General features: G+C 39.5%; 1 protein-coding gene and 1 long non-coding RNA gene across 3 annotated transcripts; one reads left to right on the forward strand and one right to left on the reverse strand.

Moving 5' to 3' along the window:
• Positions 1–36,021: 36,021 nt before the first annotated feature.
• Positions 36,022–42,595, reverse strand: LOC134137814 (uncharacterized). Of its 2 annotated transcripts, none has more exons than XR_009957747.1 (3): positions 42,262–42,595; positions 40,231–40,356; positions 36,022–37,349 (listed from the first exon to the last, which is right to left on the reverse strand). It is a non-coding gene; the product is annotated as an uncharacterized LOC134137814 (long non-coding RNA). The 2 variants fall into 2 exon arrangements; XR_009957748.1 differs by having other exon boundaries at positions 36,022–37,454.
• Positions 42,596–64,382: 21,787 nt separating this feature from the next.
• On the forward strand, positions 64,383–67,492 carry CCN2 (cellular communication network factor 2). Its single transcript, XM_062572531.1, has 5 exons — positions 64,383–64,682; positions 64,813–65,035; positions 65,155–65,406; positions 65,635–65,846; positions 66,159–67,492. The coding sequence occupies exons 1-5, from the start codon at positions 64,632–64,634 to the stop codon at positions 66,453–66,455; spliced, it is 1,035 nt and encodes a 344-aa protein (XP_062428515.1). The 5' UTR covers positions 64,383–64,631; the 3' UTR covers positions 66,456–67,492.
• Positions 67,493–72,089: the final 4,597 nt, after the last annotated feature.

A 72,089-nucleotide genomic window follows, 5' to 3' on the forward strand; every position in this document is an offset into this window, starting at 1 on the left:
CCAGATTTCATCTCCTCATCCTGCTCTGGGTTCTGCAATTTCTCTAGAATAAAATCTGAGACTCTCGGAAAGCTTTGCTCTAGAGTTACCCTTTAGGCATTTTTCCACAGTATGCTAAGAGGCTTTACAAGCAGTATTATTTACTGAATTTTACCCACTGGTGTTTGACCAATTTATATAGAGGCCTGGCAAGCAGCACCCTTTCCTCCTGCACACAGTCTTCAGAGCAGAGTTCAGGGACTCTGGGATGGTGTGCCCAAGTATAGGGCATTCTCCTCCTACAGGGACAGGGGGGGTACATCTTAGATGTGTGTGCATAAATGTTGTCAGAAGATCTATAAATAAAAGTAACTACTACTTTCCTGAATAATTGTGTAGGTGACACAGAAGAGCTAATGAACGACAAGCAATGATCTCCGTCATACCATATAGGAACAATCCCTCAGGCTCTCCCCGAGCCTCTTTAAAACTCCTATTCAAGTGAGCTGATTAGAGAACAGATTTAAAGCCTTAGTGTTCTCAGAAAGAGTTACCATAAGTCTTATTTTTCAAGTTGTGTTGGAAGGTGTCAGTATATAAATACATATAAAATAATGAATATATACAGGAATACATAGCTCAACCTAAATACTTCAGTATTTCAGAAAAAGTGTGAAGAATTGAGATAAGAATGACCTGCACTGCATGAGTAGTATATTGGTCCAGTAATGGAAGGAAAAAATTGATATGCTGTCTCAAAAAGTGACTGGAATTAGAACTGTGTGAGATTTGTTCTTCTGCCTGGTGTCTGCTCCTGGGCTGTTTTTTTACTGAAAACAAATCATGATTGATTTGAGTTTCATGTTCAAATAAAGACAAGAACTCAAAATCAAATCAAGATAGAATAGCAAATTTTGCCAAATTTTAAGGTAAAGTCACTTGTTTTTGCAGAGTTTCTATGTGAAAATAGTTTTCACCCATGATTTACGTAATGATCAACTGAGCTACAAAATTTATACTTAGATTTTTAACCTCCATTTGTCTTCAAAGTTCAGGAGAATTTGGAGCAAGACTTCTTGTTTTGGCACAACAAATTTGAATGGCTTAATGTCTTTGTAATGAAGATACAAGATCTCATTATAACTCTTCGAATGAATCTGGACCACAAAGTTTACCCTGTAATATGACACTGCACAAATTTTAACCTGCTTCCAGTCTTTGGAGAGATCCTTCTGAACCCCTTAGGCCTGAACCTATTGCCACTAGGCTTAAGGGCAGAACTATTTCTTTCAAATTGATACAGCATTACAGGATCCTATCATCAGCAAAAACGTTATGCACCTTGGATAAACAAAGTAAGTTGACAAAACAATACAGCACTATTCACATGCAATAGTTCTTTAGCTGAGTTGATTTCTGAGAAATGTTTTTTCTGATTACATCCCATTTAAGCACTTTCAATATTAAACCTAGGTGATCTGTGAGGTGATCTATGATCTATTAGAAATGAACTTCTGTGCAGATTAAAAAAAAAGAAGGTGGTCTGGTGAGAGCCAAAGTGTCATATGTGCATGTAACAATCATTTTTTCCTTTAATTAGTAAAGACAGTGTAAGATAAATAGGGAAACAATGGTGGTACTTTAAAATAAGCATCTTACAAAGGTTCTGTGACTTGAATTTGCTGCTTTACATACAAAGTCAGCCAGCTGATTTTTTAAAGCATGTTTACTGAGGATTAACATTCATGTAAACGATGCATACTTCCTAAGCCTCAGCAAATCTGTTTTTAATGATCAACTGGCATGCAATTAGTGAAGAATAATGGACCTTTAAAATCTACATTAAATGTGTATTGGAGACATTTGTTTCAAACTGTCACTTAAATATTTCTCAGCTAATGGCATCAACATTTTTATTCAGAAATAGAGAATTAATCACATGCTCTTATTTTTATTGCCTCTCACTGAGGAAAGCCTTATTGGTGTAATTAAGTATGTCATCTTAGATTAATGCCCTCTGTTTCTTGGAAGCTGAAAGTATGTTCCTTCCAACATTTGTATGGGGAGGAATTCGTTAACCCCCCTAAGCATTGTCTCCTCTTAATGCCAGTATTCTAATGACTTCTTAAAGTTAACAACATTAAGGTTTGAGAAGAAAAGCATTAATTAAAATAACACTGTTCTCATAAGTTTTCTCACTGTAGCTACTCGGTAAGAAACTTTGCAGGTGACTTTGGTGGGTAGGAAAGAGCTGTCTGTCACTGAAATGTGGTCACCTCTGCAGAAGAATTTAAGGTCACTTTGCATTAGCAAAGCTGAGGATTAATTTCCTGACATGAGAAACTGAAGACTAACTTCTCCAGTTGAAATATTACATCTGCTGCTAGTAGGTGTTGCTTAGTGCGGGTCAAGTTGTGGGAAAGTCTAGATTGGTTCTGTTCAGCTACTGACACTATGTCCTCTGGTCTCTCTATCACTTAATTGCAGTTCTCAGTGCACATGGAATCATTTTCTATAGTAGCAGGGCACTTGCATTACATAATTGCAAATTGATCCTTTTGCTACTTCTCTCAGAAAAATCTTGTGAGCACAGTGCTGGGGTATGACTAGTTGTTTGCAAAGGCCTTCTGTCGTACCTCAAGCTAGAGGTAATAATTTCCATTTCTAATAGTGTGGGCACAGGATCAGGAGTTATGTTAGTTGATATGTTGATTGTACTTGACTGATTTCATAACACGAACAAACTAAAGGACTTATTTAAATGAAATTTAATCAAATTAGCTCTTAATTTACGTCCTATATTTCTAAATTACACTTTGTATCTGTGGATGCTACATCTCACAAAACAAATCAGAAAATCAGAAAAACATCCCTGTGGAATTCTTTGAGGCATGTCAAGAAGTTAATACAAAGTGAAAACAGTTACTGTATTTGTTTGTGCTGTCTAGTGTTGTTTCTTTTTCTTTTTATGAGGCTGTAGACCTCTGCTTCCTGAGAAACAGTACAAGTCTTGGATTACTGAACAGGAAATCCGAATTTTTCATGAGAATTATTATTTAAAATGTCCTTTTGTACTTCCTCTTCTGCAAAACCTGAAAGCACTAGGAGTAGTTTCTCCCTGCAAGACTCCAGGAATCCGTTTCTAACAAATAAATCTTTTTCTTCAGCTCCATAGCACTTGTTCTCGTACTTAAAATAAGCTTCCTCATGATGAGAATAAAAACGTAAATAAAAGCAAGTCTTCTTGCCACCTATCTTAACAAGTCCTTTCAGAATTCTTCAGCTTAAATAGTAATATGGTCCCCATTACAGCAAATTATCTAGCACTTTGCAATTTGGTTTTATATAAACTCAGACGATAGAAATTCTCTTATTCACATTTGACAAATATAAAACTGAAGCACAGAAATCAAGGAGAATGCAACCTGTTGTGGCTCTCCAACTAAGAGTAAGATAATGCACAGAGGCTGTCATGGAGATTTTAATTTAGATTTCCTAAATTTGTGACTATCTTTCTGACCATCCTCCTGCTTTTTTTCCTCTCCTTAGTAATATCACCAGAATATAGTATTTTCTGTGTCATTACCAAACACCAAATACAAGTTTGGAGAGGAAGTGAGCTAAACATGCTCTAGGTGACCCTGCTGAGCAGGGAAGTTGGACTAGATGATCTCCAGAGATCCCTTCCTGCCTTACTGATTCTGTGAAAAAGAAAGCTGCTAGGCTAAAAAGAAAGTCTAAGTTTCAGAAAGAAAACAAGCCCTTTACTCTCCAGCTGGCACCAACAGTTTGAAAATGAGCTTTGCTTCCCATTCAGGGTGCTGTTAAAAATACTATTTGTTGTGGAATTACGCAAAATACACATGGAGGAGAATTATCACAAGCTGGGGAATAAAATAACCAAATAACCAAGACTACTGAGCCTTGAATATCCTGAAGACTACTTTCTCCAGAAGAAAGATTGAGGAAGTGTGAAGACCCTTCCGCTGCTTCTGTCTCTCTCCTCTTTTGTGTGTGAAGAGGAAGCTTCCCCCTGAAGTGCTTTTGGTCCCTTGACCCAACTAAAACAGAAATCCTCCTCACATAGAGTGGCACCGTGGTTGGCTTCAGAATTTAAAACATCTGGCATAAAAAAGCATGTTAATTTCATAACACAAAATTGTTGTGGAGGGGTATGCTGAGATTGGAAATTGTGCTTATGAAGCAGCCTCACATTCCTGTGCATCTCCGGCATGCCGCAGTCCCTGCCCAGTCTGCTGCCTCCAGCTAAACAATGCATTTTTATAGAAGAGGCCCTTAAGCATGACTACAATTGCAGGTTGTTGTTTTGAAGTGACCTTGGACAGAGGCCACATCCATTCACAAGGCAAAAGAGAGAAAGTCCTCTTTCTTATCTCCTCAAGAGAGAAGTGAAGTACGTGGGAAGGCAAAACCTTAGAGTTATCATGCACAAATATGCAGTATAGGGGCAAGGCTGCTGTAAAACTCTGCATCTCTTTCCAGTAGATGAATGAAACTGTGAGATAAGGCTGAGAAAAGTAACCCTCTGAAACTTATCAGGAACTGGGGTTTTTGTTGTACACAGAAGACTTTGCCAGCACAGTGAGAATTCAAGAGAACTTAGTGTCCCAGTTTGGACTGAAAATGGCCATTATAAACAACTGGAGGGTGCTGATAGCAGATTGCACTACATGTATTCTCCACAATATCCTTGCATTGCTCATTTTGAAAGAAGAAAAACATTTCCTGCCTGGATACATAACAGAGGAGGGCAAATGTTCTGGAATGACCTGAGACAAAGGCAGGGTTTTTTGTTTTGTTTTGTTTTGTTTTAATGAGACTCAGAGAATAACAATGGCTCAGCATACCAGCAAATAGCCCAGTTTGCTTTTGCCCTAGTTCTCAGAAGGAAGAAAAACAATATTCCCTGGACTCCTGACATTGTTTCCCTATATCTGCTTCACATACCACTGAGGAAGGCTGCTAATACAGAGAGGACAGTACCTCTGGAATTTGAAATCGTAAGGCTTTGAAGTCTTAAGATTTCTTCTTATTGTTGAAAGAGACACAGTTGCCTCTTCTCAAGATGTTTCTCCATTGCATAGCTGTAGTTGCAGTAACAGTAGTAATGACTGTAGTAGTTAGTCTTAGAGCTGATCTATTCATCAGCACTAAAACAAAAATGTGAAAACAAGCTTTACATTTATAAACTTACATTTTAAAACTTATTTTAAAAAGGAAATTGTAACTAATAAGGGCATGAAAATACATTACTTACTCCATTAATATATTTTAATATATCTTGAATAACATGTTAATTCCTCAAAGTCAGCACTAGAGAAAGTCAAGATTTGGAGAATCTATTTGCTAGATTTTGCTATCTGAAGTAAAAGGCCTGGTTTTGAACTTTTACTACTATTTTATTATTTTTATTCAGCTGGCTTTCAGACAACTCTAACACCACTGGTAAGTGCAATAAGATCCATGATCTGATTACATTCAAAAATAACTTCTTATGTAACAAAACAATACGTAAAAAATATTCAACGCCTGCCTCTCAGGTTAATCTTACCTAATATATTATATCACGAGTCACAAACAGTTTCCACTTTCCTCAGCTCTTAGTTCCGAAGAGGAGTAGAGCAAGAGACACATGTTGGATGATTCTGCTTTCACATCACTGAAAATCAGGACTAATTCCAGAAAGATTAGCTGAATTATATCAGCATAATGTTAGCATAAGTGAGAACAAAAATGATATGTAATACTGCTGTAATTGTTGGCAGTAAGAGTTCTGCCCTCTTGTGTATTTGTTCTTGTAATTGTGACTGTCTGCAGAGTATCCTTTCACATGCTGAATTTCATAATTATGTTAGCCCCTGTTTATTTGTTTTTGTCCGTTGCCACCCATTCTCAGAACCACTCAGGTTCTCCTGATAAGGTTAAGAAATTATGGTAGATCATGAACTTTGAACAGTGTTTAACATTCAAAGAAGGCTAACATTTTTTCCTTCTTTAGGACAGAATTGCAGTCTCCACTATAAATCTCAGGATGGTTTCCTTTGAAAAGTCTTCATAAACAAATTCTCTAATAGTGAGTCCCATATATCTCTGTTTAATTCTTCGCTTAAATTTTCACGACTCTCTTTACCCCCCTCACCTTCTTTTAGAGATGAGAGCATTTTATTGCTAATGTATTATGCAGTACAGACAGTATTATATATGCTTCAGGTTATCAGTGGAACTGGCTACGGGCAATTTTGTACCCTTCTTCAAACTTTTTTGCCCTATTTCATCTGTCATACTCAAGTATCGTTCAGATCTGAAACAGCAGTCATCTCACATAACCATATCAAAGTTAAGGCAACTGGTCAATTCAATTATCCTAATTTATTCAATAGTTAATAGAGAAACCATTATGTCAAGATATAAATCTTGCCATATTAATGTCAGTGACCTGAATTGCATTCCTTTGATTAAGGAGCTACCCTAGACGGATAGATTGGACTAGAAGTCAACTTTCAGATAGCAATGGTTAAATGAGATGAATCCGAATGCTAATGACAGGAGCTGGGGTCCCCAAGCATAAGGGCAATAGAAAAGAATAACCCTAGAAATGCTAGTTTCAAGCAGGTAGATGAGAAGTGGAACTAGAGAGTCTTATCAAAGCATTTAAAAAGATCTCTAGGGCTAATGCGATGAGGTTAAGAGCAGTAGAAATTTCCTTAAAACCTTTTCTGCAGGTGAGAGTCCATCTGGTTTATTGTTTAGAAGTATAGTGAGTTATATAATTATAGTTGCCTATATTCAGTGAAGATGAAATACGGAAGGACTTCTACAAAAGATCAGGATCATCAAAAAATCTACGTGGAAGGTAAATTAGTATGGTTTGTTTAGTTTGGCATGTCAATGCGCAGAGAGTATTTTTCTGTTCTCTACAAACACAATGCACCAAGGAAGAAGACTTAAATTAAAGAGCAGCAGTGACAGAAGAATATATGGGAACAAAATGAACGACAAACACGCTTAGGATAGTTATCAGAACACTGCTGTGGGAGCTGGACAGCAGCATGGCTTTTGTAGCAGTGTGACTGAGCTCTCAGCTTCATGCATGATCTTCGGAGAGGCACTGAGAGCCCTCAGTTAAACAGAGTTAATTGAAATAGATACTCAGAGTCCATTTATTTACATAATACTCAAGCCCCTATTTGGTATTAACACATGATGTATCATTATTGAAACTAGATTTCTTACATAGTTAAAAGACTGAAAAAATAACACTCCCTAACCCTTATCCATCCAGTCCACACTCACTACTTTTCAGGGTAAATGAAGATTTTGCTAATTGCTGCTAAGTGTAGTTTTAATATATAAATGAATGTCTAAAAGAAGTATTTGACCACCTTCAACAGGTACTTTAGTTTTCAACTTAAATCCAATGTCAGTCTTCTGAGATAGAAAAAAATCTTAACACTTCCACGACACTGTTCTGCTCCAACTATCTGTAGGTAGTAGATAACCCCCTGAAAAAAGAATGTTGAACAGGAAATACAGGCAAGCATTTCACTGCAAGAGCCCACCCAACATCATTGTAAGAAGGACATGGAAAGAATGCTATTTATGACATTGGCTATCACTTTCTTGAAGAGCTTAAAATTTTTTCCATAAAGTGCATTTATCATCTTACCAGTGCTATAAAAAATGTTGTTACACCCCTAAATGTTGGCTAGATTACGCATTCAGAAAGGTATCACCTTAAACAGAACTTCCTGGTGCAAGCAAGCACTTTTTGGACTTGGCAAGTGTTGCAGAATCTGACCCTATATTAACAGACACTTACTGGTATGCTCTCTGTTTATAACTTTATGCTCAATTTAGAATAAACATTATTAATGAGGAATGGTTTGCAGTACAGGAATACTGTGCAGAAATGTTTATTCTGTGTCAATGTCCCATTAACAGAACTCTTGATTCTGTAGACATTTTACCCCGTAAGTGACCACTTAAGGGGAAGAGATATTAGAAAGAATTACAGATTCCTTCCTGTTATTTTTTTTTTCCCCAAAAGAAAAATATGTTTTGATACAGAACGCTATCCAACCAAAAATACTTGCTTGCTGAAGGTCATAGGTCAAAGTAAAAATAATCCATTAAGGCAGTAGGAGTGGCAGAGTGGGTTTTAAGAAGAGTAGATGTAGGGTCAAACTAAAACACAGGATGTACACAGAGTGTATGGGTCAAATTAGACATTAGATCCAGGAGCAGAGATAAGTTCTTGAAGGACGTACATTGGAACATCTCATTTTTAGGCCTGTGTCCAAAAGCTTAGATCTCCAGATCCCTTTTTACCAGACCAGGGCTGAGCACCTGAGACTCAAACACTAATCAACCTGTATTCCAACTCTTGTAGCTGCCTAGAGCTGGTCAGATGGACAGATTGAACCTTGGTACCTGCTTTTCTCCATCTTCTGATCAACGATCAAAAAGGTGAATACACTTTACACAAATACTGAGTAAAACACAGAAACAGTCCCGCAACCTACTAGCCCATCGTCTCATGCTCCCTCTCTCCGTCTTCCTGGGCCACTGAGTGTTGAATTCCTTGTTGTATAATGTTCCCTCTTTAGCAGGGCAGTTAGTTAACTCATTGTTTATTTGTTTGTTTTTATAAACAGTGATCTCTACTCAGAGGTCTACAAAAGTAACAGCACAGCACTTTGAGCTCATTCACGCCCATTCGTCACAGGAACAGAACAATATTTGGTTCTTTTTATAAGGCACTTTTTATATTGTGTCTTTTTTCATCTGGGGCCCAGTAACAGGGAAACTATTTCAGACAGTGCAGTACATATCCACTTTGAGCAGCTTGCATGTCCTCAGAATATCTATCCACTTTGTAAGCAAGCTACAGCAAGAGGGGCCAGTCCCTACCTGCCTTCCTGCCTACTACACCAGACTTCTTCCACTGAGCAATGCATTTTGATCAGCCAAAAGACTCTCATTGACCACAGTCAGGACCAAATTTTGACAGTTAAGTTTGCTGCCAAGAGAAGCATTAGCTTTAACAGTTGATAGCTAACCTGGACTCTTTCAATCTTGGGAAATATCTGAGAACCATAGTGCCATGTGCCTAAAGTAGTCTCGGTAATTTCTTAGAAAAAGGAAGCTGAGGATATCAAAATGTCATTTGTTTTAATCTTCAAATATGAAAACAGATTAATTAATCCTCACTTTTCCCAATAATATTATTTTTGAGTTTTTTTCATATATAATCTTTTAGCTGCTGCACTTTGTCCCTCAGGAGACCCCTCTTCTTCCTATTAAAATGAATTAAAAAATTCTCCTGTTCTGGCTTGTCATTTCATCTCAAAGGCACTTCTATGACTTGGAAAGTGTTACATCCCACAGTTTCCATGGTGGTATCTGGCTTCCTTTGAAATTGCTATGTGCGTGCTAAAGCATATTGTTACCAGAAAAAAAATGATAATATCCATGTTTTTGCCAAGATCAAATCCGTACAGGTCTGCTTGATGCTTTTCCACTGCCTACCCTTATACTGCATTAAACAAGCACAAACAGAAAAAAGCTTTAGAGAAAGTTGAGGTTGGAGAGAAAGAAAGGAAGCAAAGTCTGCTCACAGAAAATCTGGTTACAAATTAGAAAAAATATTAAAATATTAAAATATTTCGACCTGCAATGGAAACAGAAATGTTATCATAATACCATGAACTAGTCACTATGGGTAGGTTTCCTGCCCCTGTTTCCCTCTGTAGGTTTACCTGTCTGGTTAAACCCCATCAGGTAACACCACCGCCTTCTTACTTGGAGAGGAGATCTGGTGTTTTACTGGAGCCACTGGGTAATAGAAGAGTGTGCCTTTGAGTGAGATTTGAACACAAAGATTCAACTATGTTTCTCTGCTCAAAACTAATTTATTTTGATTCTTGGCATTCTGCCTTTCTGTAGCTAACATAGCTGTCCTCTAGATAGATAAAGGATCCCCAGATCAATAAATAGATAGATTTCTACCAAAAGCAGACATTTTCCCACATATTGCTGTTTTGAAAAGACAGTTCGCAGACATCTGTACAATGACCAATTTTCATAGAATAAGCAAAATTTGAAATCTGCAACCAGATACGTTGAATCAGAGTGTACAGAAACATATACTGTCTATATCTCTGTGGTTCTGGCCACATCTGGTATTGATGTTGAAATTAGAAATTGTGCTGTAAGCTTGAAACATGGTCCAGTTGCAGCAGGAGGAAGCTGAATGCTGTTTGCCACAGGAGTAGCAGACTTGCTGGCAGGTGGTGGCCTGCCATAGAAATGCTTTACCATAGAAATAAAACAAATGGTGCGCCACATGCCATTCTCCCCGGCAAACTAAACTGCTAATTGGGTCTTCCTGCAACCTTTTCACAGGATATGCTAGCTTGAACAGCATGCTACATTTTTATGTCTATACAGCCTTCAGTTCAGAACTGGCTGGCCATCTTGGAGGACAAAAACAGTTATTCAAGTCTATCTGCACCCATCCAATAAACCACACAATTCACCATAACTTTCCTAGATATTTTATGTAAACAGTACTTGAAGTGATATAGGATTAGTTACGTGAGAAGAAAATTAACATAATATTTAATATTCTAGGTCTGTGGGAAGTAGTCTTTCTTCTGCTGTCTCTTTAATTACTCTTTTGAAAATGTAATTTTTGTTGGGAAATATGACTACAGCTAGACACCTGCCAAGTACGGACTTATATATGTGTACAAGATGTTCCTAGCTCCGTGTGCATGCATTTGTATCTATCTGCAGAACATATCACATCAGCTGCTTTCTTTATGTACAATACAGAAAGGAGAAAGTGTTCCTAGCATAACTAAAGGACAGGTTCTATGTTCTGTGTTTTCTGTCTTTCCTACTCTTTCTGTGTTCATCTTTCCACTCTTGAGGCCTTTTGACAGAATTGCTCAGCGTGGTTCAGAAGCATTTCCACAGACTCCCAGGTGCAATTAATCAATAAGGCAAATCTTCAGTCCCTTTTTTTTGATAAGATGCTGATTAGTTGATCTGTTATGAATATATGGTATTTTAACAACCAACTGCCTAAAATATCTCAGTTCCCGTTCTTGAATTACCAGATTAGAGCACTTTTCAAGTAATGCAAGGGTGCAAATGTAATAACATCCATGGTATCAACTTTATGTTGATACTGCCCTCCAGCACAGTCAGTGATATGTGGGTATTTCTGAAATTAATTTAGATTATTTCATGTCTGTGTCTGTCTGTATATGTGTGGGTATGTGTGTTTACGTATTTATAGAGAAAAACAGAGAAAGACAGAGAGAAAGAGAAATCTGCCTATTTACACTTAGGAAGGTTCCTGGAAAAGCTTGATGGTCAATGAACACTTAATGTCATTTGTAAATGATGACCTAGATGGGCCTCGCCCTTCAAATGTGGTTTAATTACTGTCAAGGCCCTGAAAGCATCTGAGGGATGCCCTAAGGGGAAAAGAAGGGTTACCAGGAGTCACTGACTGGTTACAGACTGTCCAGGGCAATCAATACACTCAGAGCCCTAGTATCTACCATTAGATAAAAGTCAAGCAACCACTCTTGAAAGGTTAAATCATTCTATCAGTGTTAAACCATTCTTTCAGAAATTTATTCATATTAAGGAAGAAATTTCTGCTGGAGCTTGCAATATATTTCCCATTAGTCTGTTGCTGGCCTACCTCTTGGTTATCCTTGCAGTATAACACTCTCAAGTTTCATGCTATATTTTTTAATCTGTTTCTGTCATGGTAGATCCTACCTGGAAATATGATGAGTCTGAGTAGGTGGTCATAAACAACATGTACATGATGTTTATTAACAATTTGTTAATATTCTTCAGTATTTCACCTCCAGAAGCAAAGATGCAACAGGTCAGATTCTGATGGCTTTGTACAAATAGTTCTGGTAAGTGAACAGAAGCACTATCTATCTGTGTTAATTAGTTAGCTAGTCTTCCTTTTATCCACATTCCTGTGAAGAGAAATGCTCAAAGTTGCACTGTACAAAATGAAAAACTATTTCAGCTGCTTGTCACAGAACCTAGGTATTAAGACAATATGTGACGCAGCTTTCTCTGCAGTAGACAAATCTAGCTGTTCATCAGAAATGTGACAGGCCAATATCATTGTGGCCGTGTTGAAAAGCATTTACTATGTGGGTATATTAAACAGCCTTGGCTGAGCTATATTGATGGTTATATCATAGACTGTCTAAATTCTCCAAAGAATCCAGCCCTTGGGCCCGAAGACTCCTGAAGCGCAACTTAATCTAGATGATCCAGGTCAATGGAGTGAACAGAAGTATTGCCAAAAAAAAATTCTCCTGGCAAACTCTCAGATAGACAAGTACTATAGGTTTGATGTTAACACATCACAGATTAAAACAGAAACTGGAACTAGAGACCAATATTTTTGAATGTGTTTTGCTAGCATGCACAGCCTCAGTACCCTATACAAGTTGGGGTGATAACTAGATAACTAGAAGGTGGCCCAAGGGAGATGATTGTTTCATTATACAGTGTAGTAGCAGAGAAGGGATGGATTCTGGTAAATAGATTTGCTCAAAAGAAAAGATAGACATATTAGGTCAGAGAAAAGCCCCATCTCCCTAGCATCCTCTTGTTAACTGTAGACAGTAGCAGATTCCTGAGGAGAAGTGTAAGGACAAGGCAAGCACACAGTAATATGTCCATCTGGAAGGAATGCTGGCAATTTTCTAGCTAGATACGGATGCAGCATAACCAGACTTTCTCAGTGAGTATTTGGTTTTGATTTTTGGAGTTTTCAAATGATTCAAAGGACTGAACATTGAAAGCAGAGAAGAATGGAAAAATTAGGGAAAACAACGTCTGATGCCTCCTCAACACATTGCCATGTTGAAGGGCAACATGAGCCTCTGGCTGTTATTTCATCCACCCATGCCTTTTGGCAGAAGGCAATCATATAACAACTCCACGGTACACACGGCAGCTTCAGAACACCTCTACACTGCTTTCACAGTGGTGTGTTTCTCCTGAGCACAGAGAGCATTCCCTACTTCTTTCTGTCACAGACATCTTCAGTCCTACCTATTTCATTAGCAGAGATACAGAAAAAAAGATCAAAAAAAATCTTTTCTGCTACAGAACAAAATATACTTTCATCATGTAAAGAACAAATGTATGGTATTCCCTTCCACAAAACAAACACTTTGTTTGAACAATTGTCTCTGAAAGTACTGTATGCTAGAGGCAAGCAAGCAAAAAGAATGAAGTCTGAAATTCTCTCAGTAAAGGAAAATGTCACAGGTGGAACGCTCCAGTGAGGAGATTCTGAAAATCACTGTGAAAATGAAAAAAAATAGTTTCAAAACAAAGCTCATCAACTGAGATAATTATATCTGCAACTGTATGTTGCTATAACGACAGCTACAGTTTTATTTGTTTGATTTTTTTTTCCCTAGATTCTTGAACTTGACCTCTATGACCTAGAGGACATCCATAAGAGTCTCATTACCTGCTGGGACTTCTTCCAATTGCCATCTAAGTCTTACAGTGCCATTGATCAGCAATCAGATTCTTCCCCACCAGCTGCCCAGCCTTCGGCAGTGGCTCCAAAGGCAACATGGCTGGAACTGCTGCTGTGTGTCTTGGAGATAAAAAAGGAACAGCCTATCTGACTCACTGGGCTCATATTCCGTCAGTTCTGCCAACACTGTGTTCAGTGTCTGGGAAGCCGATATAGTAAATTTCTGCCCATATTGGTAATGGCAATGATTCACTGAAGCATTTTGAACTACATTAGGATCATGTAACAGGATTAGGATTTCTCTACTTGGCAAAAGAAACAGGGATTTAAACTACCATAAATTATCCCTGAAATCTCTCTTTTGCGTTGGCTTTCTTTTCCATATTTAGCTGGATTTCTGTTCTCAATCATCTTTCTTGTTTTTCTTTCTCTCTTTCTTCCTTTCTCCTTTTTTCTTTTTCTTCTGTCATGCTCTCTCTCATTTTTATTCTCTCATACTCTCTTCAAAAAGGGAAATAAATACTGTAACTCTTATGACTCACTCTTAAAATTCATGTGTATCTTTATTGTGTTTTTCAGATCTTTCCTTTATCCCAAGTGAAAGACACATCACAGAAGTCAATTTTAGAAGGAAAAATAAAGAAGTACAAGAAATATATTTATTAGACCAGACACTGTGCCTTTGGTTTTCAATCTGTGGATACTGATTAGTACTGGAAGCTTGTAGTTCCATTTGTGTCAATGCCACTTTGAAAATTTGGACCTTGCAGTTTGTTTTCTATGGGACATACTTATTTTCCTTCCTGAAAATTCATACTACTTTGTCAATAATTGATTAATATATCAGAAAAATAGCTGACATACATTCATGGGAAACCTGGTGGAATATTGGAAAAGGCAAAGCTGAGACCTGTTACCATCTATTTGGCAAAGCCATAACTTCAATCATTTTAACACCTAGTGCCATAGATACCCCATTGCAAAAGGGCTAACAACCCCTTGTTTATAGATCAGACATTTTATGTAGTGATTTTATAGTCTCACCTCAGTCCGTTGTCTTAGCGAAGCGTAGTAAGACGGCATGAAGTACTCAGAGAGAACATGCTTGTGCAGCTCAGGAGTTTAAGAAGCATCTGGGGCATTTAGCAAACTCCCCAAACAGAAGCAGCTTGCAAGTTGTCTTTATGTGTTTGACCTATTGACAATTTAGAGAGATGTCATGGTAATTAGTTGGAATGTTGCACCATGTGCAATATGCATGATACAAATATAAAAGACAAAATATGAAAGTAAACTACGATATGTATTAGTTTGAGGTTATCCACCAAATTCGGGACAGCTGGCTGCTCTGCTTCATTTTTTGTACTGAAAAAGTATGCATCCTTGATTGGCTAGGGCCTTTCCTTTCTCTTCACAACAAAGTTATTATTTTTGACTAAATGATATATATTATTATAGTCATGCCATTATTTGTAGTTTATAAATCATTAGTTGAATATAACTTATTCTAAGAAGAAATATTTAGTAATAATTAGTAATCACTATATTTTTCTTGCAGTCCATCAAACAGAAAATATATGAAAAGAGACCTACTTACCCCTCAGGATATCAAGCAGACATCACAGCAAAACTTACTGAAGCAGAGAGCTTGAGGGTATCACAAAAACAAAGCAGAATGACATCAAAGAAAGAACATAACTAATTCTAGGTAAAGTGTCTATGTAGTACAAAGTGTATGCCACAATTTACATCTGATCTGTTTTGTAGATTTTTAAAGGTTTCTGGTATTCCAGACCAGCAGAAGTAATCTCCACCCCACTTGCTTTGCTTTTGCCCTTCCAGGTATGAGATAACAGTTGCCTACTCCATCTTTTCTTTCTCTTGCCACCTGTTGTCAGAAATTTTAATTTCTATTCTGATCTCCACTGCACATATTTTGTCTGCAATATCAACATAATAAAATATTTCTGTATAAAATTGAACTGATTTTTCTCCCACTTGTCACTAGGTCCAATTTTCTCTTCCAAGTTGCCTCTGATATTCTCAGTACCGTCCAGTCTTATTTTTTTCCATTAATCAGAGTTCTCCTCCCAGCTCTCATCTATACCTACTCCCCTGTCTTCCTCAAGGCTGTGTATGTGGGTTTGTGTTGTCATCATTGCCCCACTAGAAGTGGAAATAGGGACACAGAGATGAAAGAAGTGTTGCCACTGCCTATCTCCAGATACAGAACTTGCCACGAGAAAGTAGATACTTTCTAATGTTTGCAATAGTGATTTTGAAGCGTGTGGAGATCCAGGAACTCCTCATCAGTGGAGCCTATCAGGATTCATTAATTTCCACAATCTTTATCAACAGTTCTATCTTCATCAGCACTTCTTAATATGAACACTACAATTGGCTAGGCTGAAGGAAAATAATTGCTCCATCTGGCGCAAGTTAACACAGGCTGAATTCTACTAACATAGGTGAGGCTGGAGATACAGACCTCTTACTACAATGCATTTCCTTCAAGTGAAAACTCCAAATACATGTTAAAAAGACCTGGTAATGTTTTTGGTAAAATTAGACACAAAGTACCAGAACAAAGTGTGCAGCCTGGTTTATTCAAAGTGGCATAACATCAATAGACAAGACCAATGTCTCAGCAACAACATACCATCTTGGACTGAACTTGGTACATAGCATTCTTCAAATACTGAAACAGGACAGTGTTTAGATTCTGACTTTGCTCAGAAACAGTGCAATGAAAAAAAATGTTAGGAGAAAATAGTTGGCTACCGTTAATGTGTCTTCTGTTTGTTTGGAGTTGGGAGAAAAACATGTTACTAGAAGCAGTAATTGGTAAGACTTCTCTAATTATATTGAAAGGACAAATTCAGGCCCAGGTTAGGTAGACGTAACTCTGTTTCCCGCTAGTTGTAAAAAAAGATATACTTCAGTGATTTTTCTTTTTTTTTTTTTTTTTTTTTTTTTTTTTTGCAAAACATACCATGTGGCTTCAGTGAAGAACTGGAAAACCTTCTCTCCTTGGCGCATCCATGGCATATGGTGCTCCATGCTTTTTTCCCATGTGCGTTATTTTCATTTTTGGCCTAAAAAACAAAAAAAACCTAAAGCTCTGCAAAGAACATGCAGTACCAAATAATATTTGAGGCTGGTGTGGTAGAAGAAGAAAATGGATCAACAATTTGTTAATTATAGGTTTGACACCAATGGGGGAAAATGCTGTAATACATTTCACACCCTCAAATATTCGCTGTTTCCCTCTCTTTGCATAGGGCCAAATCCTTGAGCTCTCACAGGCATCTACTCATTACAGCTTAACAGCCTCAAATGCCAGCACAGAATGACATTGACCAGTTCCTTTTTAAGTATCTTTAGCGGGAAGTGTGAATTAACTCAAGGCTAATCACTGAATTTCCTCAGTGAAGGAGAAAACTCTCTGGTCACATTTTGCACTTTTTTTCTTTTTTCTTTTTTGGTGGGGGAAGGGACAGGGGAAGATTAAAAACATATGATTTGGCCTGAAGTAAAAGTGCATACTTCACACATATTTCTAACCAACCCCCCAAAACAGTCTCTGGCTTTCAATGTGTTGAACAGGAAGCCATTTAGAGTTGGAATGCTTGCTTTTCCAGTCCAAGAAATACACCTTCTTATTACTTCTGGGCTATCTAAAAAGGTTCAGGGTGAAAAAGCTTAATTTATAAGTAGAACCTTGTTTCCTGTTTTGTTTCTTCCCCTTGTGTGCCAAGTCTGTTTTTTAAACTCTGTGATAGGAAACACATTTCCCTTTTTTTCCCTTTCATCTCACTTTATTTATCCAGCTGTATATTTCACTTCAATTTATAGCTCATGCTCTTACCTGGCTTAAAGTCCAAAGACACAGCAAGAGTGGGGGAAAGGTGGATGTGATTTCATGGCTATTGAGGAAAGTGAAGAATCAAATTGGTGGAGGCGAAGCTGCCTTTCTATCAATATCAGGGAAGTGGATGGAGACTTTTTTTTCAGGATGCTCCGCACTATATGTTCAAGCAAGGTGAGGACCAGGGCACAAGGAAAACAGTGGCAGCACAGATCATCCCTTGATGGTTGAATGAACATATGCATATTTGAACTCAATTTGCTTTCTCCAGACTAGATACTGAGCTCAGCTATTTTGCTGAGTTTGGAAGTCCTGCTTGTAGAAATATGAGCAGCTAAAAATGAAATGAAGTTAAATGAAATGAAATGAAATGAAATTAAATTAAATTAAAAAATAAAATGTGGTAAGCTAGTCTACAAAGCATAGAAAAGTTGATTGTTATCCCAGCATTATTTCTGATCTTTGTAGGCCTATTCCATTTGAGTTTCTAGAGCCACACTTATTCCAATCATGTTGACGGACATCTGTAATTTGTCAAAAACATAGATACATTTAAAGTTTTTTACTGTGCCTAATATACAAACGCACAAGACTAAACAACAAGAACAACAAGACTGTGGTGTTAAAAAAATAAAATTCTGCATAGAAATCAAGGTAAGATTTCTACAAGTGAAATCAAAATAGGGAGTGCCTGTACAACTGTCATTTATTATCTTTTGTTTACAACCAGTGGTTTTAAGAACAGACTTCAAATAAATGGATGATATTGCTATTTTGGAGATGAAGTGGTGGCTAAGGACATCTGTTGTACGTGTAACCATACATGTCTATCCTAAAGGAAAGCAAGAAATCTGTAAAATTATTTAGTTTAGCTCTTGAATTTTTAAGATTACAGCTGTCTTTGAAATGGTTTGAAGCTTTTCCATTTTTGCTGTCCCAACATTTTGACATTGCTCAATATATATTTAAAAAAAAAATCTAAACTTTAAATGAGTGGAATGTACCAAAAAGAAGCCTAAGGCTGCAATTCTTCTTATGAGCAGTCCTGGGGATGAAATGTTGTAACAATACCACTTCTATGTTTTGCACTGCTTTTCCTCTAGAGGTCAAAATGTTTACACGAACAGCCTCAAATCTACAGTTTTGTGCGAGTGCATATGGTTTCTTAAGTATCTGCAGCAGATCCTTACCTTCTGTATACATCTGTTACTAAGAAAGCTAGAGAGTTCAGTAAGTTAGCCAGCGCATCTACAAAATCTGTTCAGACAAACTACCTTTACTTGAGAACTACATGATTGGGACACACAAACTGCAGAGCACCCAGATCTTCAAATGAAATCTGTACCAAAGTGAGAAATCATGAACTAACATGTGGCATCATTCCACATGAGTTGGTAGAAGATGAAATACATGACTGAAAAGATTTGACAAAATTCTTGCCCTACATTTCTGCACATATTCCCAGCAATAACGACTGGCACACATCAGCTGACACTGAGACAAGTTTCTCACAGCTGTCTGGGAAGCACACGCTCTTGACAAAGACTTTTGCATTTGTAGCATTTTTTTCCATCTTCCTGAGGACCTCTAGGTAGTTGCTTACTATTGTGTTTCTGGCATGCTCCATAAGTCAGTGTGCTGAGGAGGTTCTGCTCTTTCTGGAATATGCTGACTATAGTAACTCTATAGCTCAAGGTCTTTCATCTCCCAGATCCTTTTGTTTTTCTGAAGAAGAGATTTAAGAACAGAAAGATAAATTGTTCTTTTTTTTTTCCTGCCAGAACTGTACAGTTCTTGCTAGAGTATCTCTGAAGTGAAACCTAGTGCTAGTTTGAAGAACCGCTCTGCTTCTCCTCTCTCTGAGGATTCAGACACAAGGAAGTAAAGAAGGCTGAGCCTTCTGTGTGTGACAGTTTGCTCAAGGAGGAAAGATACTTGCAAAACAAAGTTAAATTATGATTTTTCTGACTAACTAGTATAAAAATGAGGCACATAGTGCAGCATTTTAAAGGCTGGATGCTAACCACTGGCAATAAAAGTATTTCACTGGTAATTAAATGCAGGAATTATGGTAGAGCAAATCCCTATTTGGGATCTGGCTGCGGCACATTGCAGTGAAGTATTGGCAGAAGTAGAATGAGCTTCTTATCCAACCAGTGTGCTTTTCATCCATCATTCCTTTTATTGTTTGAGTAGATTATAAATATTTTTTTTCTCTCTTGTCTTCCTGATTCTTGTCAGAATTCTTAAGAATATCCCTATTTCTTCCCTGTTTTAGGAACTCTCAATTTTACCTATGCAGCACTGACTACACCTATATTGCCAAAGACTTGCTCCCAGGGAGGGATCCTACACCAGGTGATACAAGGTAACTTGCATTTGGTAACTGCTCATGGCTATACTGTGTAGCAATTGACCTGCTGCTCCTCTGGAGCCCACAGAATGGCCTTGTGGAACCTTAAGCATAATTACTATGTGTTGTGATCTTTCAGATTATTTCAGCCTGCTGGAATAGTGTTTTTATAGCATGATATCAAAGCAATGCTTAATAAGGGCATGATATGAGTCTGTGTGTAGGTACCTGAGGGCACAAGTTTTGCTAGAATAGCATAGAAAAACTGCATAAAGAGGAAAAAGCCAAATTGATGACTTCTGGGAGCAAATTATCCCTAGAATAAGTGTGAGGTTTCATCTCAAAATCGAAAGAGTTGGTTAGAATTTGTGGTGAAAAAGACCTCCTCACATTAATTGTCCTTTTATCCAATTAGGGTCACTCTGACTTCAGTCGTTATCACACAAACAAGTCGAAGTTACCTTCCTCCAGATACGTGCTTTGGTGAGCGGGGAATGAGAGATCAGGAGAGACATTTTAACAGGCCTCCTGCTCTCACAGTCACATTACTTTTGGCCTGACATTTTCAAAAACTTCAGGAGCCTGATTCTACGCTTAGCAAAGTTAGTGGTAACAATCCCTTTGATTTCCACATTCGCCTGGTCTGCATCAAATTGCACAATTCCTAATAAATTCCAATTCCTAATAAAGCCAATGGGATTTTGTGTAAAATATTACTTGTGGAAATAGTCCCTAAAAATAAGCTTTTGGAAACCCCTTGCATCAGCCTTATACAAGGCCCATTAAAACCAAAGTCTGCCACTGACTGCACTGTGAGTGGAAGCAGGCAGACACAGAGGCCTTTTGAAAGTTTCTTATCATGAACTAAGGTGTAAAGCCTAAACACTTATTCAGGAGTATATGTTTGCTGATAAAGCCTAGCAAACTAAAATCTGTCTTTAATGGTTAATAGTTTTGCCTTGCTGATACTGAAAACCTTACTGATAAGGCTTTAAAAAACCTGACAAGCATTTTGTAAGCTTCCTAGTCCAATCAGTTCAAGCTAATTATAAAGCTTGTCCTCATACTTTGTATTCCCATGTTGATGTTAGCATAAGAAAAGGTGCTTTTGTATTGATTCTTATGCAAGACTACAAATGTACCAACTCTCCGGCATGCACCAACTGAACTCCCATCTAATCTGTGAATCCTGACCTACAACATGTCACTTCTAGGATTTACATCTCTTATCTAATCAAACCAAGCACTTTCAGCCCACTGAAAAACAAAAAACATCTTCCCAAATTCTAATTTTATTTTTTCCCAGTGTACCTTATTAAAGTTGACCATATAATACCAATACGAAAGAGAGAAGAATTTTCTCACTCTGTATAATTCACACTGACTGGAAGTCATCTTCAATCTTACAGATACTTTATAGAAAAAGATACAGTATACATTTCCATTTCTGAGTTAAGTAAGTGTACTGAAGGCACTTAACAAGAATTCACATATACACTCAGGTGCTATAACCATTTTAATTTTAGAATCATTTTGCAAGAGGAGGCTCCTTAGCTATTAGGAATATTTTCTTTTCTCTAACAAAATCCAAATCACTAACAAAGAAGAGATGTAGATTTAAGAGTTTAAACCAAAATAGCTAAGACATATTCTTTCTCTTTCTGGATCTTGAACTCCCAGGTAAACAGATGTTAAATTTAACGTCTGTGTAATAGTAACTCTGGCAAAGAAAGTTATATAATTTGGGTAAGTTCTGAGTAGCTCTGATTGCTTAGTTCTATACACTTAATTATGTCAGTTCAAATGATTGCAAACATTTACAAAAAATGAAGCAGAAAGGAAAAGATCAGTGTAATAATCACAAAACAGTGCAAAATGTCTAAAAAATCTAGTCCAAAACTTACTGTGCACATAAACTACTTGTTAGCAAGCGATGTGTTAATGTCCTCCTAAGCTGTAGAAGAAACAGGGCTTCCAAAATGGCTAGAATGAATCTCTACAGAGCCTCCAGCCCATCTTCCATCAGTGAAGCAGGATAAAGCTCACACAAACCATTCCTGACAGATGTTTGCCTATGACTGTTCTCAAAAACCCTTGAATGGAGGATATTCCACAGCTTCTTTTTGGCATCTGTTCCAGCATGTCAGTATCCTAATACGATATTTTTACTTAAAGTCTAACTTCTCTTTTTGCTGATTGGTAAGTAGATATCATCTTGTTCTGTTCTCAGAGAGAAACGGAGAACAAACGAACGCTGTCCTCTTTATAACAACACTTTATATATTGGAGGATTATGTTAACATGTCCCCTCTAGTCTTCTCCTTTCTAGACTAAACAAACCCAGTTCATTTATCCTCTCCTCTAGGTCATGTTTTCTAATGTTGTTATAATTTCTACTGTTCTCTTCCAGACTCTCAGTCCAAAACTTACCTCACTATTATAACCAAGAGCCAAGCAGAGTAAAATAATTCCCTCTTGCTTTACTGTCTTACAAACCACATTCCTCTTAATATAACCTACAATTTAAAATTTCACCTTTTCTCTTCGTTGATGTTGCAAAATCATCATATTTTTATTCACGGTTGTTTTGTGTTGTACCAGCTAAATAGCCCCAGATCCTTTTAGAAAGCACTACTTTCTAACCAGATGCTCACCAAGAATTTGTGGGTTAGTTTCATGTAGAATTGGTCCCCTGACTCTTTCCCTAAGGCACTATATTGCAACATATGTTGTACATCAATGCAACCAAGTTCTTGTAAACAGATCATGATATGCTCATCTGACCCCAAACTGAGGTGTGTCCATCCGCTATTTTTCTCAAAAGTACAATCCCTCTCAGGCAGATTTCTATCCCCACTTTTAACCTGGTGCCAAAACCACATTCGTCTCACCGCATGGAGCAAACACTGCGCTCAGACAGCTTGGGTAGATCAGCTTGTAAGGAGACAAACGTGTATGGGGACAGATGTGTGCCAGGAGAATGGAGGCAACATGTCCTGGAGACTGAAACAGCACAGGGAGCTGGGAAAGCTGCAAAAGGAAAGTGCCAGAGAGTGCTCAGATATGCTGTAGTGTAGTAAGGGAGCAGGAGGATGTGAGATACCTGGTTAAATAAGCTCTATTAAGGAGTTTGATCGCTTCTATCTTGTCTATGTAGTAAAGTATTATAACTTTGCAAGTTGCAAGATGACAGTGGCAGATGATCAGTGGCCATAGGCATTAGCCAGATCCTGGATGAACAAGGCCATAGTTAGGCCAATACTCATGGCTGTCACCTCTATTTAAAATATAAGGAATTAACCAATAAACTTCAAAGTTAGCTCACAGTTATTCCCATAGTGGAAAATCTAGGGCGGCCGAATTGTATGTGAAGCTTCCAAAATGCATTTTTCTTCTGTTTCTGCCAGTGTTGTGGGAGATGTAAGCAACTGTTAAGGATTCTGGGTTAGATTAACTTCAGCTTCCTCATTTCCCAGAACAGACTTTTTTAAATTCAAGTATGATCATTTTTTGAACCTTGATACATCTGTACAGCTGATGAGTCCCTCAGACCTGTATTTTGCCAAAAATAAGACTAATATAAAGTTATCAGTATGGCTACAAGAAAAACAGACTTTGGTTAATATTATGTCTATGTAAATAGGATTAATGAAGCTTATTCTATTACCTCTATATCAGTCGTAATTTGCATTGAATATTAGGAAAGGAAATTTTGACTTTTTTATAGCTAGCAGATTCTGAACAAAAGGAAATGTTTTCTGTTTTATACCCAGAGGACTGAGAGGTATTCCCATTAATTCTGGATGACCTGGCAAACATAATCCTGAGGACAATTAAGAACTGTAGTATATCATTATCTCTGCTCCCTCAAACACTTGAGCTAGTTTTTGTACCCTGATTTGCCAGGAGCTATCCTGTTACTACGTGTAACAGTGATGACACCTTTCCAGAGAAGATTCTGTGTTTTGGGTAAGTGAGCATGCAAATGTAGGTGTTGACAATTTCATGCACATGGTATTAGGCTCTGTTTCTGTTTGCAGCAAGGTACATTTTATGATGAACTCTATCTCTAGAAAATTTTCTCAGAGTTTTCTCTATGTCTTTTGAAGATCTAATTCGTGTTCTTAAGAAAAAAAAAAAAAAAAAAAGAGTTGATTATAGGTCCAAGAAACCAGTTGCTTTCTGTTAAACCTTCAGCTCCTTCTTGCAAGTAGTATTTTGGGAAATGGGTCTTGATAAACATTATTAGTTTCTTCTCAGTTCTGCATGTTTATCTGTAGCTGTATATATGTGTATATCAATGATTTCATTTTTTATCAAGGTGAAAAAATCAACCAATCTGTGTATCAATGATTTTGTTTATTCCTATTTCTTTTTGACATGTGATCCTGGTGGGACTTGAGTTTCTTTCATATATATAGAGAGAGATTATGTAAATATTACAATTTTCATTGTATTTTCACTGACTAGTTCTGCAGGAGTCCCATAAGTGTCAATAGAAATAGTTTTCTGCATGTTTTCAAAATGGTATTTAAAGCCTGGCTGGCATTTCAAGAATGGTTCATGTTTACTGCCTTTCAGTGACTTCTCATCACTTGCTCAGTTTAAATGATGCTGATTTTTTTAGTTGTCAAGTCAGTGAACTGTTTCTAGGTTTGAAAGTAAGGTAAGGTTCTTCCTGGCTCATGTAGTATCACCATTAAACTTGTCCTAGTTCAGTATGACATTAATATAAAAATGGGGGAGCTCTTACGAAGCACAAATTATAGCTAAGCACCACAAGGTGCAAATCATGTATTCCAGATGGACATTTTATTTATACTAGGTACAGGGATAAGATGATCATCTTCTAGGCATGATATTTATGCAGGAATAAGTGATAATGCACAAGGATAAGATGACTAGCTTCTTACATCAACCACACATATAATCTCTGGGATAAAGAGAAAAATTATATTTTAGTTGTAAATAGAGTATTTTTTTAAGCCACGAGACAAAAAAAAAAGCATGGTCTTGGCCATTATTTTTTGAGAAATAATTCAGAAGAACATTAGACTTTAATCTAAACACATAGCTCTGAGGGACTTTTCTCCCTATTCATGAATACCTACTATTATCTAGCAAATACAGTAAATCACCCCTTGGTTGCTCCATTATTTTCGTTTTGCTAATACATATATCAACAGGCATTAGCACATTTGCCTGTATTCATGTAGGAGGGCTGGGTTATAATATCTTCAGATTCATGTCAAATGCTAAGGTAAGGATGGGAAAAGTAGTCCAAGGGAAATAAAATACTTTTGCCTATTCTTAGAATCAGTACTATGCAAAGCTTGCCTTGCTTCCTGAAAGGCTATGGCAGGTTCCTTTTTACAAATGTTTTTCTATGCCTTTGTGCTTCTAGATCTGGGAATGACATGGAAATAACTGTCAACATTTCAGAAGAAAAACTGAAATTGTGGTCATGCCAACCATGACCAGAAGCACAAATATTGAAAATCTGTTAAGAAAGTCTTATATTATTTCCAGTGCAATTCTGCAGTGTCAAGAGGTTTGACTCAGATAAGGTTTGAGTAAGAGCCTGGCCTCTCTGATGTATGTCTGAAGAGAAAACACAAATTATTTAAGTAAAGTTGCTAGCTCTTTAGTACAAAAATATTTGGACATTGGCTAAATTCAAATGTTATAGGTAGAATAAAAAAAAAAAAAAAAGCTCCAGGATCCAGGTGTTGTACAAAACACTGATTGTTTGAGATTCTATCATTAGCCACCTTTTTGCTAAATGAATCCTAAAAGGAGAAAAGAAGTCTCGTTAGTTCAGTCCCTGTCCCTAGTCTGGTAGCAGCTGCTGAAATCCAGAGAGCATATTGCAAGGAAAAGTCCTGGTCGGGGTTCCAGAGTGATGGACTGATGCTTAGCTGGAAGTCTGTCCAGTGACCTTGCTGAATTTTAGATCAGCCCTTGAGATTTCAGTTTATGTGTATATTTCTATATAAAAATCTATCTAAATGCATGCATACACTTCCTTAAGCATCTGCAGATGTACAAATAAATAGACTGGCAAGAAAGACAGATGTGATGTCAAGTAAATTAGATGAACTAATACATTTTTCCAGCTGTAGTTAAGAACTGTTAAGCAAATGACATTTGCATATTTTCAGCTTTGAAACATAGGAATGGAAGTATTTTGCAGTACTTGAAAGATAGACCTTATAAACCACATTGTCAAGCGTGAGCAATTTTTTTTTTTCACAAGATTTTCTATATTTTCAGTGTAATAACATGGTTTTCTGAAAAAGGGAGGTCAGAGTACACAGCTACTAATGATGGTCTAGATAACAAATAATATTTTGTAATTAGAGATACAGAGTGGACTCTCCAGAGTAGAATGAACTGTGTGGAATCAACAAAAATAGCAGTGTAGGGAAGTAAAATGAAGCCAGCATTTTTAAAAATCAGTCCCTAATTCTTATTATTTACTTGTTTACAGATGAATGTAATACTGCTCTCCATTGTTGAAGTAGCCTAAATTTCACATTTCAATAATGTATGTTCTGCTACTTATACCCTACCACCAATTGGAAATTTTACATATTATGTATCTTCCCCAAGATGAACTGATCTGAAAAGTTTCAGCCACATGAGAACCACATTTCAACCTGAGAACATGCAAGAACTTAGAGATCTGGTACTATTGTTTTCTTGACCAGTCTCATTTCACAGCTTAGTCATGTTTTGACTGGAAGCAGCTGTGACTGCTGGACTCAGTGCCATGGGCATGTGCTAGGCATGCTAAGCTACTGCTTACAACACCCAGCTCCTTAATGTATTTAGGCACAGGGCTGCTTAGTTTCCAAATTCCCAATAGCAGAAAGAGGCTCTTATTATCAGACAAACTGGTGAGCCCTCTAGGCAGGCACAGCAGCAATGCTGAAGGTGTACAGGTACACTTTGTGATGGCTGCTTAGATGTCTACAGACACGGCCCCCGAAAAATGACTTTCTCATTCCTTACTCTGATGATTGTGTATCTCTATTCCCCCTGAACAGATTTTTAAGTCCATTTGTAAATCTGAGACCTGCGTAAAGTGAGACATGCAATGAACAAATACTGAATTTCTGCTTAGGTAGTGAACCCCAGCCAAACTGCATTGCAAAGGGAACAGGACTACTGCTCCTGCATAACAGTATGTCATTGTGCATTACATCAAAATGTATACGGGATAAGGGTCTGAACTTAAAAAGGGTATTTCTTAGATTACCCTTGACTTTGCAGCTTTTGCATGATGGCAAATGATCACATTGAAGGTGGATGATATGACAAATGCATGTTTTCCTGTTCAATATACTTTTTGGCATTATGTTTCTACCCTTAGCCATAGTTAAAAAAAATATGTTTTTTAGAAAGTGCATATTTATTTTGCAGTTTCTTTAGTTTGTAGAACATGAAGTGGAAATAAGTGAAGAAGGGAATTGGCAGTGTATGTCCTTTCCTTGAAAGTAGTCAGGGCAGTATTCTTTCTGTCAGACTGAAAGTAGTTGGGCAACTCATCATCAATTGGTATCACTCAGTGCTGTTACAGTTAAAAGCCAGATCAGTAAAATGGCATTTATTCCCAAAGACTCATTGAAATGCAAGGTGTGTTGCACATTTGAAAATATAGTAAGGTCAGATTATCAGCCTGCCTTTATGCTTAAAAAAAATCTATATTAATGTCAACATCAAGTCAGTTGAAAAAGTTACAAAAGGACTCCAGGAAACATATTCCTTCTCAAAGCCTTTAAGACCTTTGTTAAAGCTGCAGTAAGTAGGCCAGATGCTAAAAGACATACTACAAAAAACATGCCCTGTATTACTTTGTCACTGTCCATGAATTGTCACTTTATGATCGTAAAGCAATTGTAACAGCTTAAGTCATTTAGAAGAAAAAATATTTCAGAAAATGCTCATTTCACTTTTCTTCACACCCAGTACTGATGTTTGAGTCATATGAAAGCCCTGCAGAGGGTATAGAGAGTCTTTTTCTGCCTGCAGTGGACTTCTGATGCACCAAGATTAGCAGAAAGGTCATCTAGCTGTTGTATTACACTTTTTGCCAGCTTTCAATTTTTGATACAGCATTCCAGTGTTTCTTTGTTCTTCCAATTAAAATCTTATACTGGGAAGATTTGATGACTCACCTACTTCTCCGTTTTGGCTGCAGCAGAGAAAGAGAGGTTGGCAAGTGGTTTGAGAGCACAAGGAAGTCAAGAGAAGCCCACTCTCCTCTTCCATCACAAACAGCGCCCAGCAAGTGCTGTCCCTGCAAACTGTTTCCTCAGGTGACTCTATCTCCCACATCAGCTGTGTCCTGGAAAAAAAGAGCTCATGCCAAGTAAGTATCTAGATAATGCTGTGAATTCCAGGCTAATCAGAGAAATTGCCTATTCACTTGAATAACAGTCACAGGCCTGAGAGACGCCAGCCTCCAACTGCAGTCATGCCTTGGCTCATTAGTCCTATGTGTCCCTGAAACTAAACTGTCAAAGGGGTGTTCAGCTCACAATGTGCTGGGCAACATCTGAATTACATTCCTGTGTAGAACCAAAAATAGAACACTTTGAGCCCCTCTTCTGTTGTGAAGAAAAAATGCCTGAACAAAAAAATGCTTTCCTTGGTATTATTTAATGTGTTTTTCTGTCTAAAAAGCTAAAGATTTTTGGCCCCAAGGGGTGCTAGCCTGTTACCTTAGAGACTGTTTCTTTTAGAGGCAGTGGAGTGGCAGAGGGCATGCCTTTGCTGCTTACCTTGGCAACCATGAATTGCTAAATGCTGTTCCCATGAATGCAAGCCTTTCACTGCCATTAGCGCTTGCCCACAGGTATAAACATTCCTTCATGAAAAGGTCCAGGGGAATGTACACTACGTCGATAAAAATCAAGACGACAAACAAAAGCATATTATATAACGGAGCAGTTATGTAAAATTAGATTTTAAAACAAGACGTGTCTTTAATGACATTGATCCTGGACGTGGTCAAATTTCCTGTTCCATTTATATTCCCTACAGCCATACCAAGCGGTGGCAGTGGGGAAGGGAGGAAAGCGAGTAGCTCGACAGGATATTCTTGTTTCTGTAATTGCAAAATGGAAGACCACTGTGTCTGTACTCAGAATAAATGTTCTGGATGGCTTCACAGGAATAGTATGACTCCAGCGGTCTCCCTTACTGGCATTAGGGCGAATGGACACAAGAGGAATGGAGAGCTCTTCAGGGCTATGCAATGTCATCAGCTCCCCCTAGTTCACAATAATTCTTTATGGTCTAGCTAGGCAAACACTACGGGCAAAATTCTCAAAATGTTTACCTGTATAAAGCCCTTGTGCTGCAAAAACAAGAGATTTGTTGTATTCTTCCTGTAAATGAGGCTGTTGAGCATGGAGGAATTAAGTTCTAAACTTAATTCCCCCTCCCCCTCCATCTCCATTTTGTAAACGGATTTATTTTTAAGCAACATTTCCATTCCATTATCAGGCCAATTGCTTTCTCAAGTCCCATCTGATATTGAGCATTTCTAATAAAAAAACTTGGCCTATCTCTTCTTTTAGAGTGTAGTGAAGCATATTTTAGAAAGAGGATACTCTTTTGAAAATACACCTCAAACATAAGACGTCTCCAGATGTCTGTAAAAGGAGAGACAGAAAGCACTAATAGTTTGTACAGACTGAAAAACGCAGAGCTCAGCAAAGCACAAGAAGCCTCCAGTCTTGATCTGCCTATACAAGAGCAACTTTGTGCAATGATATTAGCATATTGCCCTGAGACAGGCCCATCAGGCCAGGAAAAGACCATTCCTCTGCCTTTGGGAAAATCAATGTAGCAGCACTGTGTAGCACCTCCCAAGTCTTCCCTCCCGGAGGAGTGGCTGGCCTCGCCTCCTTGCTATGCCATGACACTTGGTAGTCAAATGAGCTCTTAAAACTAATTTGAGGGCAGATGGAGCAGACTATGAATGGCTGCGCCAGAGCGGGGCAGTACAGCCGAGCTCAGGATCAGATCCGAGTCTGCAGCACTGTAACTGTGGACACAGAGCCACAGGTGTACACAGACACACCACTTCCAAAACACTCAGCAGCACCCAGAAGATATTGGTGGACCAGCTGCTCTCTCTTAAGACATCATATAACAGAGCTTGTCCAGGCCAAATCCTTACGGAGCCTCACTGATGCCTGCAACACACTATGAGTGTTGCACGCAGCTCCCTGATTTACCTGGTGTCACTGATCTGTTCAAAGAGCAAAATTATTGGTATACTGAGCATCAGACTCTCTACTTCTTGCAGATTTAAAGTGTATCTCGATTCTCCTTTCCAACATGGGCTACTTGGTGTTTGGGCTTTTCCTTCTTCTCCTTTTTTTGAAGGAGCATGAAGATTTTTTTTTCTTTTCTGATACCAGCCAAACTCACCCCATGTGTCCTCTTTCTCCTGCCTCCCATTCAGATGATTAAGCAGTGCAGGTCAACATTTTATGAGTGACAGGAAGCAAGACTGGCAGGACAAAGGAATCTCTTGTTTGGTTACAGGCTCCTTGTTTATTAGATGAAACTGGTACTTTTTTCAAAATTTCAAGTGAATCTTTCTCCTCTTTGTATGAAGAACTCAGGCAGCCACACTCCACCCAGGGGCTGTTATGTGTTATATAGCAACCCAGTGATCTACGCAGTGATCTAACGTCTTGAAAAATAATGTAGAGTTTACCCAAAAAAGAAAAAGAAAAAAGACATTCACCAATCTGACTCCAGCATGCAGATTTTAAAGCCCTCAGCAGCCCTCATGAACAACTCAAGGTTCAGAGCATTTGTGCCCTTTACTGCCAAACAAAATAGGCAGAGCACTTCAGCAGGCATAAGCAAGAGCCACACACCATGCAGGAATGAAGACAGCAATCTGTCATGAGAGGAAAACTGGCCGATTTGCCACGCACTACAGTTCCTGGATATCTGTGCGGAGACCAGAGGTTAAGCTGAGAGGACATGCAGAATGAAAGGCATCAGACCTGATCAGGAACCCAATGGGTGGCCTTTTCCTTTACTCCAAAAACTGGTACATTTGATACGTTTTCTCTCTCAAAAGGGGAAATGTTACACTGATACAAAAAGCATTCACAAACGTCTCTTTTTAAGATATTTCCCCCCTCTTTTTCTCTCTCCACTCTTCTCTAGTTCCAGACAAGAGGTTCTGAAATCTTTGCTTAGAAAGCAGGTATATTTTTATTTTACTTTTCCCCAAAATAGTACAGCTCAGAGAAACAGAATACAGTGGATCAGCTTTTCCCCTGACTGTTGGCCTCCCTGGAGCCTCTGCCTTAGCCTTTCCCCTATTTCCTACCTCTCTACATAGACGTACAGTGAGTCACCAGGCCTGGCACCAAGCACTTTCGACCATGACACAACTGGAGATGGTTCCCTGCATTTTGTGAATGCTGGCCAACAACCCAGTATCCTGTGCCACTTCAGTGGTACAAAGTTAATGCCCACTAACCAGTTATTTCTATAATTGGGGTAACAAAAAAGGTTGTCACTTCTACTGGCTTCACTGAGGAAACAGCTCTTCTTTGTACTAAAAACACTGGTGATCACAACAACAACACCTCCTTGTAAGAGTGTGATCTTTACAAATTCGTGTATTTTTGTTAGCTCATTGTTTATTCTACTACTTTATTCCACATATATTTATTAATTTTTTACTGTGGCCGGGAGAGTTTATATCTTCAGTCAGACCAGCAGAATGAACTGCTTATGAGTATATGTATTTTCCTGGTGCATCAAGAGTTAGGAACCACTTGTTTCATCCTTTTGTAGGAGGAATAGTGCTTTCAGAAATGCCAGTATGATAATATAGTGGTGCAAAGATGCCCGAAGTCACAGCAGTAATGCTATGAACAGCATTCAGAGGAAACAGGAGCAGTACTGTCATGTAGGTCCTCATTTATACTGTGTCATGATCAACGGCTGCACCCTCAGGACCTGCACTGTGTCTCTGCTCCTGCAACACGCCCCTGAGTGCAGCCAAGTTGGAGCACTCACCAGTGCACTGCCTCAGATGTGCTGTGTGGGGGCAGATGTGTCCTCAAGTACTTCAGTCTTTCTGTGGCTCTCCAAGGGTCTGCAGACCTCCTCCTCAAGGTATCCATGGAAGGTAAAACTTAGAAAATTTACAGAGTTCAGAACTTGCTCTTCCCTGGATTCAAATATCCCAAGAGATTACCTGTATCCATTTGTATGCATTTAACCATACTACCTGACCAACACAGGCTGCCAGGAAAAATCAGCATTAAGAAGCACAAAACACTACTTAAACTTTTGTGCCCAACACAATGAACTTTCCTTTCAGCGGCACTACATGTAAGAAAAAAGAATGCTACCCCTTTGCCTTCGAGACTGAAACCACCTTCCTTCACAAACCAAATTGTATTGTGTTCCAGGTGTTCTTTTTTTGAGCTAGAGACAGCGCTAGTTATGAGACATTTCTATGATGAACAACTCCCAATTGAGAAAACTTGAAATGGCATTTAATTTATGAGATTCAGGGATCTAATGTTGTGAAGCAATGCAGTTGCACAATCCATTAGTGCAGACAGCTTTCAAGGAATACTAAGGAACTTGAGGACACATACATCAAGATTACCAACTTTACAAACAGAATATTGGCTGTGTATGGTGCTTTTCAAGAAAATACAAAGAATTCCTTTATGATATTTTTACTTGTTTTTCTTGCATTATCTAAGTACAAGAAAATGTTCCAAGGACCTGAATTTCAGTCCAAAGTAGCTGAATAGAAAATATGCGCAAACTGAATAGATTAAACAAAAGGTCATAAACATTTTGAAATGGAATATACACTCAAGAAAAATCTTATTTCTTTGTTCTGTTTAAAAACTGTTCCTCGGGGTGGATTTTGAAGTCCTTAGAGTACGTGTGGGAGGGCCACTATGAACTCTGGATCTCCTTCAGGAAAAAGAAAAAAGAATTCAAAACTATCAGAAAGGCTGGAGCATCTGTAAGCATTCACCATCTAGCAGCTGAGTTGGTGGCAAGCAGTCTTCATTTAGAGGCTACTAATTTTGTTAGTCAAAACCATCAAAATGCTATTTCTTTTTACAAATTTGGATGGTTCAGAGTTGGAGTCCTTTCCTTCACCTTTCCCAAAGCCACCATCTCCAACCTACCTTGCTTGCTCTTTTTTGAAAGCACAAGCCACTATTTCTTTTCTGGCATGGAACAACAACAATCATTTAGATCAATGAAACATAAATCTGGGCAATTTTGGCTCTCCTCTCTGTGTTCCTAGTCTTCCAAACATAAGCACATAATGACATCAGATATCAAACAAAACAAACAAGACAACTATTAAACAAATCTGAGGACTGATAGGGCAAAAAAGAAAAGATCAAAAATTAAAGTCATCATTCAGGGCTGAGGACACTTTGTACCTGCTGGTAGATGAAACTGGAAGGCAGAACAACCCTAACCTTGACCAGAGAGTCACTGCATGATCAGCAGGTCTGATATCCCTTCCAGTAACACAGGATATAATAGTCTGGGCAGGATAAATTAAATAAACAAGTATAATTTCAGAGGAAGCAAGTAGTAATGATTTTGGCTCATTAATCTGACTGTGCTTAATGCTGAGAGTTGCCAGAAAAAGCATCATGCAAATTAAGGGATTTTTTTTCCTTCTGTAGCATAGTGAAGAAAAGCTAAAGATAGTGTTCCGACATTGGCTTCACAGGACCCAATTCTACCTTTCCTGAATAAATGTGCTGAAATGTGCAGGGAAAAAAGGCTCTTACTTCTGACAGGGAGCTGTGAAACGCTGTGATTATCAGAGAGTAGTGGAAAAGTTCCCTGGATTTAGTTAGTGATCATGTACCAGGCCGTTTCAACCACTATGACCAGGTAACATTATTATAACCTTTCCATCCTGCTCTCCCACTCTCCCCATGCATTGCAGGACTTACACTCCTGAGAGTACCATGCAAAGGAGCAGCCTTCATTGACCCCATCCAGATTTCTGCTTCAGTTTGGAGACCTGAAGTGTATATATGATGTAAGTGGAGTATATATGATGTAAGTGGAGAAAGAAAATGATACTCTAACTCACCTGCCACTATAACATCTCAGCTTCTGTTGTAAAAAGGTGGTCACAGTTTGAAGATATCAGTACTAATGGCCCACCGTGATCCTTTTATATTGCTATACTAAAGTCACCATCAGACATTCCTCATCTGAAAGTTACTTTAGCTAAGTGTGTTGCTGATTTATGTCACAAGCTATTGTACTACCTAGTCTTGGTTAAAAATGTCTTATTGTAAGAGTTTTGGACTAATGGGTATTTTTGATGGCAAGTATCACAAAAATATGTGACTATTTTTTGCTTGCCTAATGGATTACTTTAATCATTGCCACTATAATGAAGTCACTACTGTGATGGTGGGCAACAAACACTTAACAGTACTCAACAGAGCTATGCAAAAGTATAGGGTAAAAATTGAGGAAGAATACTGTAACTAATTGAAGTGACAGAGGAATGCAGTAGACAAAATGTAATTTCTTGTATTAGAATTTGTCTAGGAAACTGAAGCTAACATCTGTGGTCCTTTCAAAAATATATGTTAGTATACAATAATTCATCCAAATTTCTTTGCTAAGTGCATGTTGCATTGTTACAGTGTAGGCAGACGAATTAGTGTGAAAAAAATAAAATAAAATAAAAAACAGAATGAATGTTTCTTGAATCTGTATTAAATTCAGACTGATTCAGGAAAAAAATGCTGGAACTGTTTAATGAAAGTAAAATGGAAATAAAAGAAAAAATAAATTTTATTCTGAACTTCACACATTTCTGAACTTCCAGAATCTGGGGCCAAAAGGCAGAAAGAACCCAGGCCCAAGAAATGATAAACTCCACATAAATGCCATAGGAATTTCCGTATGAATTTCCATAGGATTTAAGACCTGGCACTAGACTTACATTTGGAAGTGGTTGTAAATGGTTTGACAATTTGTTATGATTTACGTAAGAGCATTCAAATGTTAAAAAATAGCCTTTTGGATGCCCCTAAGGCCTGGAAGGAAGGTCATTAAATGTATACTCATTAGTAAGAGCAAAAGTCTATGCCCAGAAAGCGATTCAGCAGCAGCATTGCCAGGATGCCTGGTCTTTAGGAAACTAGCCACCAGCACTGCTATAGGGTAGGCTCTTAGATACCACATAGGTTATACAGGGATGGTTACATGGGATGAAAACTTCCTGTGAGCTGCTGAAATTAACAGCAAGGAGAAAACCATTCCAGCTAGCATGAGGGAAACCCTGAGGACAGGCTTAGATTTTAAATTCTTTCCTCTATGGTTCAGCTGTTTGACTCTGAACTGTTAGAAGGCACCTTCTTCTCACCAAACCAAAGCCCAAACTACAACATAGAGTAGAGGGGTCTGGCCATGCTCTGCAAAGACAGGACAGTCCAGAGTCATCTGGTGGACTTTTGCCCTTAGGTAGGAAATGGCTGACTGTTTTCAACTTTGTACTTGAGAAGAGGAAGAAGAAGAGCTCAGACCTGCCCTTCCCGGTTCCTTTGGGAAGTTCCTAAGCCAGCAAGCTGTGACACTTCTCCTCTCTGCTCAGACACCTTGTGCAGCAGCAGGACAGACTGACTGAGACAAAGAGAGAGCAAACAACAACTTCTTACACAGCGTACAAAGCAGAGAGAGGGGTAGCTCTCCATATCAACCATAATCCCTTGGGCTTTGAAAGCGGCATAGCTAAAGAAGCTAATTAGCCTAAGCATGTCACCCTTGGGTAGTCAAGACATACACATGCCTTGTAGCCAAAGGCAAGAGGGAATCTTTGGCTTCAGTCTGGCACGATTTAGTTATGCTCTCTAATTTTCCACAGGTGATAATAATGGGGTTTTCTGGTATCTGTAAAGGCTGAAGACAAATCTTGTTATCCACTGAAACACCAGGCAATGCATGACCTATAGCTGAGGCAAGAAAGAAAACAGAAGAGCCTGGGGAGATAAGCCCCAAATATAAGATGTACTTTAATAGCATATTATATTTTAGGCCTGTCCCCTCTTGACAGTGTTCCATAAAATCAATCATCTTAGTTGAGACATTTACAAGCACAGACCAACAGACCAGAGGCTTAGAGGAAGCAAAGACCTCTTTTATTCCAGGAAATTGAGAGAAAATTTCCATGCATATATAGACACACAGATACACTTACAAAACCTCCTTGAGTATAACTTTAAGAGAACTAGCACTACTGCTCAGCTTAGATCAGCCAGAACCACTTCATTTTGATTGAAGAGAGGAAAAACAACAACAGTAAAACTCAAACCACTGGGTTCAACAGTTTGGGCCAAGTCCTAAAAATAGAACTGCTTTCTTATGGAAAGAAATACAAAATAAAGCCCTCCAGAAGATCTGAACTGTTCTCAAAATTATCTGAATTTAGTGCCAAGGACACAGGGCAGCCTAATACTTAAGAGACCTTTTCTGCCAGTTTTGGATCTCTGCAGTGAGTAGGACTGAATATCCAAGACTGGGAAGTAACTGTGGAAAAAAACTCTGTTTTCTAATGGACGAGCTGTTAGGCCATTTTAACTGTTGCTTGAACATTTACCTCTAAGCAACACAATGTAAAATCTTTCCTTAGCAAACTCTGTCCAGCTGCTTGGATTTGCAGCCTGGTACGATGTGCGGGAGCAACCTGCAGCACCCGCCCTCCCACGGCGCCCACGTCCAGGCAGCAGTCGTACTACGGCACAGAAACGCGGCTGGGCTGGGGAGACCGACAGCTCCACCCTTTTCTACCGCCCACGCTAGGAGTTTTCGGTCACATTTGCCAGCGGGGACGGAGCCAGCTGTGCTGTGAGGAGCCAGCTTGAGGGTGGTCACGAGGACTCACGACCCTCACTGGACTCAGCAAACGTCCTCCTCCACACCAGGCTTTGAGCGAGGAGCCACAGTTACCTGGACACGATGCACAGAGACTTGTGAGAGAGGCTTGCTTGAACATAAAATGTGTTTTATTTCTAGGCCTGAAGATATTTTGGATTGCTTTTTATTGAAATATCTTTCTCGTGGAGAGCCCAGTTTATCATGGCTAGGTTCCAGCGTTTATAGTCCTGAACCGGTGAACTTTGCTGCTGAAAAGAAACTTCTTACGACAATGCAGTCAACAAACAGACGACAGCTTTATGTGTGAAGTATCCTGTCCGCTTGCACAAGCAGGGCAGAAGTGGCTGGTCGAACAGCCTCACGAGCGCACGTTCAGTACGTGCCACCGGCTCCCCTCCGAGAGCAACAGCGAGCTGCACAGCAGGCAGCGCACGGCTCCAGCAGCCTGGCCACGTGCCAGCTCTGATTCCTGCTTTGAAACCTCGCCTGCGTTTCTCAGGGTATCACTGATACAGCGTGGATCTGCTTTGTCACAGCAAGTTACTGCTGTGTATTATCCGTACTGCGGCAGTGCCCGAAGCTAGTAGTCATGGACCAGGGCCTTGCTGTGTTGGTGCTGCACAAACTTAGGAAAGACTCTGTAGGAATGAAAAGGCACAGGAGATGTGCTCTCTGCGGCGATTCAAGTGATTTAAGATGAAAGGCAATCTTTTTGTCTTCCTGCCTGCATTGCTCAGAATAGGCTAAACACAAAAATAATATTATGAAAATACATAGCAAAGTGTCTTATATTTATATTTTGTGAGACTCTTCATGATCTCACTAAGGACTAGGCAGAAATACAGCCCCTTATGATTTTGCTTTTATGCTTTGCCCAGCCTCAAAACATATGGTACTAACAGAATATATCCCTCTCTGGGACAAAATATTGGAACAACAGTGTTCTGCACTTGATACTGGCAAGAAATACAGGTCTTTAATATTCAGGCAAAAAGACAGCTCAGGATTTTCACAAGTCATTTGAGAGCTTCACATTAAATTACCTGAAATGTCACTACTGACATCTGGCAAACAAGTCATATGGCTCTTGAGTGATTATCAAATCCACATCTCTTTCTCTGGGTAGGATCACCCAGAGAGGGTGGCCTATGGCCTGATAGATGTTTGTCCAAAAGACCTAAAAATGCTCTTCTTGAAGCCCCCCAGAAGCAATTTCCCCATCTCCCCCCACCCCATAATTTATTCCAATCATCTCTGGTGTTTTTATGAGGCATTTTACTTGTATTCCAAGGCAGTCTATGTATTTCTTAGTTGTCACTAGATTATGCCATTGGTATAAAAAAGGGCAAAAAAAATCTTAGTAGTATAACATCATTAGTTCATCTCTAAGACCTGTATTGCTGTTAAACAGGCTCCACTGTAGCTCCACCAGTTTCCATGTCGACTTCAGATCTAGTCCTAAGATCAGTTTCCCAGAACACTTTGTTAGGGTAGGAGGATAAGCGGTTTGCTTGCACTCCACACAGTTGCATGTAAAAGGTATGCATGTATAAGGCAGTTTGTAGAAGAGCAAGACTGGCCAGGACGTTTGAGGAAGTAAGGTTACTTCTGTTTTTTATGTGAAAAGGAGTTTTTAAGAAGCCAGGATCCCAGCTGAATTTATACATGCCAGATACAAGAAATATAATATGAAAGAAACAGTTAAGTGCTATTTTGGATCTTTCTCTCCTCCATAATTTAAAGACTAGAATTTCACACATTTCCGTCGCTGCTGTGAGGAGGGCATTTTTCAGCTTCCTCTCCCTTTAAAAATATAGGTGAATCTGAGCATGAACTTAGCAAGACCATCACAAAGCACAGAGCAGCAACTCTCGTAATTTGTTTAAAAAACATTTTCAAAGAGAAAGTCAATATTTTGAATATTAGATTTACTTTCTTTCTAAATGCCTGAGTAAAATACATACTCAAATAGAATGTAAACCTAGAGCAATCAGTTCAAATTTCATCATGTGATTCTGGCCTGGTGTGCAAGAAAACACTCCATTAACTTAACAAGCAAAATACGCATTGGAAATATTATTCTGAGCATTTAATGGAGTTATATAATTCTTGTATGTTTGCTAGAGATGATAAAAATATTCAAGAAAAACATTCCTCAGTCAAAAATGGCCTTTTAATTTAAACCCAAAAAATCTCCATAGTTTTCACAGACTTTTTGTATCCAAACCTTTCTGATAAACATTATTTCTGATGCTAATACTTTCAAAAAAAAAGGCTCATTGGAAAAAAATGGTTATTTTAAACATGGCAAAATAGAAAATGAGACTTTTTTTTTGAAGAGTTTTGATTTCCAGACAGCTATCACAAATTCTTTAATTTCAGAGTAGAGAGTGGTTACACTTTTATGCAAGAGTCCTAATAATAAAGGTATTTTCTCCCTCCTGTCTTTTTAAATTTAACCATATATATGAGTTTTAAAGCTTTCTTACGATTTGGACCAATAATAGAAGCCACTTGGAACTGAGATTATGTCTGTGCTAGGCACGTCTCTGAGGCTGAGGCCAACAGATTGAGTGAAGGAGCAATTTTAATTACAGCACTACGCTATGCAGTTATGGTTACTTAAGTGCACTTGACCCCACCAGTTGTCTAATCCTTCCTTTTAACTTCTCCACGGTCTATTAAACATCCCCATTTACAAGACTCTCTGCTGGAGTCAAACACTTGGTGGCTGCAATGTCTGTCTTTCCCGCTTACAATGTTCTGACAGCCCTTTAAAATATTCCGGCCTAGATTTGACCTCTCAACAGTATGCTTCTAAATTGAGTCGATCTCACTGACAAAGATCAAACTGCTACTTCAAGTGTCTCGTGGCTGCATTTCCCCCCAGACCTACAACTCCAAGCTGAAGGAGACATAAAAGGCGAGGTGCAAGCAGTGTGATGAGGTGCAAGTCATGTGCAAACCTTCTGTGACCTGAAGAACAAATGTTATCTATGGCAGGAGTACGGGGAGAAGGGCCAGTGAATGGGCTACAGACTCACAGCCCTACGGCAAATCCATGCATTCAACATGTGTGTGATGACCTACTCATCTTCATAACGTGATTATGATACTACAGATACTAGGTTAATAGGTTCTCTGAATAGAAATGAAAGATTTTATGGTATTTCCCCTCTTGGCAACATTGCTGGATTCATTTGCACTAACGAATGCCTTAAACTTACCTCATATACAGTGAGGGAAATCCAGCAGATCCAGCAGCACGCTATGCAGTATAGATCTGCTGCATGACAGAAGATTTACTGTTTTCAAGTATAGAAAGTTATTAATGAACGCTGTCCTGAAGGTCATTTGCAAGCTGACATTAAAAACAAATAAAGAACACAATTCCTATCCGTTTCCACTCAAAAGATACAGACAATGTAGATAAAACCATTGCTTCTGCATGGAGATGAAGGGCCTATGCAAACAGCTGCAACATCTACAATTATTTTCATATTTTCTTCATTTACTTACAATCAGGTATTTCATTTCCTTTTGAAGCTCTATTCTCTTTTTTCAGAAGAAGTTTCATTGCTGAGGTCTTTAATAACCTTCAGTAGTATTTTAGCAGAGAAAGAGAAAGTTCTTGTTTTCACCCTCCTGAAAATGTGATTTTGCCATCAGTATACTGAAACCAGTTAACCACTTTCTTCCTGCAGACCCTAGTACGAAAACTTCTTTGAACTAATTCTCACAGTAACAATGTAAAAGAAAAGGATGTGCTTGCTAGACAAGTTCTTTAGGACTAGTACAGCAGTAATGCGTACTTTGAAAAAGAAACTGCTTCCCAGATAACAGTGTTCTTTGGAAACCATTCTGTGCTACGTGGGTGGTGAAATGCAGATCCAGGAAATATAATTCTCAGTGATTAGAGAAATTAATGGCTGTCTCACACATTTTTTTTTGTTGTTACTATTTTTCTAGCTTTCATTTTGCACTCTATCCTACTGTAACTCTGATCTCAAAGCATGTAAACTTGTCATTCCTGGATTTCTTTATTTATGTCCTCTTTCTTGAAGAAATGTGCGGCGCTATCATTCAAGCCTTCTTCTAGTGACTCCCTGCATCAAGGAGAGCAAAACCAGAGGCCTGGTAAGATCTCACAGTGTGACTGTGAGGGGTTGGGGCACCTAAGGTTTTCTCAGGTTCAAACTCTCAGGTTCAAATGCCATAAAAACACATGGAAGAGAGAGATCGTTTAGTGTTTATCTAATCCAAGTAAGGATGAGTAAAATCTAGCATTTAATTCTAGGTTAAAAAAAAAAGGAAAAACAAAAATCACTAAGGTACAAATTATCCTGGGGGATATAGGTGAATAATTGTTCTGTAGTATATTCTACAGTGAGAAAATCATCATTACTCTTCAACCCACACGACTGAAGAGTTTTAATTTTCCCCTCTAACCTTTTACTAGCTCTCCTTTCTGACAGTTTTTTTTTTAAAAATGTGGCATTTAAATTCCATTGTGCAGCTAAGTATTTTCAGCACACACTGTATTTTTATTGCCCTGGGGGGTAACAAAATCAATTTGTTAATTCAGTTGTTAATTCAGGTGAGAGAGTAGTGCTGTTTCATATGTCTCTAAGGCGTCTGTGTAATTGTCTAACCTTTAACTATGTCTGATTTTCTCACAAACATGCTGTTTTGGAATCTGCACTGAAAATTGTAAATTATTCTAGGATTTGGCTCTACCTTCCAAAGGTATCTGAAGTGAGGTATCTAGCTAGCACTGGGTAATTATTACATAGTGAACAACATTTCTTGCCAAACCCTGTGTTGCGCCTTTTGCCAACCATGTAATCAGGTCCTATGGCTTGTAAACTCTGCACCTCAACTGTACCATTGCCTGCCTTCCTGATGCAAAATGACACAGCAGGTTTCTGTACAATGAGCATTAGCCTGTATCCCTGTTCCCACCGTAAGAGGTGATGCTTCATCTCTGTGCAAGTGTATACACCAAGCTGCTGGAACTGCGTATTATGAAACAATTGAGGAAAGATGTCTAATATCTCTAGGATGAGACTACTATCATGCTGTGGAAATTAGATGCAGGATAGGATTAACAGTATCCAAGATACCTAACAGCTGAGAAATCTAGGCACAGATGATCTAGAATAAACATCTGCACTGAGCATGACTTAATCTTTAATTAATTTAGGCCTCTTAAAAACATTTCATGTGCATCTCATAATTCCAGGAACACAATCCTTTTACTGCATTGCTATTTGGATATCTGAAGCAGTAAATTGTGTATTCCATGGAAGCATCTGCTTCTATTACATTCGTTTTGGTTTCCAAAAATATAGTTTTACAATCTTCCATTAGTTTCTTTTGAATTTTTAAAATGATTCTTTTAATAGAACTTGTGGAATGCATTTCATTTACATAGAATTGCTACATTCATCTTTTCTACAATTTCTTCCTCCAAAACATATTTTTGACTACACAAAACTAAAATATTTACATTTGACAATAGTAAATTCGAAAGAAACTCTGTAAACATACCCATCACTTTCTGACCTGATCTTCTTCTGTTGAAGAAAGGACCAAAAAACTCTCAACTACTGAGATAATGAATTCTTCACTGCAAGACTGTTTTCAAGGATTTCACCCTTTTTTGAACTCCTGGATTAGACAGAAATAACAATCAATACACAGAACATAAAAACTTTTTTTGTCTGATAGTTTTTACAGTTGCATGCATTGAGGGTAGAGTTTTCTGACTTGAGCTCACACATCTCTGAGCTGATCTTTTGCCATCTTCAGAATGAAGAACATTCACACCATAAGAGGTGTCAGGCAAATCCTTAATTGGTACAAACTTTCATAGTTCCTCCTCTTAGCTCTCACTTCCAATAATAAAGTGTTCACTTAAAGCTCTATTCAAACCCTTTACACACTTCTCAATATGTGGTCATTTAAATAGCTGATTACTTTAGAAAAAAAATGAAATTATCTAGAGAAGTACAAAATTATGCTACTTTCTACTTAAATAATGATTATATTTATCTATTCCTATTCCTTGGAAAAAAATTATATTTCTAGATTCTTCTAGAATCTAGACCAGTTCCATCTGCTGGCACTGAATTCCTTAATGACATTCTTCATCTGGAGCTTTTCTCCCACCAGTCATTTAATTTGCTTCAAGGGTCTGCACTGCTTTTCTCATTTCACGCACTTTCAAGGAACTCAGCTTCACCCCGGCTGCAGAAACACAAAACAAGATAAACAAAAGGCTGTCTTTGTTCTTTCATATTTTTTCTTATGTTCTTCTCATTTTCTCTTCAAGAGTACTTTTTCCACTCCAAAATGTTCTCTTTCACCCATTGAGCCCAGGAAGCTCTCTTTCTTCCAATATCCCTTCTCCCTAACTCTAACTCCCTTCCTCCTTTTGGGACAGTATTCATTTGAGGGGCTTGTCTCTATCTCCTTGGCAGTGAGACTGGCACATAAAAATTCTTGAAGACATGTCTGCGTATCTCTGCCATATCTTATTCTCCAGCACAAGTCATCCTCCAGTACTTCATCTCATCACTGACTGCTCAGTTTAACTGGTTGGCAGGGGAAGAAAGCTTTCAGAGAGACTACCTTCTTTCAGACTTAGAGGTGCAGTTTTTGCACAACAGGTACAATGTATTTTCTGCAGACATATGCAAGTAATCCAGCCTAGATGACTCATTGTTTTTTCCTTTCCAGATCACTATGAGGAAGCAAAAAAAATCTGTCTTTTAAATGCCCTGCAAAACAACAGTGGCTTTTTTTGTAGACTTAAGAAGTATTGTTGTCACAGAGATATGTTGATCATGAGATTCTCATCAGTTTCTTGTATCACCTGCACAAAACTTTAGCATGTCCAAAGCACGCAGTTTGAATAAAGACTGTTATTTACAATGAAGTATATGTAGGCAGCAGCACAACTGACTGACTTTGCAGAAGCGTAACTCTGAGGAAGAATTCTGTTTTAATGGAGATTGTCTCCATCTTTTCCAGTTCTGTGAAGGCATTAAGCACTGCACTTTTTAAGGGCAAAGGGCAAAGCAGTGCTAATGTACTGATGAGGGGCTTCCCCAGCACTGGCAGTGTGGAAAAGGAGAACTTTGTCATCCTCAGTGCCACTCAGCTCAGAGCAGCTGCCTTGAGGGATCAAGAGAAAAACCTGATCTAAGAAGAGAGAGCAGAACACAAAGGAGGAAAGCAAAAGACATTTGGCAATTGGCCTTTCTGAGGGGAGGCAAAGAGCAAAAAGAAAAAAAAAAGAGTAAAATAACACTTTAAATTAATAAAACATCAAATAACAACTTTTTTTTCTCAAAAATCAATAAGCATACTGCAGATGTAACCAATAGATTTTATACATTGTGTGTGAGTTTTTGAAAGAGATTTTTACTATCTGAAAATGTCAGTAGGTCCAACCAAAACATACCAGCTCCTGCTGGAGTAACATTGGGCCTTCTGATTCCGACCTGAGATTAGAAGGATGGTGTCCAACCTTCCAGCAGAATGCACTGACCACAAGAAACTGTTGTCAAGGAAATGCTGCTCTCTAATTTTTCATTGAGGAAAAAAGAAAAGTTCTGGATTTCACCAATACAGAACTCTAAAAAAATTGAGGAAATTGCCAAGATCCCTTAATAAGCATGTGAGTGTGGAGTATTATAAGTATAAGCAAGCTCTTGAGCTGTTGGACTCTCTAACAATCAGTGAGCTATTTATCATAACCATTGTAATCATTTTTTTCACTTTTAATAAGCAGAAATTAAGACAAAATATGATCTTACTATGTTCATAAATCAGGTACCTCTCTGATCTTCTGGTTCCACAGAGTCATGATGCTTTTGGTTAATGGCATGCACGTTGATATCCATAATTCACCTCAGAAGTGAACCTAGGTGGAACAACTTTTCATGTAGGAGCTTGGCAGGAAGAATCTAAGAGCAAAAGCTTCTTGTATCTCCAAAAAGATTTCTCACTGCAAATGGAGTTGTTACATGAGAGAGAGAACCTCAACTTTCTCCCAGGGTGGGATACACCATGCAAAGCAGTCTCATCCTTAATTAAATCATCAAGAACATTACAAAACTTGGTATTCAAATTAAGCAGAGTAAATTATAAACTTCAGCCATGTTGTTGCTCTATTCTAATGTGCTGTATGCTGTGGCTGCATCATCCAACACCTGGATTGTCAATATTATACTGCCAAAGCTGTGCTCAGTGGCTGCCAAACTGCTGAGCCCATACGGGCTTCACAGCTTGATATCTGGGTAGCTCAACTATGATTCCAATTCTGAAAAATCACTGGTTTGCAGTTACAATATGATTCAGCAGTTTGGAAGAGATCGAAGGATAAGGATGGGCGAAAAAATGACCATAAATAGCATGCAGTCTTTAACAAAATAAATATATACCCTGAATGCCCTCACAGCAGAGCTCCGTAACTTCACTGGTTGGTACAAAACAAGCAAGCAGCAGGAGCTAAATTCTGATCCCCTAATGATGGGGCAAATTCAGATTAACTGCCCTAACTTCACTGGTACATATGTTTAAATATTAATATACAGAAGTTTCTCCACCTGTCTTTTGCTGGTACTGTTTGAAGAAATTTTGAAAATCATTAACCAGGTAGAGAGTACACTTTTTTATGAAAGAAAGCCTCCAGTGGTATTCCAAGAATGCAGCTAGCAAGGAGGTTCAGTCGCTACAACACAAGAATACTTGATTTGTAAATCAATTAATGCTTGTTAACTGACAAGGAACAAAAACAGGAATTCTGTGTGTATGCATGCGCACACACAGACACACAGACACACACGCAGGGCACTGGAGCCCTCAGTGTTATACTAATTATTCTGTGTGCTCCAGTGATGTGTGCACATACATAAAACGTGACCATAGCTTGCCAAAATGAGGTGACTACCATTCTGGTAACACAGAAGAGTTCAGCTGCTAATTCACATTGCAAAACTTGGCTTCTTCACACTTAGCTGCTTGCCTTCCTAAACACAAAAATAGTTAAAACCTGATTTTCGTTAGTTACTGATGGTTACTTCAGGCCAGCACTCCATTAAGCCATGAGAGCACTGAGACTTCAAGCTGTGTTTCTTAACACTGACTGGTCAGACAGGTCAGACATTGCCCATCCATCTGTACCATGCTCATTCTTCTAGTGACGGTGCCTACGTCTCCTCTGCCAAGCAGACTGGCTGAGCGAATATTCCCTAGTCCTTGCAAAATATGTGTTCGGTCATTCGGGAAATAAAAAAGTGAAATAAATGCTGCTACAGTTCAAGTCAAACAATTTGTTCAGCAGGACAAAACGTTGCTTTGGGAAAGCTTCCTTTTAATATAGTACATAAGAAAAATTGAGTCTTTTTTTCTCATTCCCTTCTCTTTACCAGTAATTCAATGAAGTGGAGATTGTGAGGTAAAATCAAGCACATCTGGGTCAATTAGCATGGAAAGTCAATTCTTTAAAATCTGATGGATGCCTCTGGGAATCGTGCGCTTCACAGCACGAATCCCAGTGCAGTGCCGCACTCTCAGCAACTCAACTCAATTAAGCCATTACGTGGTTCTTTAAATCTGGGGATCCAGGGGAATTGGTTAATTGTCTGCTTGTCATGGTTCCTCCTCAGGGAGCATGTAAACGTCTTCTGTTTCTCCTATAGATTTGCTGTGCACATAAGAACAATCCATTTTAGCTGACTTATTCAAAGCTTGTTTCTCCCGTGGGAAAATTAATCTTCCTCCTCAAATACTCCCTAGAAGAACAAAGCTCTCCAGTGGAAACAAACCTTTCCATCGATATGCAACAGGTTTTCAGTGATCACAGTCTAGTTTATGTTTCTTCTTCCTTGCAAGCCTCAACTATTTCTCCCTGTTTTCACATGATCATAACTTTCACAAGCTCTGATGGGGTTTCACTGGTCTCCTTAGCGACAAACAGCTCTGCAACACACTCGGACTTACCTAAAGCCCAATAAATCACATGCCAACTTTACTGTCAGCAGAGCCTGAGCTAGTCGTTTAAGCATTTATATATCACTGTACTCAGTGGAAATAGCTGAGCATCTTCAAAGGATAACTCATCGCACAGTTAGGTGGCAGAAGGACAGTTTGGAGGTACAAATCTGTCTCCACTGAGAGCTGTTCAGGATCCACCGACCTAAAGGGATTCATTAATGAAATTTTGAACAACCAGCCCAAGGCAGCCGTCTGACTTTTAGACTGTTAAAATTAGTGAGATTAATCCCACCCATGTCTCCTCACCGCTGTCACTGTGACAAACAGCCAGTAAAGATGAACTTCTGTCCCTGCCTCATACCACATCAGTGAGCTTCTCTGCATCTGTACACAAGCGGCTACTTTAACTCTTCTTTTGCTTCATGTTTCAGAGTGCCGAGCACCCAAAAACTCCAGCTAGCCTCAAAAGGAGACAGTAGCTGGGTGCTCAGGACTGTGCAAAATAAATCACCTCATTTAGCCCCTAAATATGAACTTAGAGGGCTAACTTTAGATTCCGATTTTTTAAAAAACTTGGCACAGTATTAAAATCCATCTATGAGGCTAGTGAATTTTTTACCATCAAAGAAAAGTAAAACAACTTCTCCAAGGTCATATAGTAGGACGACCAGGATTAGAATGCCACAAATTTTCTGTGCTATAACCAGAAAATTATTCTCTTTCCTAAATGTAACATAATTGGGACATAGTCTGATAAATGGAGACTGAGTAAGCCACACTACATCTACTGATGTGTTCTGCAATGTCTGGATGTGTCTCCAACCCTAGCTATGAAAGGAAATGTAATTATGGCAATGGGAAAGTGCAGTCCACCCATCATCTGGGTTACCACACACATACGTAATGGATTTCAAAAATAGAACTGCAGTAATGTCTTTTACACGCTTATCTCCTTTAGATCCCTGTTACCTAAAGTTACAAACTTGACATCTTTTCCTCCAACAAGAGAAATAATCTATTTTGGTGTATGTACTGCTGCTGAAGGGTTGTCATGTCATTCAGTACATGCAGAATGGCTGCTCAAAGATAGCAGAGAGCTGCTGCTTGGGGCAGACACCCCCATTTGCCCACACAGATCTAACCAAGGCATTTGTTTGGGAATAACAGTGGGGATGGAGGGAAGCTATGTCTGAGAAAGAAAGTTCGAGAAGGAGATGCAGATCAGGAAGCCAGCAATTTTTATAAAGCCGCCTTGTGTTTTGGAGCCTATGCCAATTTTAAAAATGAGGCGTAAGTCTCTTTTTGCCATGAATGCAGGGCAGTGTAGAGATTCACAAGACTGTTTTTAAACATCCTAGCTTGGCTCACAGCAGACGAAGCAGGGCAGCATAGCACACAGGGCAGGCTAATTTACGCAGCTTCTGGAACAGCAGCTTAGACACACCAGTCAGCTCCTCAGGTGTAATCAGGTATATTTGCATTTGTGTCCTCAGAACACATTAGTCACTTGGCTTACATCACCTGGAGGACCTGGCTTCAGAAGTTGTGCAATATGTATGTGTACTTAAAAATTTCAGCTGCAACCCGAGTACGTGCAAGGGATCCTGACGACAAGCACTCTGGCTCTCCTGCCTTCCTGCGAGCAGTGATACAACGCCAGACACTTTTCCTCCTGCAGTGGAGCAGCACACAATTATTTTTGTGCACCTCAGGTCAGGAAAATCATTGCAAAAGCATAGTGTAATGCCTTGGTTTGAGGAAAAAGAGGAAATATTCTATTAACTTTCATCTCCTAAACCAGAGTGTGTTGGATAGATAGATTTCTAGTTTCACCAAGGTATGTGGGTAGAAGTGGCTCATCACCAGATGTTTATAAAGGCATTCAGAGGTATCCAAAGTTGAAAAGGACTGGTGATTGTAACTTTAAAAAACACTAATATCTTTAGGTTGTCATGCCTAGATGTTTATCATGAGTTATAGGGGTATAATCAAGGGCACCAGTGAGGAAAATGAGAGAAATTGTAAGTTATGACCTATACATAGATACACGAAGCCACCTTCTTGTACCTGCCTTGCTCTTGTCCTGCGTGAAGGCATGTGGCAGCAAAGATGAACCAGTGATGGCAGGGTCAGTCAGGCCCAGTACCGACAACAGCTTGTTCCACACTCACTGCTCCAAATAGTCACAGATAAGAACTTCCCTTCCTTTTCCACTCAGGTAAAATGACACAATATTCCTATTTTTTTCAAAAATAGTACTGATTGTCAGGTACATGGACTAATTGTACAACTGTTGTAGATTCGTGATATTTTAATTTCTTTTTTCAAACAAACCCATCACCACACCAGATCTCTTTTCCTTTTTGCCTTTCTTATTACTTGGAATTCATCCAGCTGGCATCTAATCAACCATGGCTGGAGGAAGTAAAATGGGGAGGTACCAGAGTAATCACAGCAATATCAATCCATCAAGTCAACAGTGGCTTGAAAGTTTTTTGGATGCTTTGCAATCCGCAAGCGAGGAGCAGATATGCAGTCCACCTTCTGATAAAAATGTATCTTCATCTCAGAGTTAATGCTAGTAGAGGACAGTAGCAGGCAGCTGAACCACTTCCTGACCATAAGATATAGAGGTTTATATCGAATATATATTAAACACGAGATGAGGAAGAGATTGGTCATCACATGGCAACCACACATAGCACAGCCCTGCACATTCTGCAATCTTCCATTCTAGTTCAGAGATTATGTGTAAAATGCTGCTACCATGTTTATGCCAAGTCCACTCTGATGCAAGTGACTACATGACCTGTGATACACAGTTACTAAAGACAGGCCTTATTTCACAGCTGTCAGCAGCACCTTTTCAAAGTTGCACATGCACCTTAAAAAACAAAGACAAAAAGAAAAAGAAAAAAACAAAAAAGGAACAATCTGCAATGAATAAAAATTTGCCTTTCTTGCCTTTCTTCAGAAACAGCTCTAGTACCCTCCAACACCCACAGTAGCTCAGGAACTATTATGTTCACCTCGGCATTACAATCACATACGCACACTTGAACATACAAACTTATACGTACACCCGGAACCAGAGCCAAAGCCCTCTCCCCAGGAACGTGACCATCTCTTTACATACCGGCAGGAACGTATACACTGTAGAAACAGAGGAGGAAAACAGTACTGTTTTTTCATACAGTCTTTTTTATTCTGCTTGCAGCAGTTCCTTCCTTTAATAGCCACAGGCAAGGGATGAATTCAGACAAGCAAAAAGCAGTCTGGGCATGATGTAAATGAGACGGCACCTTCCAAACCCTCCCAGTCATGAGGAAAGAGCATGGACATAAATAAAATCACATCTTTGTCAGACCAACCTCCTCTTCTTACGTAAAACAGTTTCCATGTAAATAAGATCATTCCTTCAGAAGGCCTGCCTTTTTCCACTTGTGAAGACAGGCATGAAAGTACATTGGTCAGTCCTTTTTATAAACTCTTAAGTAAAACTGAGAGGAGTGTAACTTTTACTTTTCTCTTGCTCATGGAAAAGCTAGAACTGCTTTTCTTTGAAAAGCAGTTTCTTGCTGTGCATGAGGTTCCATAAGCCAGTACAAATCTTTCCTCAGTCTTCCTTTATAGTAAAGAAGACTGCTTTATGAACAAAGTATTTGCCTATAGAATATAGATATTTAAATTTTAACATAGAACTTTTATCTTACATGGCCAAGCTTTATCACTGACATTAGATTCGTCCTTTCTTTCCAACTTAGCAGAATTCATAAAATATAAAAGTGGAAATGATGAGACCCCCTCACGTTTTCCGTATACCCTTCTTTCCACATAGGCATTCAGACATCTCCAAAGGTGATATCAGGAATTTCCATACCAGAGCAAATGCAAGAGGCATATCCCAAAAAGGTAAAGCAGCCAGAATCAAACATAACATTTTCCAGATGTCAGAGCTCACTAGCATCATCTCTAAAATCAATCTAATTTTGGGACAATAAACAACATAAATATAACCAAAGCATTACTGTCACTGGATAGTAGTTTAATTACTTGGAATAACTTAGGATGTCTAGGTTAAGAAGGCAAACAACTTGAAGGCATTCAGAGAGGAAAAACACGGTTCTTATGTACACTCCTCTCAGTAAGAAACTCCTGGAGAAATAGAATAGGCAGACTCCCACTTCCTAGAACAAGATATATGAGACATAATGAAAGTGCTTGTAATGGCACATGCTTTAGCCAAAAAGGTGGTTTTTAATAGAATTGGAAAAGGCTGTATTGCATTCCCACAGAAATGGTGGAAACACAGATGCTGTCCAAGTTTAGAAGAATAAAATTGTCCATGTTTTTGATGTTTGCACCAAAGGAAAAACTATTGCTTTGAACATTTGATGGAAGAGTATTAAAGGAAATCATTATTATTATCATGGCTCCCACCAGGGATACAAGAAGCCAGGATCTGTCAACATTTTCCTTATAAATCCATCCTTCAGTAGAGTCTAAATTGGCCTGAAATAGCTAGTTGGGACCAAAATATGGATTGTGAGATCTCTGGAAGCAAAACTCCATCTGGCTGTTTACAAAATTATAGACTGAGGAAAGGAGGGAGCCCATGAGAGCAAAAGAGGGATAATTTTTAGTAGTTAGAGTTATTTTGTTTGTGTTGCTTTACAGAGCTAATCAGCGATCAGAAACTGAAAAAAAAAGTTTTGAGTCAGAAAGTTTAAGTATCCAAAAGTCTGCATACACATTCAGTTGTCTACAACATTTTCTTCTAAAACATGCAGCTGCCACATAAAATAGGCTGTCTCATGAGATTTCTGGACTTCCTATGTCCTATGACATCCAGGATGAAACTCAGAGGACCATAGAAGGAAAAGAAAGTCCCAAAACTGTTTTGATTTTCAGCAAAGAATCATCTTACGCCTAGGCCTAATCCAAGGCTATGTCTAACACATGATTACTATATTGATTTAATAAGCCAGTACATTAGACTTAAAAGGTAGCATTCAAACGAAGGGTAGATGCAGTTTTCCTTTCTGAGCCAGTACTCTTGTACACTTTAACGGAAGACAAAGAGGAAATAAAAGGAGAAATACAGTTATACCAGACTGATTTGGCACATAATTCATTTTATTGACTCAGAATACAGGTTCCTATCCACTTTTCTTGCACCATTGTGCTGTTCAGTGGCCCAGATCTTGTTCACTTATAGGTAGCAAAACCTTGTTTTCCATTTGCTTCTACGGTTTCCTCCCACATTTCAAGCTACATAGCTGTAAAAAGAAAAGAGTCAAAGACTTGGCAAAGTCCATTAACATTTCCCCACATCAGTCTAATTCAGCAGAAGGACAATACAGCAAAACCCAGCATGGCCTGGTGCTAAGGCTCTCCCTGGTACTCCAGCAAGAAGGCTGCAGCTGGAATCCTAAATGCACGTTAATCCTCCTTTTCAGCCTTCTAGCCTACCAACATTAAACCAGTCCTCCATATCTGTGTGATCTCTTCAACACAAGGGCTGTGTTGTACTGTGCATTCTTGCAATGCTTCACACAAAGTGTAGCTTTTGCACCCTCGTTTACTATTAAAAGTTCCTACCTCTTCAGTTACATCCTAAATTTACTAGTTCAAGAAATGATATAAATCCCCTATAGTTTAATTAGCTTTTTAGCTAGATCCTTTAGGAACATTGTGATTCAAACTCCTAGGCTTACAGTATAATTACTCTGTGAACAAAATCTATATAAAAGTATCTGAAAGAAACTTTGAAACAAAATCTTACGAGAGATAAATTGCAGTTGGTGAGAGATCAGTAAACATATTGTAAATTCTGAGGGTTTGCACAAGAAACATAGGCCATGAATGCCTATTCTAGAAATGGAAAAATAGAGAGCCTTTTAATATCCAGATGATATCCAAGAATGAGAAAAGAGTCTTCCAACAACCAAATCAGAACTGGAAGGAAAGAAAAAGGTCTTCTCAGACCCAAATAGTTTTGAAAATGAAAATAGAGATTAAAAAAAAGAATTAAAATATGGGAAGTTGAATCCTATTCCCAAGATTTTTTTTGTGTCACTTGAAAGAAACCTAAATGCTATGTCCTGATGAGCAGCAATATCCTCTATATTTTCTGCTGGTTTTAGATAAGACACATTGATGATGATGGGGTTTAAAGTATGTTGGGAATTACATCAGTATATAGAAATAGAGGTCACGTTGCTTCTTCTAGTTTTTTGACTGTGGATGGTTTTTCTAACCTGTGCACTTGAGAGGTGGTAGATAAAGTAGATAAGGCTCCCACATAATCTTTTCTTTGAGCTAATCTGCAAAGCCATGATTCTGAAAGAACAACTGCTTGTAACACTGACAAGTGTGGAAATCTATTGCTTTTTGCTATGAATAGCAGGCAAATCCCTGAAGGAATAACCTGCACCAGCTCTCAGAGCTGGAGGTACCTGCAGTGTAGCCCATACTTGAGTCTTCTGAAAATGTCCCTGGCATGTCACACTTCTTTCAGATCCTGAGGGGTTAGGGCAGAGGTCCCACTAGGACTACTGTAAGGAGTTGCTGGAAACTTCTCTGTGTCAGATGGGTTCTGTAGTGTCAATTAGAGCAATTTTACAAACATTAAAATGGTCATGAAGCAACTTTGGGGGGAGTTAGGGCCCCCGTGTGAGCATTATCAGAGGGCGGTTTAGTACCCCCAGCTCTCAAAGCGAGCTCTCATGAGACGCACTCCTTTCTGCTCTACACCTCTGTAACTCCTTCTGTAACTCTAATAATGGAAAAGTGCTATGTACAAGTAGCATGTCATTTCAGGTAACACAGCTTTAGCCAGCAGGCCCAAATACAATACATATTCAAGCACAGGACTCAAGCAGAAGCACAGAAGATGCAGAACAGTTGCTGATGGTCTCCAAGAAAATCCTCAGTGCTCGATCCCTTGCTGTTGGACCCACAGGCCTGATATCCAAACCCAAGCCTTTGAACTACTTAATCCAAGGTTTTGTACTGAAAATCATTCAATCAATTGCATTTTTTTAGAAATAGTGGTGATAGAAAACAGTACAACTGTGTTAACAAATTTGTTTTTATATGATAGGCTTTGATGACTCAAAATGAATCACAGTGTATTTTTAAGTGTTCCCTAATATGGGCCAAAAAAATGAACTTTCTGTTCCTTGAAAAAATAATAAGATTCCAGATTTCTCTTCAACCCCACTTATAATCACAAACACTAAAAAATTTCCTCTGAAAATTTCCAGTGAAAATTTTAAATGTGTTTTTCAAGCAATTAAGATGAGCAAATTATTGATATCAAATGAATTTCAAAATATGAGAAAAAAAGTGTTCGGGGAAAGGAGAAAGTGCATAAAAGGAATAGGGATTTGGCAAAGAAATCATGTGAAAGTAAATTAATATTTTGCAAGGTGAGGGCAGGGGGCAGGACAGGACAGGCAGGGATGAATGTCTTCTGCAATGACATGAAACTGGAAGTCTACCAGCACCTCATTGACTCACCCATAATTCTTTTGTGATAGGACAATACCGAAAGGGAAGACAGAAGTGCTTAAGAAGAGAGATGTGCAAACCAGTCTCTGAGGCCAGTGGGTTTTTCCTGGCAGAAGAAACCTGAAACGCACCTGGAATTAGCCCTGCTCCTTTTCCTGGAACACAATCTGATAGCCTTCAGGGCAGGCAAACAAGTCTTCACCTAAGCATTCACCTATGATTTTGATAAGGAACTTGAATAAGATTTAATAGTTTGTTAGGCCGAATGTGACCACCGTCCTATGGTTAATCTGCTGAAGATGTTTATAGCTGGATCTAGTTGTATTTCTAACATTTATCTCAGCCCCTACACTTACTTAATTCATAGTTTGTAATTTCCATGAGGAAACTCCCTTGGGTTGAAGCTCTTTCATATTTGATCTCACCCTGAAATTGAACCTCTGAGCAAAATGAACATAATTACTTATGTGGAGGTGGAGAATGGCACTTTCTACCAAATATTGTAAGTAGGATGTTTATACTCACAACTCAGATGCAGAAAAAAGTTAGACATTCTACTCCTGAGTTGTTTAGTAGGGTAAGTTAAGACTCAAGTTAGATTTGAAGAGTATGTGTTCAGTATTTTTAAAGTCAGCTACAGCTTCTTATTTTCATGTATACAGTTTCTTTTACAGTTGTTATTTTAATATACAAGTATTACAACTTTCTATCCTTTTTAAGATATTTAGCTATCATTCCAGTACTGGAGCAGTTTGTCACACATCTGTGTACTTCAAATGTTCAGAACTGGGAAATCCTAAATAGTTTTTAAAAATGATGGCTGACAGTTAAAACAGAAACTTATTCAAAACAGTGGCATAAAAGGATTGTGCCATCACAACAAAACCCTGGTATCTACTGTGTGCATTATTTTCCCGATTAAAAACTTCCATTCAAAGAAAAACAGTCATTAGTCAAACTTCACAAAGGTTGAGCCAATTTTCATGGAAATAAATGGCAAAAGTTTCACTGGCATCAGAACTGTGGCCCCGTGTCACACAAATGGGAGCTCTATTCTCTTAACCTTTTGGGGTTATTTTCCTTTGCCATCTTCTGTGTTATTTCCATTATAATTCTCCTCAGAACTAATGCATTTCTCCATCTAGTCTGGGTGTTTCAAATACACTCAAATCTCACAAACATGCTCTAGCTTAGCTCTCTTGGTAAATACCTGCAGAACAGAACTTTTTGTTACCTTGGCTTTTTCTTTGTGTATATTATTTTTTGTTATTTTTGATAATTAAGTGGCGAGAGTTTAGTGCTCTTTGTTGGTCTGCAGGAAAAGCAGGAAAGGGAACAGGAAAAAAAGGAATTTTGAGTAAAAACATAACTTTGGCAGGATTTGCACTGATGGCCTTCAAGAAACAAAAATCAGACACCTTATGCATTCATTAGCTAATCTGACTTTGAACACAGCATGTGTGGTTTTATTGCTGGAATTATATCATGATAAAATAACCTTTTATAAATGTCAAAAAGTACATTATGCATCAGCTCGGAATAATGTAAAATAGATTCTCTACAGGAACAAATCTTTGACCTATAGTACAAAAACACAAGAAGGGTTAACACATTTAGCCAAAGTTTTGGAAATCTTAAGCCCCCAAAATGTATTGCCATAATGTCCCTCCAACTTTCTAATCTTGTTTTTTAGGGTTTTTTTTTCTCCTGAAAAGAACAAAGTGATGAAAACTGAGAAGCCACAGAATGGGTTATGGAATTACAAATGACATAATGCTGTTTTTGCTATTGTTTTTGATTTTGTGCGTGTATTGATTCTTCAAATGTTACGAAACACACATTATGTCTGGAATGAAAATCTTGACACTGTCCATTGCAAAAACCCACTAACCTGGACTCTAGGTTTTACCATTTTTAGGTGCCTTCATATAGTCATAGATCCTTAGCATTTTTCACAGAAAATATTCTAGAAAAAGAATGCTGTGACAAACCAAGCTGAATGTGCTTTAGGACAGAAGTGTAGGTATTTTAAAAATAAGTGTAGGTATTTTAAAAATGGCTTATACTCTCAGATCAGTGTTCTCCAGATATTTATTATTGCAATATTCCAACTGAGAGTAATAAACTGTGGTACAACCTTAAGTCTGTTTGTGACTTTGTTTCTTCTAAAACTCAAGCGCCATTGAAATTAAGAGAAAATTTCAAAGTTGCTTTGAATATTTTTCATGTTATGTTTTTTTCTGTTTCTTACTATTATCTTCAGTTAACTCCCTTAACCTGTAACATGACTTTCCCTAAGAAAAGCCTAGAAACTGGAGGTTTATGTACAAGTTTGACAAATATATAAGTATTCTTGTTATCTTAGATGTTTATTGTTGAGTAAAAACAGCCTGACATTCCTTGAGACTTTCAATATCCCTAACATATTTCCATTCAAACCTAGATACATTTCCTCCTAACAGCATACAGAAATTCTTTATGTCTTATTTGGAAAAGGGACCATTAACTCTCTTTTTTTGTGTGAATATTAGGCACCAGGTTGTGGAACAGGCACTGAATTTATCAATACAATGCACACTAAGAAAGTGAATTTCTCCCAGGTTCCTTTTGATGATAGTTCAACAGTCCTGGAATCAAAAGCATCCAAAAAGTACAACTTCACCCGAAGAACTGTTTTTTCCCCATTCTACTTTGGCCATTAAAATCAAAACCAAAGATTTCCTGACCTTAGAGTGACAAGCGGAAAGAAGGGCCACTTGTGTTTGGAGGGACTCAGAAAAAGAGCACTCAGAATTTGCTGCAGATACTTCATCTCTTCTCTTCTGGCAATCAGGTTTGCCAGCCGTTTATGGTCCTATCAAGGACAAGTGGAGCCTGAGCAGGGGGCCCAGCTATCGGCAGCCCAGGCAGGGGCTGCCAGCTGCCCCTGCAGACCACGTGCTGGGGCACTGCACACCCAGGGCCCTGACTCAGCAAATGCATCTTCGCTTCTCATTGTTGCTGTTCCCAACCCATCTAGACTTCAGTTACTCATGTTTTAAGTAGGCAGAGTGGATTCCACCAAGCCTAATAGTCCCACAAGCACAGCCCTTTCCTTTTAAGTCGGCAAACTTTCCTCACTGTGTCCTTTCCCTTGCAAAGATGCATAGCATTTTTTTTTTTATTAGAGAATAGACCTAACGTGGGAAAAGCCTTTCGTTCGACTGACAGGGATTTTACAAGTACGGTCAGCTCCCACATGTTATCTTCTGTTCTGAGGCAGGAAAACAATTCAGTCACATTCCCCTTACATCTGGATAGAAAAGTTGATTGGAATGAATAAGAAAAAAAAGCACGGTTTTCACAATGCAGTGAACCATTCAACTTGTCTCAGCTGCATAAACCTTCTAGCTCCTTCTTCCAATTGAAAACTTTAACTCCTAGCATACACATTCTTTTTTCTTTTTATTTTTTGCATCCATTTTTCTCCATATAACAGATCCTCTACGGTATTGCATTCCAGTGGTATACATCACTCGCATCAGGGACTAACTGCTTGAGCAGCACAGTCCTTCTCAAACTTCTACTCCCCCCTGTGGCAGCTTGATGGCAAAAAAGAAATCCAAAGCACACATCCCAAGTCACGTACTGTATCATTGCTATTTGTAAGCTGTTTACAAAAAAAAAAAAAAAAAAAAAAAAAAAGAATGTAAAGGCCTAGGAGAGGTCTCACTGGATATAAGACAGTAAAATAAGAAAGTTGTTCCCAAGTATTTTGAAATGAAACCCTCTGTCTTAGGAATGTCACAGGGAGAAAAAAATAAAGGTGGCTAGTTAATATGTTTTTCAAACTCTCTTGAAATTTTTGTATCTCAAAGTTCCTAACTTACAGGGTGAGCACTGATTAGGACAGTTTTAGAATTGTCAAATACCTTTTAAGTCTTAGGTGGTACTGTAAAAGGGCAACTAATGAATTGTCTTTTCATCCTATGTCATAACTGAATCTTAAATAATCAAAAAGATTTACCATGGTCAGACTTTTCCACAAGATCCATCATGGGTAGCTTCCTCACAGGGAGCACACTTCACACTTTATGGACTCAAATTTCATAGAGACTCCATTATCCAAACCAGTCAAAACAAACACCCAGGTACAGTAAAAACTTAGGCTTGCTTTCAATTTAAAACTCTTTAACAAAAATGTTATAAATGGTGTAATAAGTGCAGATCACTTGCTCTTAGTTTGAGTCCCACCACTTTTGAAACTTCACGCTTTTTACTTAAAGGGCACTCATCATCACACATTTGTAGCAGCATGATTGTAAACTCTAAAGGACCTGGGACTGTGGCTGTTTAACACAACTATGTTGAAACAAAAGATACAGATGATAGCTATCGCTTCCTCGATTAGTTCTGGCAGGAAATCAAAATATCTTAGAAATGTCCCCACTTCCCTGACAATGCACATTTCTTCCAGAATCTGCTTTTCTCAGCTCTGTGTGAAAAACTATCTGACAGAGAAGTTCCCACAGACACCAGAGAGTTTAGCATCATAAGATGGCTTTCAGACCTGATCCGGTAGTTGCTGAATTTCACACACATCCGCAGGTCAATAAGGAAGCCACCTTGGCTGTTGTAGGTTACATCCTAGTTCCCCCAACCTGCGTCAGTTGTACAGATGTATTTACACAGTTCACATACCACAGATCACTAGCTGAAAAAACGGCCAGACAAGTTGGCAGCCAAACCAGGGGAAGCATTTTCTTGAAAATCAAGCAATCTCTAAAATAATATATTCATATATTGAGGTCATTATGTTCATTTATAGGTCCCCTGACACAATCAGCTTATCAAGCTCTCCAGAGACAGTATGATTTATAAACCTATACAATAATAATTCCTCCCTAACCTCAGGAAGGCCTGCATAAACAGAAAAGTCCATGGTACATTATACAGACATCAGTTCACCCAGGCTGCATCACAAATGAGGCAAATTTCAGAGGAGAGACCTCTCTCCTTCCTCACAGAGAAAACGCTGTATTCATCACCCCCAAATACATCAATACTGATCCTACCTACAACATGAGTATATGTATCCCACAGGACTTCTGGACTTTGCTCATCATCGAGGAAAATGACAAAGTTCAAGCTGAGGTTGACATAAGGAAGGCAGAATCATACAACCACTTACTAATTTCTCTTCTTCCAAACAAGAACCTTTCAAAAAATCAAACATAGACATACACACCCCGGATATTTCACATACAGATACGAGTGACAGAGACAGCCTTATTTGTAAATTAACACATACCGTAGTCCATTGCAGGGCGAGCTGCATTTGTTATTTGAAATGCCTAATCTGGTTAAGCTTTAATTAAACATTGATGTCTCTCAGCTTGGGAAAAAAAGAAAACAACAGACAGAAAAAGAAACTCACTTGCCAATACTTAAACTGTTCCTGAGCGAAGCAAGGTGAAAATTTTTGAAAATAAAATCACATGCATTTTAAAACAATCTATCTGGTTCTTTCCTGCTCATATAAGTCATGATAGAAATAGTTCTCAGCTCTCATCAGCCGCAACATCCACTTGCACTCAGTGAGACAGTTCTCCACGTCCAGAAATGTTCCTCCAACTCTTTTCCACATGGTTCCTCCAAGAGAGGGACCTCAAAGCATTTTTGGTGAATGTGTTGAATCAGGTGTCTGACCATGTTTCCTCTCCAGTCAGTGCAACACATTTTTTTATGAACTGTGTTAACCAGTTATAGGACAATTGTCAGAGGAATGGTTTCTGACTCACCGCAGTCCTACACTGGTTGGACTTAGCACGGCAAGAGGGTGTGAACATCAGTCAAAACCTGAGAAATAAGTAGATTGCGACAACTGAAGATCACTTCCCTCCTTACTCACCTTAGTGAGCCCTGGAAAGGACTCTGTGCCTTGCTGACCTCTGCGTAGGCGAGTGAATGTTGCAGACCTGAAGAGATTTATAGCAAGTTTTTCAGAATAAATCAGGATTCACTGAACCTTGGGGTTGGCAGGTAAAAGACCTGTGAGTTCATGGTACTTACAATTTCTGTTTTATACAAATAGTTTTACACGTGTTTTGAATACTCTCTTTTAGATTGGTCTACTTCCAGTAATCACTTTGCTACTTTAAGACCACACACACTCATTAAAAACTCTGGTTGCTTTTGGAGAATGAAGCCAAGAGTTTACAGTAACATTCTTCATGACACAAGTAACAAAATATTACATGTTAGATAATGAGGATGATAAAGAATGCAAGTTTAAACAGCAATATCTATGATTATGAAAAACAGCAGAACTCAGAACTGCTAACCAAGAACTATATCTGCTGGTTTTGCTTTAATCATACTGCAGAGGGCTTCAGCTTAGTGGACCTGGACCTTTCAAGTCTGAGTATTCTGATGGCCACCAGTGTTCTTGATGAAACTGTCTAATTGACACTAGCAGAAAATCTGACCCACTATCTGGAGGAACTTGGGTTAGGTGCACAAGTTCAGCAGCGAGCATTTCTATAGGCCCTACGCTATCCAGTGCACCGCCCAGCCTTTTTATTCCAGGTCCCTTTGGAGAAGAGTTAATGCCTGTTAGCAATAAAATCTCATTGGTAAGATTAGCTCACATGAACTGTCATTGCTCCAGTGCAGAGCATTTATACCACCTGACTCTCACTAACATAGTAATACATAATGGCAGAAACATGTAAACTTGGTTGACAGCTCTTGAGAAAAAGAAGTCTTCTATTTTGCTTTACCCTTATTGATTCATGAGCTCAGAAATCCCTCCAGAAAAGGACGAGTGAAAGTGTAGCAAATAGTCTGCTTCAGAAGTACTTTCCATGCCTACAGATACATAGAATAAGCCACTGGATGACTTCTAAGAAAGACAAACATCAGGCAACCACATTCAAGATAGAATAAACCTCTTTATTTTTATTTCATATCTATTTCTGAGCTAGCACATTAAGCCTTGCTTGGAATCTGTATTTTAAGCAAAAGTCCACTAATGCAATGTTAGCTAGACCTCTCAGGATTTTGAGATACATTTATTACAATTTTTCAGAAATATTCTGTGAGCATTTTGGGAGGGGAACTAATTGGCTTAGTAAACCGGAGGCAAGCCAGAAATGTCTGAAGCCGGTTACAAGCCTATCGTGATGATAAACAGCTCAGGGTTCAGATGTCCTTATATGGCAAGACTTCCTATAAGACTGACAGTCCTGTATGTGCATTGCGTATGGTTCTTGGATCAGATTCACATTCCTCGGGTATGTTTCTCTGGGAGCTTTTGATTTCCGCTTTGAGGGCTGGCTCAGACCTCCAATTGCTTTTATAAGAAAATATCTATGACTGAAAGTTGAAAATGTGCAAGATTCTTTCTTTAAGTACACAAACACTCCAAGTCTAGCCACTTTCCTGCAGTCTTGCCAGGTTTTCAGTATGTCTGATACCTGATCAAGTGACTTTTGGGGGGAGAAGGAAGGGAAAAAAAAAGAAGAAGGAAAAACACAAGCGAGGAATGCAGCATATCCACACCTGTATGTTTTACAAGATTTCACCAAAGGAGCTATACCAACCAAAGCTGATGTAGACACACACATACCATATATAGCTGTGTAAATAAGTCTGCAAGACCAGTGTAGTGAATTCCTAATTTCAGCAGAAAAAATATACTATCTTAAAAGCATGTGCTGTATAAACACCTGCATGGAAGTCAGAATTAGTGCATTTTAACCATTTCATGCATCAACTCCAAGATGTACTTCCCCCAAGATGTACTTCTCCCAGTCATGACACGCTGTCAGCAGTAAGCTAAAGACAAATTCCACTCTTAAAGAACTACCTTTACTTCCAGGTTACCTTCTCCCCTGTGCATACATGTCCATGGATACACATGGTATTTGGTGAGTCACATTTAACAGCACAGGAATCAAAATGACAAACCTGATGAGCTCTGATTCTTGTCCAGCTTCATTCACATTTCACTTTTAATTCATTAGTTAATTCCCAGTTTACAGTGGTGGAAGATCAGAATTAGTTCTGAAGTCCAAATGCCTATTTAAGTCTTTTCTCTCAGAGCAACAAGTGGACAGGGATTGCTGTACTTGGCCTGCACTGCGAAGAGTTAGGACAGATTTATCCTTTAATTTTGGATTTCCTGGCTTTCTGGTGGTTTGTTACTTTTAAACATACTTTTTCTGTCAGTGAGATTCTTAGGGTTTTGTTTAATAAAATTGTTTCTCTGAAAAAAACCTCTTACATGGAAAGTTATAAAACATGTCTAGAGCCTCTCTCTCTGATGTTCTTCTACCATATTTAGGCATTTAAAAAAGGCACTCTGTTTACCTGGTTACATTTGCATTTTGGTATGCATGTCATACATAGTTTGGTACACATATTATTTACTCAGCTCTGAGGCCATCAGAGTCTTTCAAGTAAATACAGATTTTGGGAGGCCCCATCAGTTTGGGAACATATATTATTTACCTTAACTGTTCCTCTGGGATTTCTTTTTTTCTTTCTTTTTTTCAGATCCAATCTAATTTCTTTTACTGGAGATTTTAAAGTAGAAGCAATGACATCAAAGTTTCTTACTAGCCAAAGAACAGTGCTGGCTGAATCTAAATACAGCTTTACAGTATAATATACCCTGAGGTTTTAAATGAAAGTATTTCCTTTTCACTCAAGAATCCTGTGTACACATATTGCTGCATCATAGTGTGAAAGTATGCATGCAGATGGAGGGGTAGAAAGAGGGGGATTATGACAGTGGCAGAAAAACTACATGCAAAAGATTGCATCTTTTAAACAAACCCCTCAAATTTCAATTTGCCTAATAAGATGCATTAAGCCTGTCTCTCTCATTAAACATTGACAAACTCAACAGGTCAAAAGCCAAAATGCAGGCATTCCTGGGGCTAAAGCGGAGGTCAGACAACATGACATCACTGAATATGCAAATAATACATGCGGAGGTGGGAGGAAGAGCCATCCTTAGGGGGGAAAAAAAAAGAAAACCACAACAGTTATCTGTAGTGATTTAATATTAAACATAAAGCTTAGGTTTGGGGTTTGGTCAAATACAAACCACAATGCTTAGGTTTTGGCAGAATGGGGTGACATGCCAAACTCTTCTTGTGGTAATCTTAGCCTGGATAATCAGCAAGATTAGGAAGCAAGGATGTGCTAAGAATGTGTTGCTCAGAAATGACAGCTGCACACAGGCAGTGGGAAAATAATAGCCACTTCTTCCATGCTGCAGACTCAGTTCTTTGTGCCAAATATTTCAGAGTAAATAGGCACTCTCTCTATTCATAGAGAGCATCTATTAGGAAAGGAACACATTACAAATATTCGGTATGATTCAGTAGTACACAGAGTCAATTTATATCCTGTAGTGTAATTATACCTTTTTTGGTAGTAACAAAATGCTCAGACTATTCACTGCTCAAAATCTGGTACCCCAAGGTGAAAGCCATGCATGTAGGTAGGAAGGCTGGCCAGCGATCCTCTAAAGAGATCAGCGGGCATCAATCCACCTTTGAAAGTTACTAAAGTCTTGTACTTTCTAACCGGGGGGGAAGTAAGGGGGGGGGGAGTGAAAAGAAAAAAAAGGAGAAAAAAAAAAGAAAGAAAAATAAAGAATTCCCCTGGTTCTTCCTAGCAACCATCCCCATCACCTCCCTCACCCCCCTTCCCTCGCTGCAGCCGGCTGCCTGTCACAGCACTAACGGCGTGTGCTAAATCGCACCCACCATCGGTCCGAATTTGTCCATAAGAAACAATTCAATATTGAGGAACAAGCTCCCCTCTAAGGGGGGGGGGGGCAGCGGTGAGTCATATGAAAAGGGGAAAAAAAGGAAAAAAAAAAGATGATAAAAAAATAAATAAATAAGAAGCGGGCGGTGGGGGGACGCCGGTTTTTAGCGGGGGGCAGCGCCGTGCGCGCGCGCCAGGCCGCGCAGACGGCAGGAATGCGGGAGGCAGGGGTCAGGGCCGCTGGGGGCGGCGCGGCGCGGGGCGGGGCGGCGCGGGGCGGCGCGGCGCGGCGCGCAGGAATGCGCGGAATGTCGCTGTTTGTCCGCGGCCCCATTGAGCCCATTGGCGAGCCCGCGCCGCCGCCGCGTATAAAGCGGCGCCCGCCCCGGCGCTCCGCACTCAGTCGCACCGCCACTCTCCCGCCGGGCTGCACCGCACCGCACCCCACCGCACCGGGAGCAGCAGCAGCAGCAGCAGCAGCAGCAGCAGCGCCGACGACCGCCCCGCCGCCGGCACCGACGGACACCGAGCCGCGCAGCGCCGCTGAGGGGAAGCGCCCGCCCGGCACCTCGCCTCAGCCTCACCTCGGCTCAGTCCCCCGCCGCCGTCCGCCCACAGCCCTCCGCCGCCGCGGGATGGCCCCCGCCAGCCTCGCCGTCGCCCTCCTCCTCGCCCTCCTCAGCCCGGTAAGTGCCCGCCGCCCGCCCGGCCCCGGCCCCGGCCCCGGCCCCGGCCCGCCGGGCACGGCCCCGGCCCCGGCCCCGGCCGCGGCGGCGCCACTGACGCTGCCGCTCTCCGTCCCCCTCGCCGCCGCAGGAGGCGCGGAGCCAGGAGTGCGGAGGACAGTGCCAGTGCGGCCCCGGGCCCGGCCCCGTCTGCCCCGCCGGCGTCTCCCTGGTGCCCGACGGCTGCGGCTGCTGCCGCGTCTGCGCCAAGCAGCTGGGCGAGCTCTGCACCGAGCGCGACCCCTGCGACCACCACAAGGGGCTCTTCTGCGATTTCGGCTCCCCCGCCAACCGCCGCATCGGCGTCTGCACCGGTGAGTGGGGTCTGCAGGCCGCGGGCGCCGCTCGAGCCCCGTGGAGCGGGAGCGGGATCCCGGTGGGGCCAATGTGCCCGCCGGTGCCACTGCTTCACGCCGCCCTCCTGCCCCCGCAGCTCGGGACGGTGCCCCGTGTGTCTTCGGCGGCATGGTGTACCGGAGTGGCGAGTCCTTCCAGAGCAGCTGCAAGTACCAGTGCACCTGCCTCGACGGGGCGGTGGGCTGCGTGCCCCTCTGCAGCATGGACGTCCGCCTGCCCAGCCCTGACTGCCCCTACCCGCGGAGGGTGAAGCTCCCCGGCAAGTGCTGTGAGGAGTGGGTATGCGACGAGGCCAAGGAGCAGACCGCCGTGGGACCTGCACTCGCCGGTGAGTGGGGGCCCCTCCACACATGGGCAGGTGTGATAGGCATCCTGCAGGGAAGGTGATGGTAGTCACGCTGGTTGACATGGGGAGAGGGTGGTGCAGCAGGAGCACAGCAGTGAGTGGGGTCACCCCAGTGGTAACCTCAGCTGCCTGAATTTCTCCAGAAAGGGAAAAAGGCTTTTAGCAGGGCAGGAGTGCAGATGGTAGTCTCATCCTGAATGTTCTCTGCAGCTTACAGACTGGAAGACACTTATGGTCCAGACCCAACGATGATGCGCGCCAACTGCCTAGTGCAGACCACTGAGTGGAGTGCTTGCTCCAAGACCTGTGGCATGGGCATCTCGACCAGAGTCACCAATGATAATGCCTTCTGCCGGCTTGAGAAACAGAGTAGACTTTGCATGGTCAGACCTTGTGAAGCAGACCTGGAGGAGAACATCAAGGTAAATAGTCTCATCTTTAAAGTATGGTCTACTAGGGCAAAGACCCAGTGTCTTACCAAAAATGTCAGTTCTGACAGGGAGTCACTTTCAAGAGGTTTACCTTGAAAATTAGTTTTGCCCCAGCAGTGTATATTTAATAATTAAATACCCTTAATTCTCTCACAATATGTTACAGCACTGTGTAAAAATATTTTGCTTGAGAGGAGAACTTAATAAGGATTAGTGTATCTGCCTGCTCTTAGCATGAAAATTTAGAGCAGTGTCAAAGCTTGTCTTCTAAACACTGTATTGTATTCATTTGCATCCTAACAGAAAGGCAAAAAGTGCATTCGCACTCCCAAAATCTCCAAGCCCATCAAGTTTGAATTGTCTGGCTGCACCAGTGTGAAGACCTACAGAGCTAAGTTCTGTGGTGTCTGCACTGATGGGCGCTGCTGCACACCCCACAGAACAGCCACCCTCCCTGTGGAGTTCAAGTGTCCTGATGGGGAGATCATGAAAAGGAGAATGATGTTCATCAAGACCTGCGCGTGCCACTACAACTGCCCTGGAGACAATGACATCTTTGAGTCTCTGTACTACAGGAAGATGTATGGAGACATGGCATAAAGCCAGAAGGAGACGCTAACTAGATTCTCAACTTGAACTGATTTGCATCTCATTTTGTAAACACGATTCAATAGCACAAGGTATTTAAATCTGTTTTTAAGTTCAACAAACTGTTCCATGTGACTTAAGACAATTTGTCTACTGACCCCAAACGGTGATTTGAAGAAGAAGGTAATATGGACAGTGGGACCACAACAAGACACAACTTCAGAACATGCTGTTCATGAGGTGGTGTGGAGGGGTTAAGGGAAATATGCAGGAAAACCAGATCCAAGCGGATGTTCCCTTAATGTGGTGCCACGTGTTTCACCTAGTAGTGCAATTGAGAAGGAAACCGTTAGCATGTTTGCTTACATGGGTTTGGTGACAGCAAGAGCTGGAGTGCAAACCCTCACCCAGCAACGTGCTACGCTGAAGGTGTCCTGTTAGTCAGGACAGTAATGTTTCTGCTTTGACACTCTGATTCCTACGACTTGGTCAACAAGAATCAGAATCATGTCTATTAGACTGGACAGCTTGTGGCAGTTAATTTACCTGTAACAAGCTACTTTTTATTAATATTGTAAATAATGTGTGTATATATATTTGTACAGTTATCTAAATTAATTTAAAGTTTTGTGCCTTTGTTTAATGCTTTGATATTTTAATGATAGCCTTTTTTTGAACAAGATAGATAGGATCTAAAGCTTGTTTGACAATGCATTCAAAGCATGAAATGGATACTCTAGTGGAAATTGTTCAGATAGGGTGAAATGATGAACTGAAACGAAGATGGAGATTTGTTGCAGTTGAGGTGCCTGTATCCTTACTAAGCACTCATCTGTTTGGCAAAATGCATTTACCTCAGCTTTAATGAACAAGTGGCTTAAGGGAAAATAGCTCTCTTGTAGTTATTTGGTCTTTCCACTCAAGAGCGTTTGTTTCTTTCTTTGACTATGGCTATTCATTGGACAGTTTATGTGTTGAGAAGTGTGACCAAAAGTTACATGTTTGCACCTTTTTAGTTGAAAATAAAGTATTTATATTTTTTATATAAATGACTTGGCATTTCATTTATCCTTAACCTTCACTATTATCTGACTTGTGTCCAAAGGAATTGCTTTGCACTAGATAAACTCAAGTATTACTTGTCTTCTTTGTCTGGAAGCACATGCACTCAGATGTAAACTTGCTGATTTAAGGTCACTTATTAATTCTGTTAACAGCACACCGACTACAGCTTATTACTCTTTTGAATTTTGAATGGGGAGAGGTGCAAACTTTGTTTTGTCAAGCCCAGTATTACATTAAAAAGTGCAGCAGATTCCTTGCATGATTACATGTGGTGGCTTTAACTGAGCCAGCTTGTCACCCTATTATTTCAGCCCCTGCTATAATACTCCATGCAATGATGCACTTAACGTCACTTAAGTGTTTCATTGGTTAAGACTTGTTTTTAGATAAGTAAAGGAAATGGCTTTTAAAATACCTGAGTTGAAGTATTTCCTGACTTTAGAGTCAAATACAGAAGTTCGAACTTGGGTAAAATTTTCACTGAAGAACTAATGAGTTTTATCACAGAATAATTAGGTTGGAAGGGATCTTTTGAGGTCTTCTGGTTTAACTTCCACTCAGAGCAGGGACATCTTAGGCCTGGTTTTACCTGAATGAAGACCTTAGGTATGGTATGGTAGGTATGGTATGGTAGACAGTGCACTGAACTCAGATGTCAAGTACCTGTATTGTTTTCATACTTGCTGGGGGTGGGGAGGGAATCATTACACCTTTCTGTCTCAGTTCTGTGTAAAATGTCCATTGATCCAAATTCTTGCAGAGCCACTTGTGTGGCCCACAGATGAAAGGCATTGTAAGAGCTACATATTTTGATAATGGTCCAATAATTCTTCTCAAATATAAAAAACAGTATAAGAATGGTTATGAGTCACTTTGTCCCATGCTCTAGAGTTAAAAGCAAAACTTCAGTCCTATGCTAGGTCCTACATTAGTAACAGATTTTCTTTGCCCTTTTATTAAGAACTCTATTAAGAGTTTTTTGAATTTAAACTTTAGCACTAAAAGCGTAAATTCTTGTTTTCAGGAAAAACACATTATCTCCAACAAGAATCCTTTTCAGGCAAACAAGTTCAATCCAGAATTTCCTGGTGATAAAAGAGTGTTAGCTTACAAAAATGTCCATCCTTCCGGAACACCTTCCAATTCCACTGATTTCAGCTAGCATTAGCAGCAGATCAGTGTAACACCAGCTTTGACTTATGACAGACAACAGAGTCCCAAACTGATGGGAAGTCAGTAGTCTTTCCCATGGCCTCACCAGACCATGGATGGGGCCATAGAAGCATTTCCCCTTCCTCTCAAAAATATGAAGAATTCTCCCGGCATGAGGAAGTGGCTTTCTGCATCCCATATGAAATAGTTTTGGGTAGCCTCTGGCTCTAAGACTCCCTAAGGCTCTCCAGCGTTTTCTCTCTCGCTCTCGCTCTCTCTTTTTTTTTTTCAGGTTATGAATATGATGCAGACATTCAGTTCACTCTGGAAACACTTCAAACATTTGTACAACCACAAGGACTGGTTGTCCGACTACTCCCGTGGCTCCACCCCCAAATAAGAGAACTGTCATTTCTAATTCCAGCAAGGACAGGACACACATGAATCTCATTCATAGCCACAACTACAAAAGGTCTCACAGTCAGAAGAACAGAAAGATGCACAATATAGTGGGCAGGTTGAGTGAGGGGTGGCCTGAGGGATGGAGGTGTTTATAATGTTATTCAAACATATTGATTAAAAATGCTGCACTGTTTTCTTTTAAATTTATCTAGACTGATATTAGAAATTATAATGAATGGCCATTTCTTGTAACATCAACCTCTTGAGTCTCCTGAGCTGCTCATGAGACTCGCACAGCTTTTACTCCCAGTACCGTGCGGTATGGGCTACATCTCACACATGCAAGGCACATGGCACCACAGTGCCCACTGGCCGTGCCTGGCATTTGAGGCCACAGAGTCACAGAGAAGCAGCAGCGCTGCATTTCAGGGAGCCATCTGAGATTAAGGATGGCTGTAGAGGGATTCCCCAAAGCAGCACAGGGCCACAGCCTGCTCCTCTGCCTGATAATGCAATGATACAGCTACTTTGCCTGCTGCGAGACAAATTTTCACACTGTTTCACAGACTGGAAAAGAAGAGCCTGAAGCGGGTTACCATCAGCTTATTTTAATGGTAGTTTGTTCTTACCACCGTGAATTAAAATAAGGAAGTACGCTGCATATACAAATCTGTTTGGAAAGTTATTGGTCTCCCTTGAGTGTATCAGGGAACATAAAGCTCAGATATCACTGCAACATAATGATTTGCAGCCCTCTTTTTGAAGAACACATGCAGTTTTCTGGCAGAAGTATGCATTTTACACTACTTCAAGGACATCAGACCTCTGAAGGTTTTGTCTCTGAAGGTAAAGAAATGTAAATACTTTTTGTAAGGTTAAACAGAAATGTAAGTATGGATCATACTGTTTGTAAGACTTTCTTTCAAAGGCATTCTGGGAAAAAGAATACCTTATGTGGCATGTGTGGCATCTTAAATGATGGGTAAAATGTGGATCTTTCAACCATGAAGGTGTTTACTGATATCATTTTTCATGCCTAAGATAGAGATAGATGGCAGAATAAAAGCATACTTCAAAAGGCCTAAATTGCTTTCACAGAAGAGGACATAGGCTCACATCGCTTCCAAAATGCCTTGTTTTGGAATTTTGAGTTTGCATCCTCAAAAAATTCTGTCACATGGGTTTGCTACTGTACTTTCTAAATGCTTTATTCATCTATGAAGCATATTCATTCAAATTACTCTCCTGAAAATGGTTCTGCAACAATACTGATATTACAATAGGTAGAGCACCACTTGACCCTCATATAGTAAATGATACTCAGTTAATCATTAAACAGGAATTCTAGGTGGCTGGAGAGCACAGTATCAAATAATTTGTGAAATAACTCTAAGCTGTCGTATTTCAGAATTTTATACCATAATACATTTGCATGGATTTGCAGCTTAACTTTCTAACACAATACAGATGTGAACAACAGACATGGATTATGGCCCTTTCATATGAAACAGGCTCTACTCTCCAGATGGAAATTTGTCAGATTCCTCAGAGCTAAGAAAGATCCAAAAGACACTAGTTAAGAAACTCTTCAAGAATGAGCCACTTTTAATGATCCATAACCACACAGGAACAAATAAGTCTTTGAACAGTATCCAGTTATTTGTCTCTCAAAGACAGAGACTCAGCTGAGAAAACTGACTTTTGGACACATCACTAGAAATAGCACACACTAACTAGATCATTTGTATTTTTTCACGTAGCATAGTTTTTCAGACATTACACTTGAAGAGAGCACTCCTCACTGCTACACTGTTAAAAGGGCATTAAAAGTATGAAGGAACAGTAATATTCTTACCTAAATATATACTAATTCAACCATTCTGACTTTGCATCCTACCACCAAAAACCTAAGTTCTTTGAAAACAGTGCTTAAATGTGGCTGTAACTGATGTTATATTACGCCTACATATGGAAGTAGTTAGCAAGGAGAAGTTGGGATGAAATACCAGCAAGGCTTTGCCCCAAAACCAAGAAGAATCCGAGAGAGGAAGCAGCTCAGTTAACTTATTTTTCCTCTCATTTTCCAGTTTTTTTCCTCCCTGCAGTTCCTTTGATTCATGCCCATAAATGGACATACCCAAAACCACCACATTCTCACAGTGTTTTTCAGCCTCACTGAAACCAGGAAATACCAGGAATTTCTTCAAAGAACCTGTTTCCAAACTGTACTAAAGCCTTCAACACATTTAAAGTTTGAGGAGAGTTTAGAAACATGACTAAGGTCCCCTCTTCACAGGATGACTGAGTGTTGCTCCCATATCAAAGACCAACCATTACTGCCGGCCCTGGGCATTTCAGCTGCTCTCCGCAGTCTGAGACCATGTCCCCAGAGCAGCAAATCTGGAGAGATTCTGAAAAGTCCCCCAGGAAACATATTTTGACTGTTTATTATGACAACATTCTTCCACTCCCACCCATTATTGAGACAGTGCCAAACGCAGGAATATTTATGCTTGCTTAATGTCAAGTAAATCCAGTCCTAATGGTTGTAGCCTCAGTGTTTATGCTTTTAGGGACAAAGCATTTTATAGCCTTGCTGGTAGGACTAAGACATTCCTAACACATCCTATGGAGTAAACATAATCCAGTAGGGCTCCAATCACTCCTTGGCCAAATTAACTGGGTCACTGAAAGAAATGCACTATCCAAAAAAAGTACGTTGTGTGAGATACATCCTATTAAAAACAGAGATTTTACAACTTTCAGCATCTACTAAATTAATTTTCCTGCTCCTGGTCTAAATAATTTTCAGTGGGCTTGGGTCAGCCTAGCTATTTGATTCAAGTGCAGTTGCACAGGTATAGACCACCTGTGGTCCAAAGTCCTGAGACAAGTTAGGGGAGCCACAGAGGGCCATGCATCTGTGAGGGCTGGCAGCTGGCCATGGGCATGGCATTCACTAGGCAAGCACAGATGAAGTGAATCACATAAGAAAATGTTCTGTAAAAAAGCTAACTTTATAACTTA

This window comes from Rhea pennata, chromosome 3 (assembly GCF_028389875.1).
Source record: "Rhea pennata isolate bPtePen1 chromosome 3, bPtePen1.pri, whole genome shotgun sequence".
NCBI lineage: Eukaryota > Metazoa > Chordata > Aves > Rheiformes > Rheidae > Rhea > Rhea pennata.

Coding starts and splice junctions, on each gene's coding strand:
- CCN2 (XM_062572531.1), top strand. CDS start 64,632: ATGGCCCCCGCCAGCCTCGCCGTCGCCCTCCTCCTCGCCCTCCTCAGC. Junction 65,036..65,154: donor CCGCATCGGCGTCTGCACCG/GTGAGTGGGGTC, acceptor CTGCCCCCGCAG/CTCGGGACGGTGCCCCGTGT. Junction 65,407..65,634: donor CGTGGGACCTGCACTCGCCG/GTGAGTGGGGGC, acceptor TGTTCTCTGCAG/CTTACAGACTGGAAGACACT.